This window comes from Xenopus laevis, chromosome 7S (assembly GCF_017654675.1).
Source record: "Xenopus laevis strain J_2021 chromosome 7S, Xenopus_laevis_v10.1, whole genome shotgun sequence".
Classification (NCBI taxonomy): Eukaryota; Metazoa; Chordata; class Amphibia; order Anura; family Pipidae; genus Xenopus; species Xenopus laevis.
In genome coordinates this window covers 111,556,936-111,624,471 of record NC_054384.1, presented here as the reverse complement: position 1 = coordinate 111,624,471, position 67,536 = coordinate 111,556,936, and the positions used below count along the sequence as shown (strand labels likewise).

Genomic DNA, 67,536 nt, shown 5'->3' with positions numbered 1-67,536 from the left:
CCTACACTTACACCTCTTCCCCTGACAATCTTGCCTTACTATACACACTGTCCACACTTACACCTCTTCCCCTGACACATCTTGTCTTACTATACACCACTGTCCTACACTTACACCTCTTCCCCTGACACATCTTGTCTTACTATACACACTGTCCTACACTTACACCTCTTCCCCTGACACATCTTGCCTTACTATACACACTGTCCTACACTTACACCTCTTCCCCTGACACATCTTGTCTTACTATACACACTGTCCTACACTTACACCTCTTCCTCTGACACATCTTACCTTACTATACACACTGTCCTACACTTACACCTCTTCCCCTGACACATCTTACCTTACTATACACACTGTCCTACACTTACACCTCTTCCCCTGACACATCTTGTCTTACTATACACACTGTCCTACACTTACACCTCTTCCCCTGACACATCTTGCCTTACTATACACACTGTCCTACACTTACACCTCTTCCCCTGACACATCTTACCTTACTATACACACTGTCCTACACTTACACCTCTTCCCCTGACACATCTTGTCTTACTATACACACTGTCCTACACTTACACCTCTTCCCCTGACACATCTTGTCTTACTATACACACTGTCCTACACTTACACCTCTTCCTATGACACATCTTGTCTTACTATACACACTGTCCTACACTTACACCCCTTCCCCTGACACATCTTGTCTTACTATACACACTGTCCTACACTTACACCTCTTCCCCTGACACATCTTACCTTACTATACACACTGTCCTACACTTACACCTCTTCCCCTGACACATCTTACCTTACTATACACACTGCCCTACACTTACACCTCTTCCTCTGACACATCTTACCTTACTATACACACTGTCCTACACTTACACCTCTTCCCCTGACACATCTTACCTTACTATACACACTGTCCTACACTTACACCTCTTCCCCTGACACATCTTGTCTTACTATACACACTGTCCTACACTTACACCTCTTCCCCTGACACATCTTGTCTTACTATACACACTGTCCTACACTTACACCTCTTCCTATGACACATCTTGTCTTACTATACACACTGTCCTACACTTACACCCCTTCCCCTGACACATCTTGTCTTACTATACACACTGTCCTACACTTACACCTCTTCCCCTGACACATCTTGTCTTACTATACACACTGTCCTACACTTACACCTCTTCCTATGACACATCTTGTCTTACTATACACACTGTCCTACACTTACACCCCTTCCCCTGACACATCTTGTCTTACTATACACACTGTCCTACACTTACACCAGCGTTTCCCAGGCCAGCAGCACTGCACAATCCCAGCACATAGACAAGGGTGCGGCACTTATTTAATAAATCTCATCAGCTCAATATCAGGTGTCGTTCCTATCAGGACATGTACCTGTACCACCTATTGTCCCACGACCCCACCCTTACCCTGCCATTGGCAAGTGTTACATTGTGTTTCTCGTGCAGGGTGGCACCTCTCCGGGCTGTTATTATGCAAATCCCATAGAGTTGAGAAATCCGACATGCACCAACAGAATTGCACTGCTACCCTCATATATCACCCAACATGGTGGGTGGCACACAGGAGTACAGCAGAGCTGACAATCTAACGTGCACAGTGGCACCCACACTCCAAACATGGATAGAAGTCATTTAAAGGGGAAATCTTAACAAACAAACCTTATGAATAGGGTATTTGTCTCTGCTCATTTTACAGGATGGGGAGAATTTAGTCTCACTCACCCTTCCAGAGGCTGGAGTTGTACCAGACTTATGAGCACAGGCAGCACAGAGGAGGAGGAGGGTGGGGCTTATTATAAGAGCTCCTAGTCCAACTATGCACTGGAAGGCAGAATGGGACTAAATCATCCCCAGCTTCCCACCATTCCCTTCTCTTCCTACAATGACTCCCTTTCTGCACTGACCTTGGCAAATGACTCCCCAATGAAACCCCCCTACAGCTGTTGCTGAGTTGCAACTCCCCGACTCCTCTGTAGAACATCTAGGAATGCTGGGATTTTTCCAGGAAAGGTCACTGACCCCTTTAGAGAGGGAAGAAACTGTTGGGGGTCAGTGATGGAGTTTGGGGTGCAATGCTGGATCAGGTGGTTGTAGATATGAAGTTTGGGGGCCAATGGACAGTCGTTGGTAGGAGAGCTGGGGGCAGGTAAAGGGGGATAGAAATGAATAATGGGGGTTAATTGGGGTTTGTATGGCCATGGTGGGAAAATAACCCACTAATATTGTCTGATATGGATCCACTAAACACAATAGAAGTAATGCTCCCCCCAGAGCCTGGCACTCTGAATTTCCCCCCAAAACTCACAATGGGAAAATGGGTGCATGGTCACCCCACAAAATAGGGAAATGTGGAGTCTCCATAATGCCAAGATCCCATCAGAAAATGAATTCAAGGCATTGTATTAACCCCAGACATGACAGTGAGATCACTGCAAAATATACCTAATGAGCATTATATTAACCCCAGACATGTCGTCAAGTTCATTTCAGAGAGTGGCTATTGAATTCTGCAGTAACCCCAGATGTGCTAGTACGATCACTGCATATAATGGATATTTAGCACTGCTTAACCCCAGCCATGCCAATATAATAATAGAATAGAATTACATGAAACAGTGTAAGATGTCCCAGTGAAATGGATTCAGAGCATTAAAACCGCAGACATGTCAGCAAGATCAATGCAGAGATTGGATTTGGGGTATCGGATAAATTTTAATAATCACTAGGGGGGTGCCTAACATTTCACAGTGATTTCACCTTTCCTTCTCCTTCAATGTATTGTCTCTATAAAGCACTGTGCGTATGTATTGGCACCGTATAGGAATAAAGCATAATAATAATAACTGGAAGTGGCTCCTGTACAGGCATTTATCCCTGGGAATCATGCGCCAGCTGCAAGACTGCTGCCATCATAGCTGCACCTCTGGGGGAGATCAAAGCACAGTGGTTGGGGGTGCGGAGTAGAACAAAGAGGTTCTTATCAGGGCAGATTGGGGGGCAGAGTGTTGCAAGAGATACTGCCTGACTCCTTCAAAGGCTCATCCTGAACAATGACCCAAACAAATCACTGTAAGAGACGACTCATGAGTCCAGCTGCGACGTGCCGGGTCCCAACAACTCACTCTTGTGGTTAAATGATGATCCCACCTGTGCTGCAGCCGCATGAGACTGACAGGGTCACATGGTGTTATCACATGATGAACTGTCGGTTGGGACTCATGACACTTGTTTGGTTTTCAGTTGTTTGCAGTGCCGGGTGTTGGGGGATAATGTCCAGATTTGCTGGTGAGACCCCACTCTTGTATTTTGGTTTAATTCCCTTTAAAGGAGTCATAGTCGTGTAGGCAGGAAGCAAACCTAGGACGTGGGCTGCTGGGAGTTGCAGTTGTGCAATAGCCAGAGGGCAGCAATATCCATGTTCTCCCTGAGAAAGTAATAGAATCAACATGGAAAATGTTATCCAATTCTCACTAGTCTGACAGTTTCTTCCCCTGGTAGGGCCTTGCCACGGGGCTTAGGTTCCCCCCAAAGATCAGAGAAGTGGGTCAGTGGGCACATCGCTCCGGAACGACTCCCACCCCTCTGGCACCGGGTTCTGATGCCGCTGTGTGTTGTGCCTGGCGCTGGTACAAAGAGAAACTCGTGGAATTCAGACGGAATTTATCTCTCACCCTGTCATTGTTTGTGGGTCCAGGGGGCAGGGGATGAGAACAGGGGCCTCTTATTATGCCTGATGGGTCATTTTAGGGCTAATTGCAGTTTATTTAGCGTTTCCCGTTTCCAAAAATAATTTCAATGAATTTCAATCAGAAGTCTTGTTTCCACGAATAAAGAGGTGATTTATTTCTGCCCCTTTTCATGCCCAGGAGAGGGGGATTGTGGGGGACCACAAACTCTTTGGGGGGAATTCACAAAAGTGATGATATTGAGACATAATAAAAGTGGAGATAAAAATGTCAGAATTCCCACCAAATTCATAAACCTCTATCTCCACTTTTGTGAGTTTGTCTTTTAAACGGACAGTTTTCAGATTTTGTCTTTCACACGACATTTTAACAACATTCTTCCTGAATTTGCCTTTAAAGGGAATAAAAATAAGATCCCATTTTTACTTTCTTTAATAAAAAAAAAACCTATCTCCAATATAGTTTAATTAAAAAATCTGTACTGTTTTTATAAGAAACCTGACTGTATGCAGTGAAATTCTCCCTTCATTTACTGCTGTGGATAGGAATTGTCAGACGGTCCCTAACTGCTCTGCAGGGAAACAATCATACTTATGTACAGCAGGGGGAGCCCCCGCCTTACTTCCCAGCCATGCAGAACTCAAGCAGCTTTGTTTGTTTCCCTGTAGAGCAGTCAGCGACTGTGTAGAGATTTGTATTGGATTTGATTTTTGCCTTTACATCCCCTTTACTGTTTCCAACTCCAGCTGCAGGGACAAAGATCATGGAGCCAGATTTAAACAGATAAACTGGGATTCTATTTGGAGGATTATTTTGCTGCAGCCACTGGTTCTGCAGAGTTGGAGAAAGTTTGTATAAAACAATACAAAAACTGTAAGGGTAAGTAAGGGAACACAATTTGATTTGCAGACATTTAGTCTCCCGGCGACAAATCTTCTTCGGGCCACTAATCTTCCCAAAAAACCTTCCCGCCGGCTAGAATCTAAATCGCCTGTGGGATGGCACTCGGATCGCTTCTTTTTCCGATGTCGGCTGAAGTTTCCTTGTGAGGCAACTTCGGGCGACTTTGGAAAATGAAGCGCTTAGAGAATAGCACAACATGCAAGTCATGACGGCTGATTACAGCTACATTGACATGTAGTCAGGACCAGCAGTGCAAGTAAAAAGCAAGGGACAAACACTGCTGACTTTATCTTCCCGGCTCTTCTCCCTCCTCACTATTTCATCCCTGCGCTTGGTCAGCAAAATTTCGCCTTTATTACAGGGCGGCTCTTGGTGAGTCCCAACCTCAGCGCGTTCACTAAAAAGCCGGTTGCTGAATTCCATCTGGAAAGTATTTTGTGCCCTGTAATTGCCGGCGGGGGCTGAAGCCACATGGCTACTCCAGTTTGGAGACAAATTCAGTGTTTTATGAGATTTTTTCCCCCCTTTTCTCAAGACCTCAGCCCTAAATAGGAACATTCCTTCAATGTGTTTTATATAGACCCCCAAGGGGTGCTGGGAATCACAGGTCTGAAGCACAGCATTGTGGGTAACAAGAATTTCCTACAGTTGTAACTAGGGTTGCCACCTTTTCTGGAAAAAAATACCGGCCTTTATATATATTTATCTTTATTCCCTATTAATAACATTGGGATCACTGACCTTCCTATATATTATTTATTCCCCTATTAATAACATTAGGATCACTGACTTCCTATAATATTATCTTTATTCCTATTTAATAACATTAGGATCACTGACCTTCCTATATATTTTATTTTAATTCCCTTTAATAACATTGGGATCACTGACTTCCTATATATTATCTTTATTCCCTATTAATAACATGGGATCACTGGACACTGCCTATATATTTATCTTTATTCCCTATTAATAACATTGGGATCACTGACCTTCCTATATATTTGTTCCTTTTTGTTTTCACTGATCCTCCCTTGTCCCCCCTTCATTGTGCCAGATATAAATTACATTATGGGGCCCCCTGTCCCCCAACATTTCATTTTCAACCCAAGGGGTTTTATATGAGGGTGAAGTTCCCCCTCCATTGCTGCTATAACTGCCCTGGTGGCTTCTGGGAAGGTTTCCCACGTAAGATGTCGGGACACTTGCAGGGAGTTGGTTGCTGGGAAGTTCCATGATATTAGTGAGGATTGGCCACTGATATTGGGGATTCAGGCTCAGAGTTAAGGTTCCAGTTTCATCTACAGCGGTTCAGTTGGGTTGAGGGCTCTGGGTTGAGGTTCTTCCCATCTCAGCAAAACCCATTCTGTAGGGACCTGGCTCTGTGCATGGGGGGAATTATTGTGCTGAAACAGGAAAGGGCCTCCAAAAACTGTTCCACAAAGTAGGAAACACCGAATTGTCAGGAATGTGATTGTAGCCTTTAGATATCGCTGGAACCAGGGGCCCAAATCATGGAAACGGCCCCAGATGGTCCAGTATTAATGTTCCACCCAACACAGGAGCCGACTCTGCTGGAATCTCTCCACTTCTTCAGGCCCTTGGTAACCAAAGAATAACCATCAGAACCCCATAACCAGAGATAACAGTCTGAACGTCCACAGAAACATCGCAATAATAATAATAATAAATAATATAATAATAATAATAATAATGTCTGTTATATGTGAGCTTGATGGGAAACCCTGAGACATTTGGAAAGTTGCTTCATATTCTAAATATTTTTACTTGTTTAACCCCCTCCCCCCCACATCAGAGATTTCAGCTGAACATAATAAGAGACACTTTCCTCCCTCCTTCACAAATGTTTGTGCTGATTTGACCGTCTCGTTACTCTCCTGCAACCCGCCCCCCCCCAACACATTGGCAGAGAGTAGGGGAAGCAACAGAGTTTGGAGCGCGGGTCAAGAAAATATTATGGAACAAATTAGAAACATATACTAACGACACAAAAAAAGAAAAGATTTAGGGGAAATCTGAAGTATCACTCATGTATTTAAAGGGATAAGTATCTCCCCTATGGTAAAAAATGGATAAAGGATATTAGAAGTCACTGAAGGGGTTTGTTCTGTGACCAAATATATAAGCCAAGGCCTGCCAGGCTGAGTTATAGCAGGGAACTCTGGTATCACTCATGTATTATAAGGGATAATGTACCCCCTACTGTAAATGATAAGGATATTAGAAGTCACTGAGGGGTTGTTCTGTGACCATATAAAGGCACAAGGCTGCAGGCTGGTTATACAGGGAACTCTGAGTATCACTATGTATTATAAGGGATAATGTAGCCCCTCTGTAAATGATAAGGATATTAGAAAGTCACTGAGGGTTGGTTCTGTGACCAATGATAAAGGCACAAGGCTGCAGGCTGAGTTATAACAGGGAACTCTGAGTATCACTCATGTAATTATAAGGTGATAATGTACCCCTACTGTAAATGATAAGGATATTAGAATCACTGAGGGGTTGTTCTGTGACCATATAAAGGCACAAGGCTGCAGGCTGAGTTATACAGGGAACTCTGAGTATCACTCATGTATTATAAGGGTGAGGATCACAGGTGCCAGTCTGTTACCTGAGGGGTTCAGGGGTGGCAATGTTGACCCTCGGGTGCTGCCCTTGGGGTCCCAGTTATAATCTGCTAGGGGTCCCAGCACACTCCATTTACACATGGTCCAGTTTCTCATGATGGAGCTGCCATGTTGCTTGTCCAGTTCATTCAATTTGCTCCTCATTCATTCAACACAAATGAGTGCACTTGATTATCTGAATGGGGGGGGGGCTGGATTGAGCCCACAAGAAGTTGCACAGACAGAATTATAACAATGAGAAGCTGTTTCCACTTGCCCATTAGGCTTTGGTCCATTTCAGGGTTAACAGCCGTTTGATGTCACTGCTCTGGGGAAGTTGTTTTGTGACAATGTTGTGTTGCTTCTGTTTCCAACAACTGGTCGTAACAATAACACAAACATCAAAGTGTCGCTGATATAAACAATCCCTGCCCCCCCCAACCTGATTCTTCTGATGAACCTTAATAACAACTTCTTATCATTGGCTTCTATGGAAAATCTCAATATCTGCCCCCCCCACAACCTCCTGTTGGTGATTAAAGCAAGTCGTTCATATGACGAGAGATTCTTCTTATTAACAAATAGTTAAAGATGGACCTTCACCCCTTTAACCCCTTAGGTGCTGTACAGTCAGTATTTCCAGGTCATATTTTCCCCTACTGGGAATCTGAGTTGCCTGAAAGTGATTATAATGAGTGAGAGAGAGAAGCTCTTGTACCTTCTAATTTACATTCCTTGTGTATGTGACAGAAATATGTAATTCTGTGTCTCTGTAAATTATTCTGTCCAGCAACGTTAAACCACCTCCATCACCCACCCATTTCTTATTGAGCTCGGTATTCATTCTTCTCGCACCTGTCTCCCAGCCATTGTGGGTGTGTTCTGTCACCTGTCCTATTAATTACACTACTCTATTTCTACGAGCGATTATGTAAAGTAAAGTATATAGTGAAGAAGCATAGAGGAGACAGACAATGGGGAAGAAGGGGAGAGAAGAGGGAGGATGGGGGAGAGTAAGGCCAAACAGTTGGGGGAGAAAAGAAAGGAGAGGGGATGAGAGACAGAAGGAGAGAAGGGAAAGGGGTTAGGGAGTGAGAGACAAATGGGGGAGAAGGAGAATATAGAAGGGGAGAGAACGGGAGGATGGGAGAGTAAGGCCAACAGTTGGGGAGAAAAGGAAGAGAGGGGGTGAGAAGACAGAAGGAGAGCAGGGAAAGGGGGTTAGGGAGTTAGAGAGACAAATGGGGGAGAGGCAGAAATATAGAAGGGGAGAGAAAGAGGGGGCATGGGGGAGAGTAAGGCCAAACAGTTTGGGGGAGAAAAGGAAAGGAGAGGGATGAAGAGACAGAAGGAGAGAAGGGAAAGGGGTTAGGGAGTAGAGAGACAAATGGGGAGTAGGAAGAAATATAGAAGGGGAAGAGAAGGGGAGGATGGGGGAGAGTAAGGCCAACAGTTGGGGAGGAAAGAAGGTAGAGGGGGTGAGAAGACCAGAAGAGAGAAAGGGAAAGGGGGTTAGGGAGTAGGAGAAAATGGGGGAGAGGAGAAATATAGAAGGGGAGAGAAGAGGGAGGATGGGGGAGAGTAAGGCCAAACAGTTGGGGGAGAAAAGGAAAGGAGAGGGGATGAGAGACAGAAGGAGAGAAGGGAAAGGGTTTAGGGAGTAGAGAGAACAATGGGGGAGAAGGAGAAATATAGAGGGGAGAGAAGAGGGAGGATGGGGGAAGTAAGGCCAACAGTTTGGGACAAAAAGGAAAGGAGTAGGGGAATGAGGGACAGAAGGAGAGAAGGGAAAGGGGGTTAGGGAGTAAGAGACCAAGATGGGGAGAGGAGAAATATAGAGGGAGAGGAAGAAGGAGGATGGGGGGAGTAAGGCCAAACATTGGGGGATAAAAGGATAGGGATGTAGCGAACGTCGGAAAAAAAAGTTCGCGACATAATTCGCGACTTGCGCAAAAATGCGAGCGGTTCAACGGTTCGGAACCCCATAGACTTCGTATGGGAAGGCGAACTTTAAACATCTAGAAAATGACATTTCTGGCCAGAAAAATGATTTTAAAGTTGTTTTAAGGGTGGCAACGACCTGGACAGTTGGCATGCCAGTAGGGGGATCAAGGGAAAAATGTATCTGAAAAATCTGCCTGTGTGTGCTTGGCAGAGATAGTGTAGGGGAGAAGCTGTTAGTCGATTTCAGGGACAGATGATAGTAGCTTGCTGGCTAGTAATCTGCTTGATACTGCTGCTGTAAATTGGAGGGACAGAAGTCTGCAGGGAATTTGAGGGCATTTTAGCTTAGGTAGCTTTGCTGGCTAGTAATCTACTGTTCTCTTTAAACAACTGCCATACGTTGACCTTGTAGGCATTGTTTGCCCAGTTTTTTTTGGACGCAGCCACTGAAGCACAGTTGCCAGAAAAAATATGCCATATAAATGCTGAAAATAGTAATTTTTCGCCATAACGTTGACCTTGTAGACATTGTTTGCCCAGTTTTTTTGGACGCAGCCACTGAAGCACAGTTTGCCAGAAAAATTATGCCATATAAATGCTGAAAATAGTAATTTTTTTGGTTGCAGCCACTGAAGCACAGAGGCCAGAAAAATTATGCCATATAAATGCAGAAAATATGCATTTTTTTGGGTCGCAGCCACTGAAGCACAGTTGCCAGAAAAAATATGCCATATAAATGCTGAAAATAGTCATTTTTGCCATATACGTTGAGTCAACGTATGGCAAAAAATTACTATTTTCAGCATTTATATGGCATATTTTTTCTGGCCTCTGTGCTTCAGTGGCTGCGGCCAAAAAAACTGGGCAAACAATGCCTACAAGGCCAACGTATACACTACTACAGCGGTGGATACGGATTAACGTAAAATATATGAATGCTGCTTGAAAAAAGTGACTCCGGTGTTTTTTCTGGAGACGGTAATATTATGGATATTTAGACAGAATGGGAAAAGGTCACACAGCTCGATGGCGGGTTGAAGAAAACAGTGTGCAAATAATGCCTACAAGGCCAACGTATACACTACTACAGCGGTGGATACGGATTACGTAAAATATATGAATGCTGCTTGAAAAAAGTGACTCCGGTGTTTTTTCTGGAGACGGTAATATTATGGATATTTAGACAGAATGGGAACAAGGTCACACAGCTCGATGGCGGGTTGAAGAAAACAGTGTGCAAATAATGCCTACAAGGCCAACGTATACACTACTACAGCGGTGGATACGGATTACGTAAAATATATGAATGCTGCTTGAAAAAAGTGACTCCGGTGTTTTTTCTGGAGACGGTAATATTATGGATATTTAGACAGAATGGGAACAAGGTCACACAGCTCGATGGCGGGTTGAAGAAAACAGTGTGCAATAATGCCTACAAGGCCAACGTATACACTACTACAGCGGTGGATACGGATTACGTAAAATATATTATGGCTGCTTGAAAAAAGTGACTCCGGTGTTTTTTTCTGGAGACGGTAATATTATGGATATTTAGACAGAATGTGAACAAGGTCACACAGCTCGATGGCGGGTTGAAGAAAACAGTGTGCAAATAATGCCTACAGGGCAAATAATGCCTAAAAGGTCAACTTATACACTACTACAGCGGTAGTAAAATAAAAAAAAGTAAAATAAAAAAAAATGAATATTAAAAAAAAAAAATTAAAGTTGGTGCTGCTGAACTTACTAGGAGCAGCAGATTAGCACACCAGTCCCACTCCCCAACACTGCTAGACTAATAGCACTGGGCTCTTATAGTAGTAGTAGTAGTAGTAGTAGTAAAACAACAAAAAAATAAATAAAAGCAGTCCTTACAAGGACTACTGTTATTGCAGCAGTCAGCAGATGAGATCAGAAGCAGGACAGCTGCCCACAGCAGCTACATACAGAGCACTGCAGTAGAAGGTAGATTACTAGCCAGCAAAGCTACCTAAGCTTAAATGTCCCTCAAACCCCTGCAGACTTCTGTCCTCCAATAACAGAGCAGTATCAAAACGATTACTAGCCAGCAAACTTTCAACTGTCCCTGAAATCACTAACAGGCAGCAGCTCTCTCCTACACTATCTCTTCAGCACACACAGGCAGAGTGAAAAAAACGCTGCAGGGCTTCGGTTTTTATAGGGAAGGGGAGTGGTCCAGGGGAGAGCTTCCTGATTGGCTGCCATGTACTGCTGGTCTGGGGTGAGAGGGCAAAAAAAAGCGCCAACAATGGCGAACCCAAAATGGCGAACGTCGCGCGACGTTCGCGAACTTCCGGCGAGCGCGAACACCCGATGTTCGCGCGAACAAGTTCGCCGGCGAACAGTTCGCGACATCTCTATAAAAGGAAAGGAGAGGGGATGAGAGACAGAAGGAGAGAAGGGAAAGGGGGTTAGGGAGTAGAGAGACAAATGGGGGAGAGGAGAAATATAGAAGGGGAGAGAAGAGGGAGGATGGGGGAGAGTAAGGCCAAACAGTTGGGGGAGAATAAAAGGAGAGGGGATGAGAGACAGAAGGAGAGAAGGGAAAGGGGTTTAGGGAGTAGAGAGACAAATGGGGGAGAGGAGAAATATAGAAGGGGAGAGAAGAGGGAGGATGGGGGAGAGTAAGGCCAAACAGTTGGGGAGAAAAGGAAAGGAGAGGGGATGAGGGACAGAAGGAGAGAAGGGAAAGGGGGTTAGGGAGTAGAGAGACAAATGGGGGAGAGGAGAAATATAGAAGGGGAGAGAAGAGGGAGGATGGGGGGAGAGTAAGGCCAAACAGTTGGGGGAGTAAAGAACTGCACAATTTAATACTGTTTTCCAAGATAAAAGATTTCCCTTTCATTGCTGGGGATGATTTGACCCCAGTGGCCCCTTCTGTAAGATTTATTTTCCTATGAAACGAGGCGTAGACTCTCACTTTGCATTGAGGTCGCCCACCATGTATGTTAAAGCACGGGGCAGAGCCAGGGAACAGTGTCCGGATGATTATGCAGAAATACATAAGGGATTATATAAGATCCCAACGTGTCCCCATCACTCGGAGACTTTATTCTGTAGGGGTGGGGGGAATACAAATGGAAATAAGAAAATTAACCCTTAATTAAGAAATTAACCCTTTCAGCAACTGGCACAGACCCTACATTCTGCCGACTTGTGTCTCCTTACTGGCTTCAGACAAATGAGTCTAGCCTGGAGTATACCGTATACTGTATATATATATGTGTATATGTGTGTGTATATATATATATATATATTGTATGGCTGGTCTGACAGTACTTTCCCACATTACAATATCCTGCTGGAATCATTTAAAGGCCTGGGAACTGACTGAAGGAAGTGGAAATGTCGTTTTGTTACCATGCGACCTCTCATTTCCACTCATCCCATGTAATTAAATCTCTTCTTAACCTCATTAATTACACCAGGGTTAGGGGTTATCTACATGACATTACACTGGTCCTCAAGTCCTTTGGTAGAAAATAAATATAAACTGTTGTATCTGCTCCCCCAGCTGCTCAGAAGTCTGACCTGTCTGTGTGACTGATCAGTAAAACATATAGACCAGGGCCTCATTTATGTCTATTTGCATTTAGTTTCATTAGGATGTGGGTGGGGCTCAGCCCACAAGCAAGAAGCAACTAACTCTATGGCGACCCTGGCATTAAGTACTAAAAATGATATCATGTCAATGGTGCCCCCCAATCCCCAGCTGCCCAATTTAGAGAGACAGAATCTTGGACCCTACAAAGGATGGAGCTTATAGAGAAATGGGCAGGGTTTTGGGGTGAATCTAGGGCTCAGTCCATGATGGTCATGGCTTTGGTGGGTGTTTCCACAATGGGGGAGCTTAGGGTGGGCCCCACTAGTGATATACTGCCTGTGTGGGAGTGGTTAGGGCCCCTTGTGATGTGCAGGATATGTGGCCCCCGGCTCAGTGTATATGGGGGTAGAGGGGCCCCCCTGTGAATCTGGCAGGGGACACATTAGCTCTGCCTTTACCCTGTGACCTCGGGTCCAAACTCCAATTTTGTAAAATATGTTCTAAATATTTTTATGCAAATTCCTTTGAAATCTTCCCAAACGAGTCGTCATTAACCGAGCGCGACCTGCATGGACCTAATTAGATCTAATCACTGTGTCAGCCAATAGAAACAATGGAACTGGCATTCCAGGCTGAATATAAAGTCAGTTTGTCTTTCCAGCTCCTTAATCTTAATTATCCATTGGGCACAGATTTCGCCGGCATTCCGAAACCCGCTGGCATTCTGTGATCTGCAGAGCGAGGCGTCGCTGATTGGCACCGACAATGGCACTTTGTGTCTTCCTTTGATACAGGGAGCGGATTCCAAGGACTTTGTTTGTTTTTTTTTGTTTAGGGAGGGGAAATTGGGTCACGATTTCAAAAGCTTGGGCCGGAAAATCATAGCAGCTGTTTTATGGTTGGGAGCAGGGTCAGGGGCACAGTGCCAGCAGGCTCAGCTAAGTGAATGGATGCCATGCCCTTTGTCATTCACTAATTGAACTGCACTCGGCCGGCATAATGAACTGCTGAGTCTGCTGCGGGGTCTGGACAAGGCAGGGGTTAATCAGAACCAACCTCTATTATTCTCTTGTCCTTGTCAATGAGAACCAGACCCAACTCCTCTTCAACCCACTCTCTACATGGTCACTAATAGAAAAGCCTGAGTCTCTGTGCCAGGGCAATGAGCTGCTAAAATGGCCATTCGCTCTATGCAACGGGCCACAGAAACCCTTTCCCCTTATACAAAAAGTATTGTGGGCAGAGGAGCATATGGCACATTGTATATATATATATATATATATATATATATTCTACCACCAGCCTGATATGTAGCCAATCAGATTAGTCCAGTACAGGGGTCCCCAACCTTTTTTAACCGTGAGCCACATTCAAAAATAAAAAAAGAGTTGGGGAGCAACACAGGCATGCAAAAACTTCCTGGGGTGCCAAATAAGGGCTGCAATTGGCTATCTGTGGCCCCTATGTAGACTGACAGACTATTGACAGGAGGCTCTATTTGACAGTACACCTGGTTTTTATACAATAAAACTTGCCTCCAAGCCTGGAATTCACAAATAAGCACCTGCTTTGAGGCCAATGGGAGCAACATCCAAGGGGTTGGGAATCACTGGTCTAGTAGGATAAAACCCAGGGTCGGACTGGGGGGCCCGGGGCCCACCGGGACTACTGTCCAGGGCCCCTTCCGACCCGCCCCCCAACCCCTACTGCGAAGCGCTGAGCGCGCGCACACAAAGGCGCCGCTTGGCGCACCAGCGTGAAGGCGCCTGGCGCATGCGCAGAAGGCGCTGCGCTGATCGGCGCTGCGGGAGGGAAACTTTTTTAAAGATATCTGGAGAGGTGTCTGGCCGACACTGATAAAACCAACCTGTAGCCAATCTGAGTATTAGAATACTTACAACATTAGCCCAACCTGCAGCCAATCAGAGCATTAAATTACTCACAACATAAGATCAGCATGTAGTCAATTAAAGTAATAGACTAGAGACCAACCTTCAGCCAATCAGAGCATTAGAATACTCACAACATTAGACCAACCTATAATCAATCAGAGCAGTAGAATACTCACAAGGGTAGACCAACCTGTAGCCAATCAGAGTAGTAGAATACCCAGGACTAGACTAACCTGCAGCCAATCAGAGTGTTAGAATACTCACAAGGGTAGACCAACCTGTAGCCAGAGTAGTAGAATACTCAGGATTAGACCAACCTGCAGCCAATCAGAGCATTAGAATACTCACAACTTTAGATCAACCTGTACCCAACCAGAGAAGTAGAATAGTTAGGACTAGATAAAATGGTAGCCAATCAGAGTTTATTAGAATATTTTCTAATAAGAAGAATATTTACAAGGCTAGACCAACTCTTCGCAGATTTGCGGATAGGTAGACAAGGTCTGGCAGCTGTTGACCAATCAGGAGGCCTATGGGAACCTACATGGGACGGTAGAGCCAGTAAGGCTGACCTGAGAATGGCGACTGTTGCCGTGACTGCCATAATTTTGGATCATTTTTTGGATCATTTTGTCTCGCTCACATCCATAACAAACCCCTATGGCTCAGCGTCCTGGGAACAAGAACTCGGAATTCCCAAAGGGGAGAAACATTGTTTATAAATTCTTTTTCTGGAGAATGAAACTTCCTGTTTTGCAAATTTTTAGACCCAAAAGGAACAGCCTGTGGCTCCTCATCCCTAGAGACTCTCTCTGCCGGAGTAACTAATCTTATATTCCAACTAAACAACCAGGAGCTCCAGGGGCACTGGTTCAGCCCAACAGACTGGCAGGATAATTAGGTTCAGCTGGTTCCCTGACTGTCTGGGGATGAAACGGATCAGAACCCACTGAAATGCAGGAAGTCTTGGGCCCCAGTGTAAAAGGGCAAACAATACATTTATTAGTATAATCTGACTCCAGTTGTTGTTTTCCTCCCAATGGGCCGCTGTAATGTTGGGGCTCAAGCCCTCTGTGTATTATAAGCCTAAGGCTAATGTTGGACTTGCCAGTGCCAGTACCTCCTGATACTGTTTGTGTCATTAAATTCAAAGCATCTGCTTGTCACTGTACCAAACCCACCCAAAGTGATTGGCACTGGGCAGAGATGTATTAATATTCCCTTAATACCCTATGGAATGATGGGCAGACCCACTGGCTGCTCTTCCCTCTGTATAGAAGACCCCTCATCCCTGTTTATTTCTAGTGAAACACTTAACCAGTTGTTTCCTAATCAGCTCATCAGTCACTGGCAATGCAAAGGGAACCTTTGGGCAGTGTTAGATCCGGTATGGCAGCTTCCATAGCCATATTTATATCATTAATGTATATATAGAGCCTCTAAATCTAGAACATATTATTCATCACATTATTATATATAATTACCTTTATCAGCTTAGTTGCTCCTCTCTGTACTTTCTCTATTTATATATAGTGATCATATCCCCCTTATATATTTATATATAGTGATCATATCCCCTTATATATTTATATATAGTGATCGTATCCCCCTTATATATTTATATATAGTGATCATATCCCCCTTATATATTTATATATAGTGATCATATCCCCTTATTTATTTATATATAGTGATTATATCCCCCTTATATATTTATATATAGTGATTATATCCCTTATATATTTATATATAGTGATCATATCCCCTTATATATTATATATAGTGATCATATCCCCTTATTATATTTATATATAGTGATCATATCCCTTATATATTTATATATAGTGATCATATCCCCTTATATATTTATATATAGTGATCATATCCCCTTCTATATTTATATATAGTGATCGTATCCCCCCTTATATATTTATAGTGATCATATCCCCGTATATATTTATATATATTGATCATATCCCCTTATATATTTATATATAGTGATCATATCCCCCTTATATATTTATAGTGATCATATCCCCTTATATATTTATATATATTGATCATATCCCCCTTATATATAGTGATCATATCCCCTTATATATTTATATATAGTGATCATATCCCCTTATATATTTATATATAGTGATCATATCACCCTTAACTGTCTCTTCTCCAGTGTAACCAATCGCAACTTGTCTTTTCCCATAACTGATCCCTTCCATTCCCTTTATCAGTTTAGTTGCTCTTCTCTGTACCATCAATTACCCTCAATCCCATCTTTGGGCTGGTTTATGTAGCGACACACGATACCCCCAAATCAAAGAACCCCTCCGCCAGGTGATTTAATAACACACAAGCCACATTTCTCTGAAAAACTAATGTGCGGGTTTATTTTGGAGAAACTGACAGCCGACACTTTATCAATAAATATAAAAAAATAAATAATTATGGCATATAGAAGAATAATAACACTGAGCGAGGCCCCGCTCTACATAGAGAAAGGCACAGAAATAAATTAGAGGGGAAATTGGGGGGTACAATGAGGAAACTCCCGGGCGAGTAACAAGGCACTTGAAAATATAGAGAAGAAATCAAATTATTAAGGACAGATAACTAAACGCTGTTAAAAGCCTCTAAAACCTTGTGTTCAACTTGATGCAAAATATAACGGAAATACAGGAAACCTCCAGTTATGGTGGAACTACATTTCCCAGCAACCCCAGCCAGATTATTTGGCAGAGCAGATTCTGGGAGATCTAATTCTGCAGCCAACAGAGCCTCTTTAGCCAACTGTGTAAACTAAGCAGGGAAGCGCAATGTTTAAACTACATTTCCCAGAATCCTTGATGCAGGGAGCTGCAGTGTAACGGCCGATTGGTTGAATTTCTCTGTTCATGATCTAGGAAGCCCAATTAGATAAGAGTCATCTAAGCAGCTTTGCATTTGGTCTTTATATTTGAATATGTATTTAAAAAAAATAATGACCGTTTTGTTGCTAAGGCCAGTGTCCCTGGCAACTCGAAAGCTACAAAACAAAATGTAAACTATAGTTAAAATGACAGAATGTACATTTAATTTCAAATGCTATAAATTGGGCAGTCAGGAGAGGGGCGGAATTCAGATTCCTATTGGCTGTTGGGGGCTCAGCACCTGCAGCGAGTGCCGCCATTGCCATTCTGGTACCGAGGTTAAAATAAATCTGAAAACAGTAAAAAGTCTATGAATACAATAAAAAAGGACAATGAGCGACTGCACCGCGGCCAAGTTCAGGATTTACTGGAAATGTCCTGAAATTTATCACCCCCCCCCAGCCAGATGTTTCATGTCTCCCACAGCTCCGAGTCCCAGGGTATCTGGGAGTCCTGAATTAGGGGGGGGGGTCGCTTCATTAATCTCCGTATGTATAAACACAAAGTGCTCTGCCAAGTCCAGCAAAGGCGCTGCTTGTGGCCAATGAGAAAGCAGCTCGTGAAATGGTTCATTGCTTTGTATTTCTCAACCATACGCCGGACACTTGTCCCTCCCAATAGTGAGATGTTATTTAGCAGCATCAGTCCGACATGGGGCATCACCAGGACCCACCACTGGCACTTTATTCACACCCCCCCCTGTGTGTTTAGAAAGTGCATTGAACCCCCCAAGCACCACAGGTGGAAGAATCCATGTGCACACATCAGCAGGGGGAGAAGCCTATATTAAAAGCCTCAGTCAAGGACTCCCTGCTGGCCTTTATAGTGCCAAGGCAATATAGACGTGGCCTATGGGTCCTCAGACAGAGGATATTGCTATGGTTACAAGCACAGATGCTTCTCATTGGTCCTCAGATGGGGATGCCCATAGTGCTGGCGTGTTCCTTCAGTCCCAGGATACTAAATGCGATGCGTTTCTGGTGCCCTGTCTGCCGGATGCCCAGGTGCTTGATGTCTCTGGGGGAAGAAAACATGGCGGTTAAGTTACAGGAGTAATGCAGGAGTAGTGCAGATGTAATACAGGAGCTGCACAGGAGTAATACAGGAATTGCTCAGGAGTAATGCAGGAATAATACAGGAGTGGTCTCAGGAGTAATACAGAAGTAACACAGGAGTAATACAGGAGTAGCACAGGTGTAACGCAGGAGTAATCACAGGAGTAATACAGGAGTTGCACAGGAGTAATGCAGGAGTTGCTCAGTAGTAGCACAGGAGTAATGCAGGAGTTGCGCAGGAGTAATACAGAAGTTGCACAGGAGTAATACAGGAGTAGCACAGAAGTAACACAGGAGTAATGCAGGAGTCACGCAGGAGTAATACAGGAGTTGCTCAGGAGTAATGCAGGAATAATACAGGAGTAATACAGAAGTAACACAGGAGTAATACAGGAGTAGCACAGGTGTAACGCAGGAGTAGCACAGGTGTAACGCAGGAGTAGCACAGGTGTAACGCAGGAGTAGCACAGGTGTAACGCAGGAGTAATGCAGGAGTTGAACAGGAGTAATGCAGGAGTAATACAGAAGTTGCACAGGAGTAATACAGGAGTAGCACAGAAGTAACGCAGGAGTCGCGCAGGAGTGGAGTAATACAGGAGTTGCACAGGAGTAACGCAGGAGTAACACAGGACTAATACAGGGTATCTGTATTTTTTTATGATAAGACCATTAATAAGTTTATTTTCTCCCATTCTCCTTCCCAAATCAGACAGAAGCACCCCTAGGCAACATTAAACAAGCCTCTAATATAAAGAGGATGGATTATGGGTTAAGGTGACCACCCCCGGTGCACACGGACACTCACTCCTGGTTCATGAGGATGATCTTATCCATTGAGTTATAGGGGGAGGCAATGAAGCACTCGGTGTACTGCTGCATCTTAATGGAGTCCAACCACTCGCTGATGGTTCTGAATGGCATTCCTTCCGACCCGCTGGTGCTGGGCAGACGAATGGAGATCCTGAGGGGACAACAAGAGAAGCTGGGAGTCACTCTCTCACCCTAAAATTTAAGGCCCAAAGTACATCAAAGACTTTACTAAGTTAGACCTACTGCCATAGGGCCTCCCATGGGTTAATCTCACCCACCCCACCACCAGGGGGCACTGCCAGGTGCTAATTATCACAAACCTTGGGTCAAAATCAGCCAATGTCTTGAGAGAGTCGGGGGCTCGGATCAGCTTGTCCAGAATACTGACGATATCGGGGAACTTGGGCCGGCGGTTGCGCTCCTGCTGCCAGCATTGCATCATTAGTTGGTAAATGGCCGACGGGCAGTCCATGGGGGCCGGGAGTCGGAAACCCTCGTTAATGGCCTTCATGACCTGCAATAGACACCCTGGTGTTAGGTACAGTCGGTTCACCCTACAGACTGTTATACACTGATTAACCGTCTATGTAGGTGTTACAACTTGCACTTTCAGCCTTGTCTCATCATTTACAGTTTCCGCTTTCCTCCTGTAACACGATAAACCCCCGCACTAAGTGCAGTCCAGCAGGAACAGCCAAGCTATTGCCTTGTACTAAGTGCAGTCCAGCAGGAACAGCCTACTGTGTGACTGGATAACATCCTCACCTCTTGATTGGACATTTCCCAGTAAGGCCGCTCCCCGTATGACATCACTTCCCACATGACGATTCCGTAGCTCCACACGTCACTGGCGGAGGTGAACTTCCGGTAAGAGATGGCTTCAGGGGCCGTCCAACGGATTGGGATCTTTCCACCCTGCAAATAGACGGCACATGATCAGAACTCCCTGCTAGTGTTCCTTTTGGTTGGGGGCAAGGTTGCTTTTAAGGGCAGAATTGGGGGTACAGGGGTTTCTCCCAAGTTCCTGCCCCAACCCCCTTAACTGCCCTGTACGGTCACTCAGGGCTGGTGTATAGTATAGGAAAAGACCACAACTCCCAGCATTCTCAGCAAGAAAATCCCACCCACTGCCCACTATGGTGAGAACTTACACTAGTTGTATAAGTAGCCTCGGGGTCATCCTCCAGCACTCGAGAGAGCCCAAAATCAGACACTTTGCACACCAGTTGACTGTTCACCAGAATGTTGCGAGCCGCCAGATCGCGGTGCACGTAGTTCATCTCCGAGAGATACTTCATACCGGCGGCGATACCTCGGAGCATTCCCACCAGCTGGATGGGGCTAAACTCGCCATCATTATCCTGCGGACACGTAGAGAGACAAAGAGGTGTGAGACTTGGGCGCCCAACATTCTGCCATTATAGTTAAAGCTTATGGGATAGAGAAGCAGACTCATGCTGTAGGGCCCAGAGAGACAGCAGAGCCAGTCGGTTATATGGAGGGACTGAACGCTTATACCTTTAAGAACTTGTCTAAGGCTCCGTTCTCCATGTGTTCAGTAACAATCATCATTGTCTTATCTGCGGGGGGAGAGCACATGTGAGGGGGTCGGTCAGAAAAAGAGAGGGGGATATACAGAGAAAGCCATAAAGCAAAAAAGGGAAATGGGAGGAGTTTCTTACTTTTGGACACCACCCCCTCCAGGCGGATAATGTTATGATGGCAGAACTGTCCCATGATGCTCGCCTCGCTCAGGAAGTCAACGCGCTGCTTCTCCGTGTAGCCGGCCTTTAGGGTTTTAACTGCAACTGGGGCTTCTTTCTTCCCCGGCAGCTTCAGGATTCCCTTATACACCTCCCCAAATTCACCTGAAAAATATTCTGTATTTACTGACTGTTCTGTTTACTGCACTGCTGTAAAGCTACTCTGGGTAACGGGGAAAACAAGGCCTCACCTGCTCCGATTACTTTCTGGCGCGTGATGGAGTTGGCTGAAATCTCGGTGGTGAACTTCAGCACGGCCTTGTTGGGATCTTCGTACGTATGGGGGTCCACGTAGGTCTTGAGGGGTTTCAGTTGCTCTGAGGGGGGAAGAAGGTAGTGGCGTTAGAGAATGAAGATATCAGGACAGAAAAAACAGTCAATTTCGGAGATTTATTTACCAGGTTTGGAGAAGTAGATGTCCTCTTCACTCTGGCGGGTATTGGGGTTCCTCCGGCTAGTGAGGGAGAGGCAGATACATTAGAGACTGATGGGGGGTTAGGGAGAATTGGGGGATATGGAGAACAGGGGGATTAGGGGGGTTAGGGAGAATTGGGGGATATGGAGAACAGGGGGATTAGGGAGAATGGAGAAGTAGGGTAAGACAGTGACTGTACCTCCTGTGCATGAAGATAATGACGGCCACAAAGATGACGATTAAAATGGCCCCGGCTATGGCACCACCAATAGCAGCGGCGTTGTTTGAGGTTTCCTCACCTGCAGGAGAAGCCACAAGAGAAACGGCGTCAAGCAAACGACGGGCAAGTTCAAGATACAAACACCATTAGATATAAAGGGTAAGTAATCCTTCCTTGTGTCACTACAATCCCTGCCATAAAGCAAGGAAGCACCAGGGAATTCATTATCCAGTCACTACATGATGCCGGTGGCCCCAGGATCTTGGTCTGATCACAGTTACTCACCAGCCAGAGTATGAAACTCATAGTCCCTGCTGTAAACCCCGACTCCCTCTTGCGTCAGCGTCTGCACCCGGACAACATAGGTGGTCCCTGGGGCGAGTTTCAAGAGCGTGACGGTGTTGCCCTCGCACCGCTGCACCGAGTAACTGTTGGCATCGTGCTGCAACCAAACCAGAACATTCACCAATCAGTGAGTGTGTTGAGTATCAGGAAGAGAACTCATTTTCCCCAGGGCCACTACCTCTGGAAAGCAGATCTGTGCCGTACTACTCATCTTGGTGTATAACAGAAACCTATTCTGAAGGACACAACTTACCTTCTTACTGTAGGTGACTTCGTACTTCCAGATGCGGGTCTGCTGGCGAGGAGGCACCGACCAGGACAGGCTGAGGGAGTTGGTCGCCTGGTTATCCAGGTTTATGAAGGTGACTTTTGGGGGTTCTGCAGAAGACATAAGAGTTAGATCCTACTCATGGGACAACCCAGACCCCACACAGAACACTATGGAGGTATAAGTGGTCCGGTCAGGGGCCCCAATTCATTACCAGTTTGGTTCAAGCTGATCCTCAGAGTTGCGTAACTGCGGCTGGAACCGGAACCAGAAACTCCATTCCGTGCCTCTACAGTGAAGGAGTAGTTGAGATGAGGCTCTAGTTCCATGATGGCGAGGGTGGTGCCTTTCAGTTCCCGAGGGTTTTCGGAATAACGGATACTGTTGCTATCACAGGGGGTGCACTCGCTGGCCTCTGGCACACACTTCTCACACGTTACTGTGTATGTGATGTCACTGCGGCCCCCGGAGTTACTGGGGGGCAACCAGCGCAGCGTCACCTTTGAGCCCAAGTCAACGGCAGTGAGGTCACGGGGGGCAGATGGGAAACCTGAGAAAAAAACAAAACACAGGTCGGACCCTGTTCTACTACAAACCCAATTATACCAACCACTGGTGCATAAAAAGCCAATAAGTACTGGGTACCCCAATTTCCCATGACTTACCGGTGCAAGGGGCAGAGCTGAGGTCAGAGGTGGAGCGGAAGAATCCATCGTTGCAGGGGCAGAAAGTGGCGGCCGGGCTGGTGGGTTCTGTATGATCCGGGCAGGGCAGGCAGGGTCCGTTGGAGGTTTCTGACTTGAAGAACCCCGGCTGGCAAGCTATGGAGGAAGAGAGGCAAATGAGCATCTGCTAACAGCCAATCAGAGACACAAGATAGAAAAGGAACTGCCATATTGATATCTACATTATAGCAGGCGTCAGAGCAGGGTGCTATCAAACCCAATTCCCCTGCCCCCCCTCTTAACCCTTTTCCCCACTCGCCTATAGCTCAACAGAGCCGCACAGTAACCGAGGGGCCCCCCAGCAAATATACCTTTACTCCAATCAGCAGCTCTGTAGCTTTTCCTATGTTACAATGCTCAGAGGATGATGGGACTTGTAGTTTAATCACAGCTAAAGGCTGAGGCCTGAGACTTACTGGTGCACAATATATATATATATATATATATATATATATATATATATATATATATATATATATAAGGGGTACAATGGGACTTTCTTTACTCTTCCTTTGTATCCAACTTCTGCTTAGGAGCCCCGTGAATAGACTGGGGGCCTTGCCCGTCCCCCCCAAAAAAAGAGGTCTGTGTCATTAATCACTGCAAACGAAGGGCAGAAAAAGCCACGTGGGTTTCCGGTTCTACAGATACTTCTCCTCACATGAGGCCTCGCAGGGTGAGGAGCACTTGGTTCCTGCTCAACCGGTTCCTCTACTTGTGTTGGGGAAATCTAACAAACCGTAGCATTGAGGGGGGACCAGTGTCCCCAATAACTTCATCTCAACGCAAATAAGACATGAGCCCCATAGAGAACAACCCTAGAGTCAGACTGTAGTGGGCAGGAATGGGACCACCATATAGAGGAGGTGCAGCAATAACATCAAATGGCCTATAATAAAGCTCCAGTTGTTAAAAACTTGTATTTACATTCCACCATCAAAGGCAAAAACAGACGTGACCCTTCCTTGTGTGTGTGTGTGGGGGGGCAGGTATTTACATTTCTAAAGCTCAGTGGGGTCCCCGCCGGCCTACAAGGAAAGGCAGCAATTGTCAGACTCACTGGACTGTAGTACTGAGCTCCTCCCACATTCACTGCATTCCTTTATGCGCCTCAGGATGGAGGCGGGACACAGGTGATTTGCGCAGAGACAAAAGGGCAAGTATGACCAGATCAGAGGATTTAGGACAAAACTAAAAAAGAAATATCTCCTTGGGTGGGGGGAGCTCCTTTTGCTCATCTCCTGCTTCAGACTGAGGCTTGGGACACAAAGAAGACGAGTTTGCTAAAATACTCCCAAAGTCGCGGGGTAAACAAGAGACCCCCAGAATTACAACTTAATCCCGTTCTTATTGAGCAGCAGCGAGAGGGGCCCTTGAGAAGGCAGTGGGGGGTCAGTAGATAAAGGCAAAGCTAATTATAATAATAATAATAATAATAAAGAATCGTCAGGGATCCGAGGGTTTGCCAAGCTCTATATTCTAGATTTCCCGTGATTGGGATTTATCAATAAGAGGGATTTGCAGCTAATACGACCCCCACGCCTCATAAACCCCTATTTTCCCCTGGGGGCCCGGGGGTCAGGGTTGAACTAACACAATAACACTTATTTGCCCCTGTGATCTGCCCCTGAGCGGCTAAATAACACCCACGTGGGGGGGGGCTGAGGATCTGCTCCTTCCATGTTGGCGCCGTGGGGCCACAGGCTTGCGGGGAGTTGCACAATACCCTGTTTATCTATTTTTTTAACAAATCTCTATAAATACCTTAGAGCCCCAGTGTGAAGAGACCCCCCCCCCCCGAGAGTTTATCAAGTTGCCCCCCCTCTGAATTTTCCCACTTCATCAGAAGTGCCCAGCTATGGGGCATGAAACGAGTTAGACTTGCACACCCTCCACTGTAATTCCTTTTAAATACGCGAATAAAAGCCTATATTTGATGTTAATTGAACTGGATTCCTGAATACTTGGTCAGCGCTTGATAGCGACTTGGTTTTTTCCCCAGATGAAGTGTCAGCCTTTGTGTTGGGATGAATGGGCCGCGGCACATGCTGCCGGGGGGGGGGATGGGGGCTCTGAGCATCTGGGGGCCCCCCCATAGTGGAGAGAGAGGATCAGTATATTTTCATGCACCCAAATGGGCAATGATTTAATTTGGAGGAATTAATTCAGCCCCCGGGCCCCTGCGAGTAATTGTGCTGCTGGGCCTTATGGAACAAACCCTGGTACGTACGGGTGTCGGGGGGGGGGGGCAGAGAGATAATGAATATTAGGGACTTGGAGCGAGAAGCTGATTATTATTGAGAGTGGAGCTGCCATGGCTGTTACAATGGGAACAATGGATCATTCTATTCTCAACCAACAGGGGGGGAGTTCCTGGGCAACCTTTCTGCCAGTCTTGTCTGGCCCATAGGCAGATGGACATTTCGAATTTATTTTTTCATCTCCATGGGGGGGGGGGGGGGGGGGGTTACACAGACTCCTGTAGTTATAGCAACAGCAATTTATCTGAAATTAGGATTCCCAACACAACCTGCTGGGGGAACTCATGGCATGTTTGGCTTCTGATGCCTCTCTGACTGCCATTCCTACACCTGCCCACCAGATACTCCCCCGCACTGCCCCCAAAACTCACACTCAAACCAACTGCCAGCACTGCCCCAACACTCACACCAACTGCCAGCACTGCCCCAACACTCACACCAACTGCCAGCACTGCCCCAACACTCACACTAACTGCCAGCACTACAACAACACTCACACTAACTGCCAGCACTGCCCCAACACTCACACCAACTGCCGGCACTGCCCCAACACTCACACCAACTGCCAGCACTGCCCCAACACTCACACCAACTGCCAGCACTGCCCCAACACTCACACCAACTGCCAGCACTGCTCCAACACTCACACTAACTGCCAGCACTACAACAACTCACACTAACTGCCAGCACTGCCCCAACACTCACACCAACTGCCAGCACTGCCCCAACACTCACACCAACTGCCAGCACTGCTCCAACACTCACACTAACTGCCAGCACTACAACAACACTCACACTAACTGCCAGCACTGCCCCAACACTCACACCAACTGCCAGCACTGCCCCAACACTCACACCAACTGCTAGCACTGCCCCAACACTCACACCAACTGCCAGCACTGCTCCAACACTCATACTAACTGCCAGCACTGTAACAACACTCACACTAACTGCCAGCACTGCTCCAACACTCACACTAACTGCCAGCACTGCTCCAACACTCACACTAACTGCCAGCACTGCCCCAACACTCACACCAACTGTCAGCACTGCCCCAACACTCACACCAACTGCCAGCACTACAACAACACTCACACTAACTGCCAGCACTGCCCCAACACTCACACCAACTGTCAGCACTGCCCCAACACTCACACCAACTGCCAGCACTGCCCCAACACTCACACCAACTGCCAGCACTGTAACAACACTCACACTAACTGCCAGCACTGCCCCAACACTCACACTAACTGCCAGCACTGCTCCAACACTCACACTGATGCAGGTCCCAGGTCAGTTGCCCCCACCTCAAGCCCCCTGCTCTGCCTCCACCCAAATATTAACTAATTTTTTCCTTTTCTAAACCCCCTGCTGCTCAGAAACCAGAGTTTATCCACCCGCAGGAATCCCCTCCTTGCCCACAGGCACAGACAGTAAGGTGGTCTCAGAAGCCGCTTGTGTCCTGAATAAAAACACCCTTTCCCCTGAGGGGCCGACTTACCCCTCTCCTCCTCCTCCTACACTGACCTCTGCCCCCAATTTGTTCTACAGAACAAAAACTTTCCTTTTAATATGATCTAGAAAGGATGAGGAATGGAACCAAATGGGGAATTAATTAGAGAGAAGAGAAATGCCGGCTGCTCATGTTGTCTCTATATTTATTTAACTTCCCCTTTAGGAACCCTGCCCTTACCCATTCCATGTAATAAACCTTCTGCTTGTTTCAGAAAATAGAAACAGAGAGTCAGGTTAAACCCAAACTTAGGCCTCTCCTATATGAAATCAACTTAATACCCAAGAGCACAACAAAAAGAGCAGAACATGGTTGAAAGGTTTATACTGTTTTCTGTCCCCGGTGATACCGGTCCCTCTATCCATGGGGAAACAAGAGCAGAGCCGGCAGTGACCCTTCTCTTTGCGAATATTTAGCTTTAACGTTAACTTTCCTTTAGTAAAAACTCAGAGGGGTGAAGTGGAATTTTGGCTTCTTCTATTTCAGGGAAAACAGTCATCAAGGTGAATGATTCCCAGACCTCGGTGCCCCCCATTCCAGTAGGAGCAGCCCACGCTCACAGCTGAGAGTCACATTTATGTCTGTTCCCATAAGAGAACAAGAAGCCTCTTGATTCCGGGCCAAGGGATCATTTTATGGCCGTTTCTACCTATGAACAGAAGGGAGCAGAGATGAAGGTGTCGTTTTACAGGCTCTGAAATGAACGGTCGGGGGGTAAGAGTAACGCGGATTCCTGGCTGGTCCCTACTTGCCACAATACGAGGCCATAAAGTGGAGCCAGTTCCGGCAATCGTCGCTCCAATCTAATTAAATACCCCCCTCCGTCATTGTTTCAGCTATTGGGAGGGTTTGTTAGTTGTTAATATCAGGGGGAATGAGCCACCTGCTGCCCCCCAGCCGTCTCGCTCTCTCCTAGTTAAATCAGTCACAGGCTTCACCAGGCAGCAGTGCTGTAAACACAGATTTTAGTGTTGCTGTAAAAGGAATTCACCTTTCTTGCAGTTTATCCTCCCCGTGCCACGGCCTTAAATCAACATTTATTCAGTAAAGCCCCATTGCTAAATGCCCCATGTGCTGCTCAGGTGAGCGTCGTAATCAAACAGAGAATTCCTGCTCCGTTCTAGCGCGACGCTGGCGGAACAAACAACTCATATATATATATATATACATACATATACACACACACACATATATATATATATATACACACATATACATATATATAGTATATAGATTTATCATTTGCACACGGTATTGGACATAATAGAGCAGGGGTAGTTTATAGGGCAGAATTAGGGTTTGGCCTCATAGTGACCTTGGGAACACCCCTTATTATTACATTGTACATTTACAGCACTGCTGCCTGGAGATTCCATAGACACAAGCAACTAGGAGAGTGGGAGAGATAAGAAAGGCAGAGGAAACAAAACTACTGATCTCTTTATAAAAAACACATACATGGAGCACAGACAGAGTTATGGGGGGCAAGTTTCTGGGCATGGAGCCTGCTTTTATCCTGACAGCACCAGATGGTCCCCACGGGTAGTCGATTATCCGGTACAAATTCCATCATATCCACATCGGATATCCCACACAATTCAGCTTTTCCTGTTTGCTGCTGGGGCACATTCTTCTTTTAAGCCGCACAGAGAAACCGCAAGCCCACAAAGCGGAGCGGGAGATGCAGGATCCAACGGGAACCTCAGGGTCCATTCAGCCTGCGTGGCTCCGGGTTTGGCATTTAGAGCAATATCAGCCCATAGGTCAAATGCACATTAATTAGGGGAGACCATGGCAAACAGTGACGTCACAATAGTGCTTGCAGCAGGGAGACAGAGAGTAGGCAGTGGCTAATTGCTTGTGGGAAGGCAGAAATGCCAATGGCTACTAACAGGAGGAAGTTACTCATCCCCACTCTGCTTAGTAACAGCCCCTCCCAGTTCCCACGGTTTTACAGGTAAAATGATACGCGGCACCCAGATCACCCGTCGGCCCTGAATCACTTCCTGGCAAACAGAACTGGCAGCCGCTCGGTGATATAAATATCTGCCACCTACAGTGCCCAGCGAGGGACAATACACCAGGCTGTGGGTCTGATTTTAAGGCTTGGCAGTGCCATGAGACGATGCCACAAGCAACACCAACTAATGGAGGTAGCGCACCCTCACCATGGAAAATGAGAAGCAACCAATCACAGCTGTCACTGGGGAAGGGCCATTGTATAATGCAATCTAATGCAAGGCAGTATGTTAATTGTGACATCACTAGGCACAACAGATTCCCAGGCATGTGGAGGCTGCAGTCTCTTCTCCCAACAGCAACCAATGAGTTTTAGAAATATCTAACCTTAAAAGTTACCACGATATGAGCCCCTAGCAACCAGATGCAATTTTTAATTTTCTACTTTACAGGCAGCAGGTTGATTTAACCCATTCTCTCCCAGTGGCCCTCATGAATACAAAGTGGGAAAACAAGGTCCCTCGCTTGCCTTTCTGGGGGTGGGACGGCGCCGGGCAGAATACAGAAGAGAAATAACATCAGCTCCAAAATAACCAGTGTCCCGTTTCCCAGAACCTCGGGGTCAGATCCCTGCGGGGCACTGGCAGCACATACAGAGCACAGGGCAGGGGGTCCTTCTGGGGCCTCAGTTAGACGTTATTTAGACACAGGCCTAATTGTCAGGGAGGGGGGGGTATATATTTACAGTGGGGGGAGATTAGGGATAGGGGCTGCGTGCAACAGAGGAACGCAAGGCCCCTCACCTTCCAAAGTCAATGTCCCCCCGGACGCCACCTGGATGGGGTCAAGTAACCTCATTTCATAAACCCCAGAGATAAAAAGACCTGAGATAAAGCTCCTCCCCCTCTATAAACAGGCGCCTCTCCGGGAAGGGCTCCAAATAGCTGCAGAGACATCCAAAGGGGAAGTTCACCTGACAAATCAATGATGGTATCTTGTGCTAAGCCTTCCTGCATTACCTGGAGAGTTTATGGGGTGGAGAGTTGTAGTCGCACATTCCCAGACTAACTAAACAGCAGGAGATGCACCAGCCAATCACCTTCCCCAATAGTCACCTGCTGATTCAATCTGTCTCCTGCCAACCACACACAATTACAGGCAGTTTAACGCTCTAACGAACCTTTAATTAAGCCCCATTGTGATCCCTAATCCCAGTGCAGCGGAAGTGCGACCGTGTAACGCAGCCCCCGGGGCAAATCATTGGCAGGAATACGCGTGTGGGGCACAGACACCCGAGGGGCACAAATGATCTATTACACGTAATTAACATGAAACAGCTCTGAGAGACGATATGTCCTTTAATTTCATGGAAGAGTTTAGTTCCCCTTTAATTTGAAGCCCCTACTGACTTTATCTTTTCTATTCTAACAGGAGCAGAGAATCAGTTCATAGACCAAAAAACCCTTTTTTATCAGTCACATTCAGGTCGTTTGGGAAGAAACATCTGACCCCCCCACCCAGTGACAAATTCCTGTGTCTTTTTGCACCTCTGCTGGGGGGGGGGTTGTAATTTAAAGTAAAAGCCTCTCATTCTGCACATACCTCCCTCCTGTTCTCACAGGCTCAGGGTTAAGGACACCTGGGGGGCCCCTCCTGTCTCTGTCTGTCCCCACTTTTACCCTGGATGGGGCATTCGATCCCTGTTTCTTTTCTGGGGGGTCAGACGGGGAATCTGGATCTAATCAAACATAAGATTTGGGAAGAAGAGGGGCATTAATCTCAGGGGCCCATGTGACGGAGGCCAGACACTTGTGGGTTCAGTTTTATTCCTGTGGGTCCTGGGATGTCACTGACATAGGGAGGGGTTTGGCCGAAGCCTCCCGGGAGTTGTAACTACCCCCCTCCCCTTATTAAATATCTTGGGAGACCAGACACAACCACCTCTGGGGGGCACTTCTGGAAGGAACCATTGGGGAGAGAGTTGATAACTGGGCTGGGTCAGGAATTGCTCCATAAATTGCACCGACAGCCATTAAAGGGGAAGTAAAGCCTCCTATGCACACGGTATGGAAATAGCTAAGTAGGGAAAGAGAAACCAGAAGTAGATTTCAGGGTAAGGAGTGTAACACAAGAGATGAAAGTAATCCCATAATCCTGTGTGATCAGTGACAGGGGACACGGGGCCATTACCCCTCACTGCACCTTGCCCCCCCCCTTAACTACAAGCAGATTGGTATCAGCCGCCTGCCCCTGCACAACCCCAGGGAAACCAGACACCTCAGAGATTAACCCTTACAGCCACACATCTACCTATCTGCACCGCCCTGAAGCCTGGCACATATAAAATAATAAATATGTATATAATAAGCAGTTCATTCAGATGCCTCGTGCATGGCTACACAGAAAGCAGTGCAGTCTGCAGCACTCCTACACATTACTCTGTAGCTCTGCAGGATCTAAATATCAGTTTAGTGGCTTTGAAGCTGCAGTAAAATGCAACTGGGCGCCCGAAAGTTCAACTCCACGTAGGGACTCCACGTAGGGTCCGGGGCAGCTTTAGCTACAAGTGCAGTTGGTTTCAGTGCACACCCTCCTGCATTCCATAGACCGGCTGTCAGCTGGGAGTTGGCCCCATGGTTGGCCCGGAGGCAGGTCCAGGGAACAGTGGCAGCCATTGTTCTGAACTGGCCACGGAGAATTTGAATCGGTGGCTGACAATGCTCTGGATAATGAATACGAGGAACTACAGACACCTCAATAAACTCCCTATATAAAGTATAATGTGCTCAGGTGTCAGCATTGGGGTCCCCAGAAACAGCAACATCCTATTTGGAAACCATGTCCCCCTCCCCAAATGAGAGAGAAAATGTGCCCTCCGTGCAGTTACAGAGCTGACAGTCAGTGCCCCCCCTGCTGACTGTCACATTCCACCCCAAGTGCCACCCGTCTGGCCAATGTGCTGACTCGTTCCACTAATCGCCAGCTCTGAATGGGCCTGAATGACTTTTTGCACATGAATGAAGTACAAGGCCCGGATCTGTGTGGGATGTGGGAAAATGAAAAGAGATCACATAGAGCGGGTCCCCCGACCTGCCCCACCTAAATAAACATGGGAGGCACCCACTGGCCAGCCAAGGCTATTCATTCTATACAATGGCTCCTGAACGTATTCCTCCCAATGACTGGCTACATATAGCAATGATTTTCCCTTTATATAAAAGAGACACAAATTGTTCTATTGCAATTGGTCACCTTGATGGTTCTACTGCTCTGATTGGCTACAGGCTGCATCTTTCCCCAAAACAGTTCCAACAATGGGTGATGTGAAATATACTGGATCTTGGCCCCTGACTTACCTTGGCAAGTGTCTCCCACTTTCTCATAGCCAGGTTGGCACAAGCAGTGGCCAATGGGAACCAGCCACTCTCCGTCCGTGTTGCAGTGCATTGTGGGATCTTCTCCGTTGACTGACACAGCGTTATTCATGCACTTCCCCGAAACCTTCGCCAAGGACTGAGAGTCGGCGCCAGCAACTGTCTCTGGAAACTGCGCCATCCCCTGCACCACAGACGGGCATTTCTTGTAGTAAATACGCACGGAAAGCAGCGCCACGCAAGCCCCGATGTCTTGAAACGCCAGGTAAAAGCCTTTGCGACTGAGGGGCCCCACGGAGCGCACTTCCACGTTCACTTTCACGTTGCGCGAGGTAAAGTCGGACGGCACTGTGATGTCATCTGGGGCGACGGTGTCGATCTTGCGGAACTGGCGCTTCTGGAAGTTGGTGCCGTAATCGATGTCGGACTCCATGTAGTACAGGTTGAAGGTTTCCTTACAGGTGCCCGAGCCCCCGGGGAAGCTGTTGCAGTCTCTCACCGTGAACTTCAGCTCCACAAAGATGCGCTGCGCCTCGCTACGGTAGATCCAATTGGTGCGCAGCCAGTTGTCCTGCTCCCCCTCCTGCACACTGCACACCGAGTAGATGTAGATCAGACTGCCGTTCATCACGTTCTGCAGCAGGTCCCACTGCCAGACAAAAACACACCATTAATAAAAATATATATATATTTATGATCAAACGTCTGCACTCTGAGCCAGTCTTCTGTTGATGAGGGTGCAGAGTCAAAACATTATGTACTAATCCAAGATTAGTGAATCATCAATATTTATGTTTCAAACTTATTAATACAATCAGGAGTAAGTGGCGCCAGGGCAGGAAAAATATGGAACCAGAGATCACCCTATAGGCCCATTAGTAAAAAAAGGAACTGCATTGATGTCACAATTACACCTATATCTACATTAATACAGAAAAACTGCATTGAAGTCAAAAGTACACCTATAGATACTTTAGCACAGATGAACTGCACTGATGTGACAATTACACCTATTTTTACATTACTAAAGAAAAACTGCATTGATTTCACAATTACACCTATAGATACATTACTACAGAAAAACTACTTTGAGGTCACAATTACACCTATAGATACATTTCTACAGAAAAACTGTTTTGATGTCACAATTACACCTATAGGTAAATTACTAAAGAAAAACTGCATTGATGTCACAATTACACCTATAGATACATTTCTACAGAAAAACTGTTTTGATGTCACAATTACACCTATAGGTAAATTACTAAAGAAAAACTGCATTGATGTCACAATTACACCTATAGATACATTTCTACAGAAAAACTGTTTTGATGTCACAATTACACCTATGGGAACATTACTAAAGAAAAACTGCATTGATGTCACAATTACACCTATGTGTACATTACTAAAGAAAAACTACATTGTTGCTACAATTACACCTATAGGTACATTACTAAAGAAAAACTGCATTGATGTCACAATTAAACTTATAGATCCATCAGCACAGAGGAACTGCATTGATGTCACAATTACACCTATAGGTACATTACTAAAGAAAAACTGCATTGATGTCACAATTACACCTATAGGTACATTACTAAAGAAAAACTGCATTGATGTCACAATTACACCTATAGGTACATTACTAAAGAAAAACTGCATTGATGTCACAATTACACCTATAGATACATTACTACAGAAAAACTGCTTTGAGGTCACAATTACACCTATAGATACATTACTACAGAAAAACTGCTTTGAGGTCACAATTACACCTATAGATACATCAGCACAGAGGGTGACTTGGTTGTACAAATACACTTTCTCTGCTCTTACCCCTTTGCCATATGGATGGGTGAGCCAGCCAAGTTCTCCTTGAGTCTTCTCAAAGTCCAGCAACACAACTGAAAGAGAGGAGAGGTGGGTACGTTAGCATGGCATTCACTAATTAACACAAAATATAGCTACAAGGAAGGGTCGGGTGCCTTTTTTAGGGTAAGTGAGAATAAATGTGGAACTGTGAAAAAATTCTCGCTTTCAGCAGTTTTATACCGTCATTTCTTGCAATGCACATAATGTACGGGGCTGGTATTTCACACCATTAAGGAAATGTCTCCCTCTCGAGTGCCTCTTACCTGGAAGGAGACTTGTGAAACCCTGACTCATTTACTCGTGTCTCGCTGAGAACTCCCATAATCTGGGTTTTCAGAGGAGAAATGAAGTGACATCTTGGGAAAGGAACGTGTTCGTGTTACATCGTGTCACAGAGATTCCTGCACAAGCCCGGGCAACTCCCAGCAGCAACTCCCCGCAACCTCAGCCAACATGTTTCCCCTGGTTGCAGGAAGGTCAGGGAGCGCAGGAATGTTGCGGTGGGGCCACAGGGTTTCGGGGATTTCAGGGTAATGATCTCATACAGGTGTGGGAGGCTTTACTGATCCTAATCCTATTATTTATCATTTATGTGTCACTCTGCACCCACAGCAAGTGGGAATCTCAGCTCCAGTCAAACAGCGCCCCCAGTGGTCACATTAATATGGGAATTAATGTCGTTTTTACTTTCATTTTCCCCCCAAGATACAGATTAACCCACTCCTCCCCTTGCCACTCTAAGCATCGCACATGTGTATAATGTAGGTGTGTAACCAACCCCGGTACAGTCTCTCCTCCTCCCTGGGCAAACAGTCTGTAAGTAAATAATGATACAGCGCAGGGCACAGAGGGCACACAAACACCAAGGAATGTCCTTCTTCAGCCAACAAATGGGGGTGAAGGACACCCAGTCTCTTTGAAAGCTTCTCTGCATTTAAAGAGACCCAAAATAAAACACTTTATATTTCTGCCTGATCCCCAGCAATCCTGTCCTGCTTTATGGCAGCTGAGATTCTAGCTATCTGTATAACAGAACATTCTGTCCCAGTGGCTGCACAGATCCTATCTGATCCCTATTGTAAGCAGCAGTCCTGTCCTGCTTTATGGCAGCTGAGATTCTAGCTATCTGTATAACAGAACATTCTGTCCCAGTGGCTGCACAGATCCTATCTGATCCCCATTGTAAGCAGCAGTCCTGTCCTGCTTTATGGCAGCTGAGATTCTAGCTATCTGTATAACAGAACATTCTGTCCCAGTGGCTGCACAAATTCCCAATGACAAGCCCAGTGGATTTTGAACCATGACCAGTATCTGTTAACACTATGACATAAGGAAGCTCAGCAAGGTAAAGGAATTTACTCAGCAGTGTGGAATTTCGATACGTTCTGTACCGCCCAGGCCTGGGAAAGCAAAGGGTTAATGTTGCACAATGAATTGTGAGGTTTTTGAGGCCGTATTAATGGAAATGCAATTTGGGAAGATCAGGGCAGGATTGCGCAGAACAAGCCACAGACTCCAAGTTGCCTAAAGGGGCAAAGTAAAATCACAGCAGGTATGAACAATAATCGTGGAATTGTCGCCGCTCACTTCAAGTAATAGGATTCTCCTCTAGGGAACAGCGGAGACACTTACTGTGGAAAACACACACATATGAAGGGTTATCCAGTTAATTCTGGTTGCCGGGGTCAGTGTCTCCAGTAACCAGATTTATATAATTTCTACTTTCTAGTATATTGTGTCCTTAAGCTTTTGATTCAGACTTTCACTGTCTCTCTTCTTGTCTGCCAATCAGGACTGAAAGCACAGTCGTTAGGTTTAATGGGACCCTAGCAACCAGGTAAACAGTTAAAATTCCCAAACTGGAGGACCGCAGCTTAATTAAGACACCAACATAATAAAAATGGGAGACCTGTTGCTCCAACTTGCTGCAAAATACTTTGTGTCACAGAGCTTACACTCTATTTCAGTAAGTGATAACAACATTGCCCCCCTCCCCAACTCTGTGTAATGTGCTGCGTACACTGGAGCGTGTCAGAAACCTGCACCAATTCCATAGTTCTGACCCAGTCACAAGGGGAAGGAAGACGAGACCTCAAGGCTGGTCCAGGGGAAGAAAGATTGAGTCCAAACAGGATACTGAGCTTTCCTGTGCTGGAATTTCCCCTTTACTGGAATCAGCCTGAAACCGCCCCCATCCCAATCCATAGACTACACTAGATCCCCATTCACTTTCAACGGGGCAACTCTGAGCATTCTGTCCCCATTCCCTGGATCTTCAGGAACCTCATGTGACAAAAGACTCAAAAACACCCCACCTGGCTTCACCCTACTGAGTAAAATAGAGTGCGGCATCTTGTGTTGACCAACCAGAGGGGCATTATCCTGTACTGTACAACTATAACCTTCAGTGTCAACTACATCTGTGGCTCTTAGAAGGTCCAGTCCCACCCTGCAAGCCCCTATTAGAACCATATAGGTGTGACTGGAGGTTCTTAGAAGCTTCAGTCCAACCTTACAAGTCCCTATTAGAACCATCTGCCTGGGCACCAGCTACAGGTGTGACTGGAGGTTCTTAGAAGGTCCAGTCCCACCTTACAAGTCCCTATTAGAACCATCTCCCTGGGCACCAGCTACAGGTGTGACTGGAGGTTCTTAGAAGGTCCAGTCCCACCCTGCAAGCCCCTATTAGAACCATATAGGTGTGACTGGAGGTTCTTACAAGGTTCAGTCCCACCTTACAAGCCCCTATTAGAACCATCTGCCTGGACACCAGCTACAAGACCATGACACCGACCAAGAAAGACAAAAAGTCTCATCTCCCTTCCATGTAACAACTTCTCTAACTGCAAGTCCATTCCTGCCGCATATTCTTCTCTACCGCCCATCACATTCCTCTATTCACTCATTCACAGGCCCCAAATTCTCCCATTGCCTCCTAAATGCTTGCCAATAAGGGTTGTGCCCCGCCATGCATGCTGGGTATGTTACTAGTCATCAGCGGATTAGAGAATGCGGTCAGAGGAATCTCGCTAGGCCGCACTACAATGGCCTGATTCACCAGAAGCGACAGTAATTACAGGTACGGCGGATAAATGTCGGAACATGTACAAAGGATGGGGCCCAGGGCCAACTCAAACTACCTGTTCTAAAAGTGTTTGGGCTTTTACATCATGAAATTGAGAGGATATTACAAGGTATCCCTATCTACTCAATTAAGCAGCAGCATCCTGCCAACATTTTAGTCCCACACCACTAATTTAAAGGGGAAGTAAAACCCCAAATTAGTGTTTTAGTCTAAATTCTTGGCACACGGCATAAGGTAATTTAATCTCTTCCCAAAGGGGCGACAGAGGAGTTATTACTACAAAGAAGACATGACCAATGCCACGATTATTTAGTTGGCATTACAACTCCCAGCAACTTCTAAAAGCCCACTCCACAGTACTGGGAGTTGTGCTTCAAATTATTTAGTATCAGTGAGAATCATCACAAAGGGACTTTAATGGCAACCATCAGCCCTTTCATTATAATGATAAAAGGCAACAATCACCCGGTTATGTCTCGGTACAAGTCAGGCCTTGTCCAGGAAAGTGGAGCAGAGGTGGGATTCATATGAAAGGTCCCATCAAAGGCCACAGGAACCTGAGAAAATACCATAAACAACACTTCCCCGAGAGGTGACAAGAGAGGCGACAAGACCATATGCAGGGACTCTAACACCCCTTTATTATGCAGAAGGAGCATCAGGGGCTGCAAATCTGCCTCATTAGCGAGTCAATGGGGTGAGAAGATGCCCAGGATCAGGTGATACTCAGCACATCCTGCTGGTTGAACACCCCACATCATCCTTTTCTTTCATATTAAAGGGGAAGTTACACTCAATTTTAATGTAGGGAGTGATCATCGAAGATCAGCTGTGCTGAGGTTGTAGTTCAACAACAACGGATCACAGACTGCCATTCCTGGATGCATATCAGTATGTCTAAAAAGCTGAGGGACTTCAGCAGCCCATAAAAGTGTTTTGCTATATTGGGCAATAAAATCGCATGGATAAGTGGCTCCTGGTTAAGGTGTTAGAGCAGTGGGACACAGATCATGATATAAACAGGTATATGCCAAGAACAAAGACTTTTACAGCCCTGTACGTCACTGAATGAATATCCGAATTCCTGATCTTGAATCAGTGGCAGCTCAACCCCTCCCCCGGCTTCATTCAGACTGTTCCCCAAAGTCACTGGGCCCCTCTCTGTATCACCAGGTATCATGGGGGGGCCTAGATCTAATTTCCCTTTTCCAACTCACCCACAAGAACGAGATCCAGCGGAGGTGTAATAAATAATAAATGACCATCCGGCAGGTGAGATTTATTGTGCAAACACCTCGGTAACAGAATCAGAGGCTCCGTAATGACCAGTAACTCAAGATATTGTGTCTTAGAAATCCGTGTGACATTATCCCAAAGCTTCATCATTATTTATATAATCCATGAGTAACATCGATAGGGTTAGAAACACTGTAAATATTTGTGCTACAATCCTGAGGATACTGCAACTGATTTTACCAATATAATGTAACAATTGTGGCATCGCTTACAATACATCTCCCTTATAATACGAGTGATACTCAGAGTTCCCTGTATAACTCAGCCAGCAGCCTTGTGCCTTTATATGGTCACAGAACAACCTCTCAGTGACTTCTAATATCCTTATCATTTACAGTAGGGGGTACATTATCCCTTATAATACATGAGTGATACCCAGAGTTCCCTGTATAACTCAGCCTGCAGCCTTGTGCCTTTATATGGTCACAGAACAACCCCTCAGTGACTTCTAATATCCTTATCATTTACAGTAGGGGGTACATTATCCCTTATAATACATGAGTGATACTCAGAGTTCCCTGTATAACTCAGCCTGCAGCCTTGTGCCTTTATATGGTCACAGAACAACCCCTCAGTGACTTCTAATATCCTTATCATTTACAGTAGGGGGTACATTATCCCTTATAATACATGAGTGATACTCAGAGTTCCCTGTATAACTCAGCCTGCAGCCTTGTGCCTTTATATGGTCACAGAACAACCCCTCAGTGACTTCTAATATCCTTATCATTTACAGTAGGGGGTACATTATCCCTTATACTACATGAGTGATACTCAGAGTTCCCTGTATAAATGATATATCCAAGATTGACAAAGGGGTGAAATAATATTCCCATACACAAGTGATGCAGAAAACAAGTAGAATCCTCCCTTTCTATAGGAGACAATCGGATTGGAATGGAGCATCACAGAGACATGGGAGGCACTTGTTCTACTGATTGAGAAAACACACAGATTATTTTGTATTGTACCAGAAACCTGAACCGGACAGAATAAAGTCACATTGTCCCTGTACTTATCCCCCTCTCATTATGGGATGTCGTCTGTGTATGAATTTGTCTGTGTGACCACAGGGTTCACTGATAAACAATTTGCTTTTGTAAACGATAACCGGCCCCAAGAGAGCGAAAAACAATAAATCTCAGCAGAGAATGAAAAGGTAAAGACTCCGCACACACAATAGCCGAAATATTCCACCCACGGTTACAGTGGGACCTTCCGTGCACTTTGATCTGCCAGAGTAATCCCGGGGTTAATATATTATGTACAATACTGTTGTCACCCTTCATTGCAGAAAAGCCTTGAGAGTTACAGTTCAACAAGAAAGAAAAGTTAACAAAGGAGAAGTATTTCAGCAAGTTCTAGATTCTACAAGAAGCAGAGACCTCCTGATGACAGGACTGGAATCCCCCAATACTAGATTGTAACTCCCCAGTACAAGCCCAGGGAAACGCTATGGCAGCTTTACAGTTATTAAAGGGGTTGTTCACCTTTAAATTAACTTCTAGTACGATGTAGAGAGTGAGATTCTGAGACATTTTGCAATTGGCTTTCATTTTTTATTATTTGTGGTTTTCGAGTTATTTAGCTTTTTATTCAGCAGCTCTCCAGTTTGTAATTTCAGTCATCTGGTTGCTAGGTGCCAAATTCCCCTAGCAACCATGCACTGATTTGAATAAGAGGCTGGAATATGAATAGGAGAGGCCTGAATAGAAAGATGAGGAATAAAAAGTAGCAATAACAATACATTTGTAGCCTTACAGAGCATTTGTTTTTTAGATGGGGTCAGTGACCCCCATTTGAAAGAGTCAGAAGAAGAAGGCAAATAATTCTAAAACTATAAAAAAAAATAATGAAGGCCAATTGAAAAGTTGCTTAGAATTATTCATACTTATTATTAACTTATATTAAAGCTAAGATAAATAAAGTTGCACTTTGCAAAGTAACTGGGAGTTTGGATTCCTGGGGCACACGGAACACTCCCCCAGGAGTCAATGGACTATTTTACATATTTTAACACTCAGATTTAAAATATACCTGACACTTTCTTTCCCCCATTAATCACAGGCAAGTGTGTGATCTTGTGCTGATTCCTAATGAAAGAATTAATGATGTGTTGTAATCAGCTGGATGGCTAATGACTCCAAGGCGGATACATTCACAGGAGTGTAGGAAGGAATTCGCCTGATAGAGGTGACAGTTGGGGCTGCTGGGAGCTGTAGTTTAACAACAGGCCCACAGCTGGGATACATCAACTCTATGTTACAATGATTTGGGTAAATGCTGAGGGTGCAAAGTGCTGTGAGACCAATAATCCCCTGGGCTTTATACAAACCCACAATTCAGCTGGGACGTAATACACTTTAAGGGGTTAAAAGTGAGGCAATAAACCCTTTAATTGTCAGACTGAGTCAATGCGAGGAATTTGGAAGGAATTCACCAGACCAAACCAACCGGTTTACAATGAAGTCAAATCCTCATAGAGATCCATGTCCATATTCTTTGTGCTGCCACATACCAGGGGTGTACCCCCAAATGATAAGCACCCCCGACATCTAAGCAGGTGTAACCAAGGCCAAATCTGCCCCAACTCAATGCAGACAACACACAACTGACACCAGAGAACTCAAAACAAAACACCATCAAAGTGCAAAAAAAATCCTCAAACTGTCAGTTTCCAGGGCAGGTGCGCGGGGGACACTTTATTATATGGATCAATAAACTGCTCTGTACATTCGATCAACCTCCCACTGACCGATATTAAGTGTCTCTCTGTGCCAGCACCCACCCCTGGTGCCACTAACTGTCAGTTGTCTAATACTCTCCTGTCCCCCAATCCCCCAGCTCCTGCACCACATTACTTCTTAATCCTTTTATGTCCCTGACACCCCCTCTTCTTACCCCAGCACCACTTTCCTGACACACATAGTGTTTGTACCCCCAGCACCCCATTATTTATACTCTGTACCCCCAGCACCCCATTATTTATACTCTGTACCCCCAGCACCCCATTATTTATACTCTGTACTCCCAGCACCCCATTATTTATACTCTGTACCCCCAGCACCCCATTATTTATACTCTGTACTCCCAGCACCCCTTTATCTAAATTCTGTACCCCCAGCACCACTTCATTTCTACTCTCTGTACCACCAGCACCCCATTATTTATACTCTGTACTCCCAGCACCCCTTCATTTATACTCTGTACCCCCAACACCCCATTATTTATACTCTGTACTCCCAGCACCCCATTATTTATACTCTGTACCCCCTGCACCCCATCATTTCTACTCTCTATAACCCCAGCACCCAATAATTTATACTCGGTACCCCTCATTCCCACTCTTGTGTCCCTGGCACTAGGCAGCCCCTTGTTGGCCCCGCACAGTCTGCAACGTGTCACCTACATCCTCCCCGACCCCCCGACCCCAGCACGCCGGTACTTACCCTCTTTGGTGTGTAGGGCAGTAAAGAGATTGCTCAGGAGGAGGCTCAATAAGGGCACAATCCGCTCCGCTCTCATGATCATTCCCATTGGTTTCCTCTGCGGTCGGAGCGTCGGTCTCTAGTCCCGGGGGATTTGCGCTGGGTCGGTGCCAGTCCCAGTTCCTCCTCTCAGTCCCAGGAAAGTCCCAGTTTCAGCGACAGATCAGCGCTGTCTCGTGTATCTCCCCAACTGCCAACTCCCAACTGGCAGCTCCCGTTCTGCACTTTACTCCCAGATTGAGCGGCCAAACTCCACCTCCCACACCCCATTCAAGCTCAACTGCCAGCCCCGCCCATTCCAGCCCCGCCCATTAAAGGCCCAGTGTAGCTGATCCGGGAGGGAGGAGGGGCGTGTGGGGTTCTCCTTGTTCCTTTGATGCCCCAGAGTTATTTTAGGAGCCCTTTGATGGTTTCTTTGCCTTCCTGACTCGCTTTCCTCTCACCCCGAGTGCCCTCAGCTCAAAGCAGCCCCCCCATTGTGAGTTTGGGGAGGGGGCACATTAATACCACCTGGGGGCACAAGGACTTTCTCTTTTCACCAGGTGGTGCCCGTGTGTCTGTGTCAGATCTAGTGGGGGAATGTGGTTGTTTGTGCCACCCTAGTCCCAAAGGCTAGCACTCTGATATCTGCAAGTTCAGAGACTGAAGCCATTGGAAAATCTCATGTTTTCTTGATAATAAAACTCATCCTAGGTTGTAAGCTCTTTGTGCCAGGACCCCCATTTATTCTGGAATAACATTGTGTTTTTTTATGTTGCGTTTGTGCTTTGTTTCAGTGTACAGCGCTGTGTATACAAGTAGCACTTTATAAATATATATACAGTGAAACCTCAATTTTACATACAACCGTTTTACGTTTTTCCTCATTTTACATCATTTTGTTATGGGTTCCCTATATATATATATATATATAATGCATTTCCCTGATTTTATATTTTCCAGGATTTTACACCATATTTTATTGTCCCCTGTAAAATGTACAGGTGGGATACTGTATACACATATATACAATCCATTACAACCCTAAATCTCCCAATCAATGATGAGCTCTTACATCATCAATGTCCTATTGTACCCCAATAATGATACCTTTTAATTCAAGGTACCACTGTACCCCAATAATGATACCTTTCAACTCAAGGTCCCACTGTACCCCAATAATGAAGGGGAGGTTCACCTTAAAGTTAACTTTTAGTATGTTATAGAATGGCTAATTGTAAGCAACTTTTCAACTAATTATTGATACTTCAACTAATTATTAATACTTTTCAACTTTTCAACTAATTATTAATAATATTAATTTGTATAGGGGATTTATGATTAAAAAGGAATGGTTGGACTCTTTGAATGATAGGAGAGTGTAGATTATCTCTATAGCAGGACTGTTGGACTCTTCCGATGGTAGGGGAGTCTCCCAGTGGTTAAAATGTTGGACTTATTCAATGTCAGGAATAGTTGGACTCTTCCAATTATGAGAATTGTTGGAATCTCCCTATGATACAAAAGGATGGACTCTACTAGTGGTAGAAAAATTGGTCACTCCATATAGTTGGACTCTTCCGATAATATGAAAGGGTCATTTATAGGAGACACTCAAGTCCTCTAATTATGGAGGTTGGAGAGGGAACCTAGATTTAGTGCATTTGTCCAAACAGCAGAATAACTCAGGTTTGAATAATAACACAAGTCCTATGATTATAAAAATCCTACCTCCCAATTACTTTTTTGGTTGCCAGGGGCACTGATGCTAGCAACCATGAGCAGCTATAAAATACAGGGCTTAAGTCTACCTTGTTCCTATAGATGATCCTACTTGCACGTAATGAAGGATGTGAGTAAGGGCTGCGCAGTTCAACTTGCCATGTGCTCCATAAGTGACAATTAGTAGAGAAACAAAACTTGGGTTAACCCCTTGATAGGTAGGGAGACCCCGTTTTTACCCTTCTGCACTCTATTTCTGGTTCCTCTCAAATAGGTATAGTTATGGGAGGAGCAACATAATCCTAAAGTGTTAGGTATTAATATTGATTCCATTTACCTGACTGCATCATAGAAGGCCAATGTTTATTTGGGGGCAGATATATCAAGGGTCGAATTTCGAAGTGGAAAATACTTTCGAAATTCAACCATCAAATAGACTCCTCCGACATTCGAATTCGGAGTCGGAGGATTTTATTCATCGTACGATCGTACTCCGATCGTACTTCGAATCGTACGATTCAAACGATTTTATCGTACGATTGTACGATTTTCCTTCGAATACCAAAAAAATTGCTCTGGAAGGTCCCCATAGGCTAACATAGCACTCCGCCAGGTTTAAGTTGGTGAAGTATTGAAGTCGAAGTTTTTTAAAGAGACAGTACTTTGATTATCGAATGGTCGAATAGTTGAACGATTTTTACTTCGAATCGAAGTCGAAGTAAATTCGTAATTTGTAAAGTCGTAGTATCCTATTCGATGGTCGAAGTATTCAAAAAATTACTTACATTTCGATTTTTCCCTCAAATTCACTTCAACCCTTGATAAATCTGCCCCTTAAACCCAGTGTTATATCTTACCCCAGTAATATAACCCTTTAACTGCCCTAGTGCTAAATAACTAAAGAGCCGCAGGATCTGCTTCCTCTCTAGTTATGCCCCTGGCTACTATGTTACTATAGGTGCTGCTGGGCTGTTACCCGACTGGTGCTGTTGGACCCCCAAACACATTGCTGTGCATAATAACCCCTTCAGGCTCGTGGCTCAGAACCTTTCTAGTCTGTTTCCTGACTCTCTTATTTCAGTTACAAGAGTTGAGCTCCCAGTTTCTCTCACTAATGGAGCAGAACAGTCTGGGATCCTCTGAGCAATTAACTCACACACGTCCCTGTGATTGTCTGATGCCAAACACCTCTCTGGGCTCTGGGAGTTATTTGAAGGATAAATAAACACCTTTGAATATATTCGCCCCCGGAGGCTGCGCTTGTGATACCAACGAAAGAAATGGAGACATTTCCAGCCTTCTGGATGAGGAGCTTTGGCTGCCGGCAGCATCGCAACAAACAGGAGCCACATGTGTTCCTTGTTAGCCGCTCACTGCTGAATTTATGAACATTTTATTCCAGTTTGGCAACGCAACTTTTTTTTTTAAAGCCATTAAAAATTATAGATAAATGCAGCATTTTTTTTGCCCCGGAGCGAAACCTGAAAAAATATTTCATTCTTTCTCCCAGGTCTAAATTAATAGTCCAGACACATAGGCCACAGCCTGTACGAGGTACCATGTGCTCCATCTGTAGCCCCCCTAGGAATTACTGCTAAAGGGTCTGAGCTCTGCTCAGATGAACTTATAGGCTGAATAAGAGGCTTTACTAAGTAATAACAATAACTCAAAAGGGCAAGGATCCTTCCAATTTGTACAAATGAGCCCAGCTATGCTGATTTATATAAATCTTCTGTATGAAAATAATTCCCAACTAGTCTAGGAAAGACTGGACTCTTCCAACTGGTCTAGGAAAGACTGTCGTCTCCTAGCTCATTTAGTAAAGACTAAACTCTCCCAATAGTTCTAAGATAGACTGGACTCTTGCAACTGGTCTATGAAAAATGTGAGTCTCTCAAGTGGTTTAGTAAAGACTGGACTCTTCCAACTAGTCTAGGGAAGATGGGAGTCTCCTAACTAGTCTAGTAAAGACTGAACTCTTCCAATTGTCAAGGGAAGACTCAACTCTTCCAACTGGTCTATGGAAGATAAGAGTCTCCCAATCTTTCATAGACCAGGGAAGACTTAACTCTTCTAAGTGGTCTAGTAAAGACTTGACTCTTCCAGCTGATCTAGTGGAGATTTGACTCTTCCAGCTGATCTAGTAAAGACTGGACTCTTCCAAATGGTCTATGAAAGACTAGACTCTTCCAAATGGTCTATGAAAGAGTAGAGTCTGTCAACTGGTCTAGTAAAGACTGGACTCTTCCAATTGGTCTAGGGAAGACTGGACTCTTTCAACTGGTCTAGAAAAATTTGGAGTCTCTCCACTGGTCTAGGTAAGACTGAAGTCTCCCAGTAGAAGGTTCCCAGTGCAGGAAAGATTTGACTCTCAAAATGGTAGGGAAGTTGAACTCTGCCCATGGTGGGGTAGGTTGGACTTTTCCAATGGTTTGAAAGATGGTAGGAATTGTTGGACTCTTCTGGTGGTAGGAGAGGTTAGAGTCTCCCAGTGGTTAAAATGCTGGACTTATTCAATGATAGGAATATTTGTACTGTCTCAGTTATGGTATTTGCTGGAATCTCCATATGATATGAAAGGATGGATTCTCCCAAAAATGGTGACCCCATATAGTAGGAATGGTTGGGCCCTTCCAATAATAGGAAATGGGGGATTCTTCTTCCAGTTCTAGGAAAGGCTTGAGTATTCCAATGATAGACAGGGTTGGACAGAGAACCTAGAACCCAACTATTTGTACAATGAAAATAAAAATCCAGCCTCCCAATCACCTTTTTTGGTTACCAGGGGCACTGATCTTAGTAACCACTATGTGCTCCATAAGTGACAATGCAGAGAGGGAAAACATGGAATTACATCAGTTATTTGCATTTTGCACACTGCCTGCACTTCAAATGTTCCAAGATTCTTATGTCAGCCTGAAAACACATTCGAATTGTTTGCTTTCCTAATATTTTGCCTCAATGACTCCCATGAGGCGAATCAGCCCCCCCCTTCTCTGGACCCTGCACAGGCCTGTAGGAAATATGTCTCCCGAGGCTCCTTTAATTAGTGCCCCTACCCCATTCCCACTGAGCACGTTCCCCTCATTCTCTAATTCTCTGTGATACAATGGGGCACAATGTCTGACCCACACAATACTGAGAGGGGACCAGCGGGGCACGTGACGGGGATTGGGGGGACTTGTGTCCCTGGTTATCTTGGGAAATCTTTCGGCCATCTCTGCATTTATTCCCCTTTATTGTCCAGAAAACTCCTTTTATTCAATTTTTATTAAATCTTCCAGTTTGTAAGTGTTACCACTTACTGGGGGAGAAAATCCCAAATCCTTGCAAAAGCTTTCCAGTGCCCCAAGAATCCTATTGATGCCCAGCGGTAGCAGTTTAAAGGGGAAATTTGCTTTTATATTTATTTCCGTGTGCCACATGGATGTAAAATAAACAAGTCTGTAGATTTACTTCATAATGGGGTGTCAGGACAAGGGTCTGTATCTGAGGGTTGGAGAGTGAGAAGGGGGTGTAACTGCGGGCGAGTAGCTAGAGTAAGTGCCCCACCTCCTGACACCCCTAAAATACAGGGTGTAAAAAGAGCCAGAACAGCAGAAAAGGCAGATAAAAGCAGGAAAGCTCAGACTGAGCCAATGGGAATGGGGGATGGGGAGGTTTACTATAGGAAGAAAGAGAAATCCCATACTCTTTTCATTTGTGAAATGGTTCTTGGATTTTGCTTAACGCTTTACATTTCATGGGTGAGCAGTAAGAGTAAATTGATCCCATATGTATAGTTATGTCCCTGCCCTGAAAATCCCTCTAATGATGATGCACAAACCACTCTCCCTCAAGCCCAAGGCCACAAGACCCCAAATCTACCAGTGGTTCAAGTCTTCATCAGGATCTCTGGTCTACTGGTCAGTTGGGCTGAATTCCCAAGCAACACCATGGTTCTCTCCTGGAGCTTCACTGCTGGACCAATCACAGCACTCAATTCATAGTGCAGTGTGCTCTTGTCCAATCCTGGTGCAGTAATGTCCCAATCATTTGTGGGCTACTCCTGACCCCATTAGAAACCCATTTAGCATTTAACCTCTATGGGGCAACAGGAGTCTCCATGATTAGTCAGTTCTATATAATGGAGCCCAATAATAATATCACTTATACAATCATTTTGCCATTTTAATTTATTGGTGCCATCCATCATTTACTCATGCCCCATCCCCACACACAGAAAATTAACGTAATTGTGAATGGGCAGACATTTTGCTAAACCCCCACAATATCTAGGATAGTTTATTAGTCCTCTCCCCAAATCTCATCCAAGCAGGTCTAGAGGATTGGGCCCCTGTGGGGGTCCCTGAAATGTGTGTCACAAAAGGAGGTGTGGCTTACATGGGGATTGGAGATACTTTAAGTGGATTGTGGGAGGAGTTAAGGTATAATGGAAAAGAGGCTGGAGTGGATTCGGGGTGTGGTTGTGCATATAAGGGGTAATACTTTTATTCATTGGGGATACATTGTGCTCGTTGGAATGGCTCAGTCACCAGGGGCAAGTGGGCTAATAGCTCGGGCCCCATGATTAGTGATTGCAGCTGCTCTTGGGGAGAGTAGAAAGGGAAGGAGATGAGAGACATAAGGCAAAGAATAGAGACCGGTCTCTCATGAATTTCACAATCCAATGACTTCATACCTGGGATCCTCGTGTCCGTCTGTCCTGTTCTGTCACAACTGGAAGAATATTTCACATATTTCTGTTGCCCTGACTCATTAGAAATTGCCTTTGTAATACTGGTGAGATTGGGAGACGTCTAATTGGATCCAATTGGCTGATTTCCTGGTTATTATTCCAGGAATGGTCTTTACTGACGAGTACCTACTGTGCCCCCAATATAATATTCAGCGCCGATCATTATGGCACAGGGCTGGCAACCTGAGAATTCTGGCAAATGCCAGAGGGGCTGCTGTAAGATGCCACAGATAGACGGTCTCTATTTATTGGGCTTGTTCGGGGCTGTTTGGGCCTCTGTGTACTTATTTTGAATCTCACACAGGGGACCCCAGATATTCCCCACAGGAACAAAAACAGGTTTTGGGGGTTTCTAGTCTCGGCAACATTACGTAAGAGCTGAGAAAAGACAACATTAAAGTGCCTTTGGCGAGAAGAGACTCGCTCAGGAATTCCTCCAGCGCAGAATGTTCAGCCGCCTGTAAGTCTCCAGGTATTGTCAGAGTCGCATGGGAGAGTGAGAATGAGAAATACTGGGGGGGTCTAGACATGGGGTGATGGATGGAACAGAGTCATGAAAGGAACAGGCAGGGAGACTTGTGCTAGACTGACGGATAGACGGATGTAAGGACGGATGACCTGACTCTTATAAAGACATCAAGTGGAATGGAGGTGGGGGGTCCTAGAGAAAGGCTGAATAAGGGGACACTGTATTGATAAGGGGGGACCCTGGAGTTACCAGCACCTCTGATCCAGAACCAGGGCACCCACAGTGATAAATGTGCCAAAAGAACAGGGCGCACACTTTGCTCTCACACCAACCCCATCAATGATGTCTATGGAACATTTGGCTAAAAACATGGAGATTGGACTTTGCTCACTGCCCACCGCGAGTGCGGAGACAAATGCCCACCTGTTAATTGTTGTACTGCGCTACAGTAGGTGTTGGTGCTTTATAAATACATGATAATAGCAATATAAGAAGATAATATAAATCCCATCTGTAATTGATCTATCACCCGTTTTTATTCTAATTTTCCCGTAGACCCTGCGTGTGACATGACGCAGATACAAGGCGAAAGCAAAACTTGGTTTCCTGCTTTTCAGACAATTAAGATTGGGGGTAATGAAACAGAAATGTTACACTTTCATATAAAAGTTCGGATATTTCCAGGCATTATGCAAGGTCCCATGTGTCAGTGATATTAAAGGGGAAGTTATAGGTGGAATCTGTGTAACTAAGCATTATAAGCAAATCAAGCAAATTTAAACTCCTCTTCTGATTGGGGTTTATTAAAGGGTTTGGCAGGAATTTCTCTCCCCACTCAGCTTGTTTGGGAATAGGAAGAGTGACAGATGGAGAAAGCCTGGCAAGTACCTTTCATGTTTGTCCCTCAACAGTGTAAGGGTCTGTAAGGGACTGAATGACAGATCTCCCTCCATCACTCAGTAAAGTGAGCCCCCCATGGTGAGACTTGTCCTGTCCAGGAATCCTGAGTCCTGCTGATGTATAAGTCCAGGCTGGGCCAGGGTGAGCCACAGGGCATGTCCATATGGCTTTCCTTCATATATTGTTTTTCTCTTATTGCTTTTTAATTTCACTTCAAAACAATCACAATGTTTCCCTGCACAAAGTCTAATTGTATAAACTGTGGTGTTGATATCACATTGGACAACTCTGGTGAGAAGCAGGTGTAGAGGGAAAAAAATTAAAAACAGAATAAAATGAAAAAAAATTGCTTTAAGAGTTCTTTAGTGGAACAAGACAATAGGACAAGATGGAGACAGTAGGGCAAGATGGAGACAGTAGGGCAAGATGGAGACAGTGGAACAAGATGGAGACAGTAGGACAAGATGGAGACAGTAGGACAAGATGGAGACAGTGGAACAAGATGGAGACAGTAGGACAAGATGGAGACAGTAGGGCAAGATGGAGACAGTAGGACAAGATGGAGACAGTAGGACAAGATGGAGACAGTAGAACAAGATGGAGACAGTAGGACAAGATGGAGACAGTAGGACAAGATGGAGACCGTGGAACAAGATGGAGACAGTAGGACAAGATGGAGACAGTAGAACAAGATGGAGACAGTGGAACAAGATGGAGACAGTAGGACAAGATGGAGACAGTAGGGCAATATGGAGACAATTGAACAAGATGGATACAGTAGGACAAGATGGAGACAGTAGGGCAAGATGATGACAGTGGGGCAAGATAGAGACAGTAGGTCAAGACGGAGACAGTAGAACAAAATGGAGACGGTAGGACAAGATGGAGACAGTAGAACAAGATGGAGACAGTAGGACAAGATGGAGACAGTAGGACAAGATGGAGACAGTAGGACAAGATGGAGACAGTAGGACAAGATGGAGACACTAGGACAAGATGGAGACAGTAGGACAAGATGGAGACAGTAGGACAAGATGGAGACAGTAGGGCAAGATGATGACAGTGGGGCAAGATAGAGACAGTAGGTCAAGACGGAGACAGTAGAACAAAATGGAGACAGTAGGACAAGATGATGACAGTGGGGCAAGATAGAGACAGTAGGTCAAGACGGAGACAGTAGAACAAAATGGAGACGGTAGGACAAGATGGAGACAGTAGAACAAGATGGAGACAGTAGGACAAGATGGAGACAGTAGGACAAGATGGAGACAGTAGGACAAGATGGAGACAGTAGGACAAGATGGAGACACTAGGACAAGATGGAGACAGTAGGACAAGATGGAGACAGTAGGACAAGATGGAGACAGTAGGGCAAGATGGAGACAGTGTTACAAGATGGAGACAGTAGGGCAAGATGGAGACAGTGGGACAAGATGGAGACAGTAGGGCAAGATGGAGACGGTAGGACAAGATGGAGACAGTAGGACAAGATGGAGACAGTAGGGGAGAGGATGACAGTAGGGCAAGACAGAGACAGTAGGGCAAGACGGAGACAGTAGAACAAAATGGAGACAGTAAGACAAGATGGAGACAGTAGGGCCAGGGGTGCTTCACCAATGAGGCAAGTTGAGGCTGTCGCCTCAGGCGACAGCAACCCACTAGGTACCAGGGGCAGCAGAAATGCTGCTCCTGTTACTTTAAGAGCAAATTTCCGGGGGGAGGGGGGCAGCAGCAACTGCTGCTGCCTCAGGCAGCGGAGGGGCCAGGATCACCCCTGAGTAGGGCAAGATGAGAATGTAGGGCAAAATGGAGAATGTAGGGCAAGATGGAGACAGTAGGTCAAGATGGAGACAACATAAGATGACAATAGTGGAACCAGATTTTTTTTTTTTAAAATCAGCGATAAACTTCCTGCAGCCCTTCAGTAGTTGGTGAGTGCTGGGAGCTTTAGTAAAACAACAGCTGAAGGAAACCAGGTTGTACCTTTACTTGCACCTGTGCCCTGGAAACTGGAGGAAGGTCAGACTCCCAACAGCTGATGGCACGTGTGTAGCTCATGTATTGGGTGTCTCTATATGGTGTAAAGGAGGCTTTGTATTAGGTCCCACAATATTTGTTGGATATGGTTGGAATTTGCCTGAATTTGGTGTCTCTCTCACTCCCTCCTCTGCCAGATTCTTTACAAACAATTTAGCTGAAATCTCCAGTATTATTGGGATATTTCTAACTCATCATTTACCAGATTCCATTCTCAGCCGCACCTCGTCCTGACGGACTCAATAGGAATTGCCACAGGCACAAGCACAACAATTGTTAACAATTTGTACTGGGAGTCAATTTGTACTGGGAGTCAATTTGTACTGGGAGTCAATTTGTACTGGGAGTCAATGGCGTTAGATTTTTCAATTGTTCAGACTTGTTTCAAGGAATACAAGTCAATGGTAGACATCTAAAGACAATGACATTTGCAGATGATCAACTCTTGATAGTTCAGGATCCTCATAATTCAATTGAGAACATTTTTACTTTTTTCCAATCCTATAGTTCCTTTTCTGGGCACGTAATTAATTTAAACAAAACTGGATTACTTAATATTAAAAGTAATATCCCAAAACAAACCCTTTTTGATTTAAGATGAAAGCCTCTGGGGTGTTTAATTAAATATTTAGGAATAAATATTCCTTCTGACCTTTCTAAGATCTACTCTTTAAATTTGTCCCGCCTGATCAAACTTACTGAATCCTTATGCAATAAATGGCTAAATTCCCCTCTTAACCTTATGGGTAGAGCTGGTTACTTTAAAATGTTAATTTTCCTGAAATGATCATATCCGTTACTTGATCTCCCCCTTGTTTTGAAGAATTCAGATGTTAAGAAATTGGATCATATGCTTTCCAAATTTTTATGGCAGGGGAAGAAACCCAAAAATTCCTTGCATAAGTTACGTCAATCAAAAAATACTGGAGGCCTAAATATTCCTAATTTTAGGTTTTTCAATTTAGCTTCTTTATGTAGATACGTCTTTGAGTGGATTTCAGACGGGGAGGTTTATACTTATCCTTCTTGTTTGGAAGGGGGAGATCATATCTCTGCTTTTCTTCATGGGAAATGGAGTGGCCTTCCTTTATTAAGAATTTTAATAAAAAAAAAAAAAAAAAAAAAAAAAAGAATTTTAATAAACACATTAAAGGGGAAGTAAAGTGTAAAATAGAATAAGGCTAGAAATGCTGTATTTTGTATACTAAACATAAACATGAACTTACTGCACCACAAGTCTAATCAAACAAATGATTTATGCTTTCAAAGTTGGCCACAGGGGGTCACCATCTTGTAACTTTGTTATACATCTTTGCAAGACTAAGACTGTGCACATGCTCAGTGTGGTCTGGGCTGCTTAGGGATCGTCATAAATGATCAAAACAGCACAAGTCAAATAATATCTGCCAGAAGCCGATACAACAAGACTGATTAATAATCAGAATATACAGACTGCACTGGGTCCTGTGTTGTCATGTAATCTAATGTGAATTTTATAGTTTTTGTATTGTTTAATATAAACTTTCTCCAACTCTGCAGAACCAGTGGCTGCAGAAAAATAATCCTCCAAATAGAATCCCAGTTTATCTGTTTAAATCTGGCTCCATGATCTTTGTCCCTGCAGCTGGAGTTGGAAACAGTAAAGGGGATGTAAAGGCAAAAATAAAATCCAATACAAATCTCTACACAGTCGCCGACTGCTCTACAGGGAAACAAACAAAGCTGCTTGAGTTCTGCATGGCTGGGAAGTAAGGTGGGGGCTCCCCCTGCTGTACATAAGTATGATTGTTTCCCTGCAGAGCAGTTAGGGACCGTCTGACAATTCCTATCCACAGCAGTAAATGAAGGGAGAATTTCACTGCATACAATCAGGTTTCTTATAAAAATCGTACACATTTCTTAACTAAAGTATATTGGAGATAGGTTTTTTTTTCATTAAAGAAAGTAAAAATGGGATATGATTTTTTTCTGTTTACATGCCCTTTAAAGGGCATTTTTATCAATGGTGGAATTTCGAGTTTATGGAAGTTTCTAAAAACTCTCATTAGCTCCCATAAACTTGAAATTCGAAAAAAAAGACCAATCGAAATGTATTAAAAAAACTGATTTTTTTATATTCAGGTCAATAGGATCGACCTTCAAACTCGAATCGAATTTGAATTTATTGGATTTTTCCAACAAAAAAAAAAGTGATTTTCAAAAGTCCACCAAATGACTCAGAATTAGTTGTAGGAGGTCCCCCATAGGCTAAAACACCAATTCAGCAGTTTTTAGATAGCGAATAGTCAAAATTCTTAAAGAGACAGTACTTTGAATTTCGAATTTTTTTTTTAAACTTGAATCAAATTTGGACTATTCCCTAGTCAAATTACACTAAAATAAACTCGAAATTTGTATTTACAATTCGACCCTTGATAAATCTGCCGGGTTGCCACTTGATCCACCTAAGTTATAAGTCATTTTACTTGAAAAACTCAGAAGGTATTATTACATTCCCTTATTGTCCAAAATGCAAATCAAAAAAAAAAAAGTTTTTTTTTATTCCACTGTGTGGAATAAAATTATGGAGTAAAATTGGAAGTTTCCTAAATGAGAAACTGAGCATTGTCTTTAAATTATCTTGTGAATTTGCATTGCTTGATTATCAAATGATTCCTTCTGCTGATCTTATTCCTAGGATCAAATATTGGAATAAATAGAAATATTTCATACATCTGGTCATTGCAGCTAAAAGTAAATCTATCTTTTTGTATTGCATTCATTAAACTTTCCGAAATTTATAAATTATAAGAGACTTAGGTCTCTGGATGAAGCAATAGGTTTTAAATATGGAAACATTGGTTTTAGAGATATTTTTTTTAAAACTTTGGTCTCTCTAATTTTAGAGTCTGATGAGTTTTTATTGAGAAGTTTATTTATAATTCTGACGAAGACTTTTTTACGTACCCATTGCGGTTCTGAGATTAATTGATGGTGTGATAATTCTGTCCATCAACGTAGTAAAGGTTTTGTTTGTTTGGTTGGTAGAGAGGAAGAATTTATTTTATATTCATTTATATGAATTTGTGTTTAAAGTCGACATTTGATGTTTTATTTTCATTGCATTGTTATGTAATAATCCTTTTATTTTATTATGTAAACTTTATTGTCATGGTTTTGTTGCTCTTACTGTCTACTTGTAAATACCAATAAACATAAATGGAAAAGAAAAAGGGAGTTAATGGAGAATGAGAGGCGGCCGGGAGTTGAGTCACTTTGTATTCCTGGTCTCCAAGGTGCCGGGGAGAAATATCTGGGAGACACGTGTTTTACTCATGAATCAGCTGAGATAAGTTCCTTATGTACCTTCCAAAATCATAAACTCAAGGGCACAGCCAGACAAAAGCAATGATATCCGGTGTGTGTTTATTGGCCAATTCCCTTTACAATCAGATTCTCCTGATATGGAAACAGAAGTTGCTATAAAAGATCATCAGCCTGCCAAGCCCATTCCTTTACTGTATTAGTCCTACCACCCCTGCTGGGAGTCTGTTCCCTGTATCTATCCCCCTTTCTGTAAAGTATCACTTCCTTATGTTCCCTTTCACTCTCCCTCCTATTCCTTTACTGTATTAGTCCCACCACCCCTGCTGGGAGTCTGTTCCCTGTATCTATCCCCCTTTCACTCTCCCTCCTATTCCTTTACTGTATTAGTCCTACCACCGCTGCTGGGAGTCTGTTCCCTCTATCTACCCCCTTTCACTCTCCCTCCTATTCCTTTACTGTATCAGTCCTACCACCCCTGCTGGGAGTCTGTTCCCTGTATCTATCCCCCTTTCACTCTCCCTCCTATTCCTTTACTGTATCAGTCCTACCACCCCTGCTGGGAGTCTGTTCCCTGTATCTATCCCCCTTTCACTCTCCCTCCTATTCCTTTACTGTATTAGTCCCACCACCCCTGCTGGGAGTCTGTTCCCTGTATCTATCCCCCTTTCTGTAAAGTATCACTTCCTTATGTTCCCTTTCACTCTCCCTCCTATTCCTTTACTGTATTAGTCCCACCACCCCTGCTGGGAGTCTGTTCCCTGTATCTATCCCCCTTTCACTCTCCCTCCTATTCCTTTACTGTATCAGTCCTACCACCCCTGCTGGGAGTCTGTTCCCTGTATCTATCCCCCTTTCACTCTCCCTCCTATTCCTTTACTGTATTAGTCCTACCACCCCTGCTGGGAGTCTGTTCCCTGTCTCTACCCCCCTTTCTGTAAAGTATCACTTCCTTATGTTCCCTTTCACTCTCCCTCCTATTCCTTTACTGTATTAGTCCCACCACAACTGCTGGGAGTCTGTTCCTTGTATCTACTCCCTTTTTGTTTCTCCCACTCATTAGGGTGACACATAAGATTGTGTATTAGAGTACATATGGACACAAAGAGACTTTATGGAGCTGCACTTGCTCTATATGAAGACAAAGGGGGTTTGAGTTGTTGGATTATTCCAATTTATGAGACAATCACAACAACATGAGTTGCCGTGGTAACCCCTGCTAATCTTGATAAAAGTATCACCCCCTAACACCCCTTATCATGTACCCCTGATTATTATAAGGGATGGGAAATAAAGGCAGTTCTGTCACATCAATAAATACAATGTATTTGTATATTCCAATACATTAGGCTCAGCTGATGTGGGACATGCAACATGGCAGCTCCCGGTGTAAAAGAGAAGCCAATTAGAAAACAAGACAATGATGGGGTGATTACAGGGTGATCATTTGGGAGGTGATAATATCGTCCCCATAACAAGAGTCTTCTTGTACCTGTCAGTGATCAGCCCAGGCTGTGAGAATAAAGGGCAATATAACCTTCCAACCCACCCAGTTTGGGCCAATTTCCTCCCTGCCTGGAGACAACGTGCCCTCCAGCCTTTTATGGCTCCACAATAAACAAATCACAAAGGTTCAAATTCCACATTGGGCAATTTAACGACATTACCCTTTGATGCCTCATAAAGAGCCCAGATCCTGCCTGTCAGCGTGAGGGTGCGGAACAGGTCGGGGCTGATGGTGTCGGGGTGATAGGGGGGAGACAATTGCCCCATGACATTTATTTATACTGAGGGGCAATAATCACTTGCAGGAACGAATGGGGCACCGAGAACTTACCACTTACCTCCTCAATAAAACAATAAACTGCCCATTAACACTGCAGAACAGGGAAAGTCACCTTTGAATTAACCCTTACAGGGCAAGAGCAACTGAACTATAACTCCCACATTCTCTTCAGATGAACCTGCAGGTTCTGATCACAACTTGGCTCTTTTGAACCCAACCCATTAGCATCAATTGTTTGAACATTGTCCAACTCCACCTGTGCCCACATTGACTGTAACCCTGCCGTGTGTTATTAATTTGATTTATGGGACAACAATGGTGCTGGATAAGTTTGGGGCACAAAGGATAGTGTAATGCCCCAGCCTGGCCAACAATAACCGCACTTACTCTTCCCTCGTAGCCGCTGAGCTGCTCATCCCTTACTGGGAAGCTTTTAACAAAAAGAAAGATATTTAATTGGGGGTGACTCAGTTTTAGTTTCCCTTTAACAAACTTCCCATGAAATATGAGTGTAGTTAATGTTATTAGTCATATGTGTAGGGCTGGTTATTAGCACCTGTGACTGTGGGGATCAGTATTTTTTCTGGGTGGGGGACATTGTATCATGTTCATTCATATGACTGGGCAGGTATAGTGCAAATAGTTTGGATATTAGCTCAGCTCATGTCCTACTGTCTCCATCTTGTCCTACTGCCTCAATATTGCCCTACTGTCTCCATCTTGTCCTACTGTCTCCATCTTGCCCTACTGTCTCCATCTTGTCCTACTGTCTCCATCTTGCCCAACTGTCTCCATCTTGTCCTACTGTCTCCATCTTGCCCAACTGTCTCCATCTTGTCCTACTGTCTTCATATTGTTGTCCTACTGTCTGCATTTTGCCCTACAGTCTCCATCTTGCCCTGTCTCCATATTGTCCTACTGTCTACATCTTGTCCTACTGTCTCCATCTTGCCCCACTGTCTCCATCTTACCCTACTGTCTCCATCTTGTCCTACTGTCTTCATCTTGTCCTACTGTCTCCATCTTGCCCTCCTCTCTCCATCTTGCCCTACTGTCTCCATCTTGTCCTACTATATTCTTCTCGCCCTACTGTCTCCATCTTTTCCTACTGTCTCCATCTTGTCCTACTGTCTCCATCTTGTCCTTCTGTCTCCATCTTGTCCTACTGTCTTCATCTAATCCTACTGTCTCCATCTTGCCCTACTGTCTCCATCTTGTCCTACTATATCCTTCTTGTCCTACTGTCTCCATCTTGTCCTACTGTCTCCATCTTGTCCTTCTGTCTCCATCTTGTCCTACTGTCTCCATCTTGTCCTACTGTCTGCACCTTGTTCTTCTGGATGGAGAGAGTACAGTAGATGAAGACAGTAGGGCAAGATGGAGACAGTAGGACAAGATGGAGACAGTAGGACAAGGTAGTGACAGTAGGTTTTGTCCAACCTTTCAGCTGTGATGTGTATCTTCCAGAATGGGGCCCACCATAACAAAACACAGCCCTGGTCTGTTTGTCTCTATCTGTCCCCCCCATCTATAGATAAAAGCAATTTCCCAGCCCCCCCCCCCCTTCACACAGTTGTTGTGTCCGGTGTAACAAGAGCCTCCTAAGAAAGAGCAGAGGAAGAGGACATTGTTCTGGGGAAGGGGGAGAAGGTGTTGGGGTAAAAGAATAAGAGTCAGTCAGGGGACCCAGGTGACACGGTTGCACGGGGGCTGGGGGGGGAGGCAATTGCTAATAATTAGGGGAGATCCCAGGAAAGGCATATGGTTCTCTCTTCCTAATCTCTCATCCGAGGATTCCCCAGCCAATCACATCTGCTTGTTTGTTGGACAATCTGCAGCCATAAGGCAGGAGATGAAGCAACGAGCAGTTAATTCAGTGTCTGTTCATTTTAGTGACACCTCTCAGATCCCCATTCAGTAACAAAATTCTCCCCAAAATAATCATCGGTACCAACCAATTGGGCTGATGGGCCCCAGGCTTGGCAACCCTTATAAAGAACCTTTTAAATAGGAATTTGGCTTTTACATGGACTTTACACATGATGCACAAGTTGTCAGATTTGCAGTTGGTCTTTATGATGATTGTTCTGCAGCTTTGTAGCCTGGATAATAAACTATCTAGTTACTAGGGTTGTACTTAACTTAGCAACCGGGAAGAGCTGTAAATGGCCAACTGGATGATGACTGAGAATGGGCAGAAAGACTGTAACACAAAATAATAACAATAAACATTTTGCTACAAGACCAATTTCATAATACATTTAACATTATATTAATTATCCTTGAATTCTCAGGATTCTCACACAGCATTAGTTCCCTAAATCACACAACAATAAGCTCCACTCAATGAGGGTCATTTATCAACACTGGGCAAATTTGCCCATGGGCAGTAACCCATGGCAACTAATCAGATTGCTGCTTTCATTGTTCTACTTGCAGCTGGTTTTAAAAAGCTGATCACTGATTGGTTGCTATAAGTAACTGCCCATGGGCAAATTTGCCCAGTGTTGATAAATGAGCTCCATTGTCACCCAATCAGTTCCCTTCATTCACAGCCAATCAGCTTCCCTCATTCTCAGTCCATTAGATCCCCTCGTCGCACTCCATTAGATCCCCTTGTTTGCAAGCAATTAGAGCCACACAATTAGTCAGCTTCCCTCATTCTCACCCAATCAGCTTCTCTCATTCTCACTTCATTATATCCCATAATTCTCACCCAATCAGTTCCCCCTCTTTACAACAAATTAGCTCAATGCATTCTCACTTAGTCAGCTCCCCTCATTCTCACCCAATCAGCTCCACTTATTCTCTTTTCATTAGATCCCCTCAGTCTCGCCCAATCAGCTCCTCTTATTTTTACTCAATCAACTCCAGTTATTCTCAGTTAATCATCTTAACTCATTCTCAGCCCATCAGACTCTTATTTCTCACCAATCAGGCACTATCTTCTCACTGGACCAAGTTATTCCCAAATGCTCCCTATTCTCACCTCATTAACTGTGATTGGATCAGTTGTATGACCAGGAATCTCATAGGGTGAAGGTCCCAGAGGGGCCCTGGTGTAAATTTTGCACAGGGGCCCATAAACCTCTAATTGCACCAGTGATATCATAGATTCCAATAGGGGGAACAGACGCTGTGATCATAGGAAAGAGGGGGGCCCGGTCTGTTCGGCACACATGCATAGGGTAGGGATGGGGGGATTGTAGCTTGTGTAATGGCATTAGGGATGTCAAGGACTGTTCTGCGGAGAAATTGTTCGCGCGAACATCGGCTGTTCGCGTCCGCCGCAAGTTCGCGAACGTCGCGCAACGTTCGCCAATAGGCGTTCGCGTCAAAATCGTTCGACCATTCGACCATTCGGTCGCTAAAATGGAACGATTTTCGTTTGATTCGAACGAAAATCGTTCGATCGAACGATTAAAATCCTTTGATCGTTCGAATGGAATGATTTTCGGATGTTCGAAGTTCGCGAACTGTTCGCGAACTGTTCGCATTTTTTGCCGGTGTTCGCGAACGGCGTTCGCGAACACATTATCGGCGGTTCGCTACATCCCTAAATGGCATCAAATATAATTTCTTACAGGGGGCCCCTATAGTGGATCTGTCACAGGACATTGTATGTTTATGAATAGGAGAGTCAAAATATCAAATATACCACATTTGATTGCTGGTCCTTGTAAAATGTCAGTGGGATTGTGGGAGTTGTAGTTTAAGAGTAGCGGAAGGCCTGCAGGTTGGATATATAAAAAGAACTATTTTATTTATGAGATTTTAGTCTCTGAGATGAGCCAGGCAGCCGGATTATATCGCCCCATGTACAGCAGCCCCCCCACCTCTGTGTTATTTGCAGAGCAATCGACAAGTCTTACCCCCCCCCCCACAGGCATGAGATAAAGAAGCTTCTGGGCCAACAAACACTTCTCATTGTATTTGCTGTTCCGCCCCGGCTTCCTCTGCACATTCAAGGTGTCAGGAAACAGAGTATTATAAGTATTATAAGTATTATAAGTATTATGTATATTACAGGGATCAATGCTAAGCCCGGGCGCTGCTTATAGTCTGGGCACCTGCCCACGCCACCCCCACACCTGCATTTTGGGGGATGATGTTGCTGAGCGAGAATCAAATGAATGTTTCCATAAACACTCACCTTCCTTTGTCTCCATTTCTCTGTCTGTCTCCTTGTGTCCCTGTCTGTCTGTCTATTCTTTGTGCCCCAGTCTCAGTCTTACTGAACTTTAAGTTGGGTATATAGGGGAAACAGTCTTCCTAAATCTCTCCTGACTGACCTTAGACTGGTAACCCCACTGCAAACAAAGCTTTGGGGAGTCTGGAAATAACAGCTCCATGGGGTTTAATCTCTGGGATCCCAATGGCAGCCGACAGCTGGGAGTTGTAGTCAGACAAGTGGCAGAGAGCTGCAGGTCACTCCCATATAGAAAGTAATGATTTTGCCCGACCTTTCTCTGCGCCATGTGTTTCGGCTCATAATCACCACGTGCCAGTCCCACCTTGGGACTTTGCTGGATTTATAAAGTGTCAGCGAGTGGCATTTTGGCTTCCCCACTCGGGGGCCCTGAGTTTGGCACTGGCACGACAAGGGGTTTGGAATGCGAGGCCTGACATGGTGACGGGATGTTGGCATGTGCCTGACTTGATTGGTGACACCTCAAGCAATAAGGGGTGTCAGGGAAATCTAGTGTAAGAACTGGCATTAGGAATGGGGGTTCATACTCAAGACACTGGAATTTGAATTAACACAGACCGGACCCCTCTCCCCATCTCTTCCATCATAAAGTGCTTATCTTTCCACTGAACCTTCATTTCTAAACCTTGAGCCCCCAGATGTTACTGGACTACAACTCCCAGCATGCATCAGTCTTTAAACCTATTTTGAGGAATGCTGTGAACCAGGTCCAGACTGAAAATTAAAATAGGCCCTGGCATTTCAGGTACACAGAGGCCCAAACAGCCCCCCACCAGCCCACTAAATACTGACTTTCTATGGGACCTTATAGCAGCCCCTCTGGCATTTGCCAGAACCCACAGATTGCCAGTCCGGGCCTGCTGTAAAAGTAGCCCAACAACATCAAGGTGAACAAACAGGGCCCAAAATCCTCACCCAGTCTGGGCCAGAGAATGTGTGTTACTGCAGAATATAAACATTCTAATGCTCTGATTGGCTATGGGTTCACCCACTATATAAACATTCTAATGCTCTGATTGGCTACGGGTTCACCCACTATATAAACATTCTAATGCTCTGATTGGCTTTGGGTTCACCTGCCATATAAACATTCTAATACTCTGATTGGCTACGGGTTCACCTGTCATATAAACATTCTAATGCTCTGATTGGCTGCGGGATAACTGGTATTGATTGGCTACAGGTTCACCTTCCATTTAAAAAAATCGAGTGCTCTGATTGGCTACAGGTTCACTTGCCATATAAACATTCTAATGCTCCGATTGGCTACGGGTTCACCTACCATATAAACATTCTAATGTTCTGACTGGCTATGGGTTCACTTGCCACATAAATATTCTAGTGCTCTGATTGGCTGCGGGATAACTGGTATTGATTGGTTACGGGTTCACCTTCCATATAAAAAATGTAATGCTCTGATTTGCTACAGGTTCACTTGCCATATACACATTCTAATGCTCTGATTGGTTATGGGTTCACCTACCATATAAACATTCTAATGCTGTGATTGGCTACGGGTTTACTTGCCATATAAACTTTCTAATGCTCTGATTGGCTATGGGTTCACCTGCCATTTAAACATACCAATGCCTTTGATTGGCTACGGGTTCACTTGCCATATAAACATTCTAATGCCATGTAAAAATTCTAATGCTCTGACTGGCTATGGGTTCACCTACCAAATAAATATTCTAATGCTCTGATTGGCTGCGGAATCACTGGTATTGAGAAGCATTAAGAGTTGTAGTTATACAACAGTGGCGGGACCACAGGTTAGACGTCCCTGACTTATGTATCCCACCCCCCACCCTGGGGAGACCAGTAGCCCTGTACACTAACTCCAGTCCTGGGATGTTGGGAATTGTAGTTTAGCAACAGCTAAAGAGCAGATCCCATGCTATGGAGCCAACAATACTCAGGGGCACTTGAACAAGTTGACACTTCTGTTAGTTATCAGCGCGTGGCCCCCCGGGGGGGATGAGTGTCAGCGCCCGACCTGTACAACAAGCTTCATCTGTGACCAACGTTACACTTTACTGAAAGGAGAGAAAGCGAGGAAAAGCCACTTACACTGTTTCCTTTAACCTTAAACAAAGGTGCCGCTGGGTGCCGGAGGGAGGGCTATTTATTTTGGCTCTGTGAGTGCCGGGTAAGTGGAACCTGCAGGTAAATGAAACCTAAACAAACACAGTAGGACAAGGGACACAGGAAAGCTTAGTGCCCCCCCTGCTGTGATTGGGATCAGATAATGGGGCGCATGAGTGCTGAGATTCCCCTACATTCCCCAGCTGCTCACTGAAAGGGACGTATTTATAAAACAGCGTTAAAAGAGCAAATTTCTGAGCCCCTTTTTACACAGAATATCACTGGGGGGGGAACCATTGAAGTTCTAAGGCTGGTGACACACGGGGTGCACTATTATATATATAAATATACTGTATATATCTAATTCCATGCATTGTTACTGTCACATAATACTGAGGCAGCAGGTGTGGCCCTCAACTGAGGTTGCTGCTTCTTCCTATACAAACATGGGGCCCTAGGGACACTCAGCTCCACTGATTTGCCAACATTCCTGTTGTGTTTGTACCTGCTGTCGGGGCAGAGGGATGTTAATGGCACGGTGTTTAGTTGCCAAGCATAGGGGTGACTAGCCCCCATCTGGAACAGAGCTGCTGGTGTGGTGGCCCCCGGTAGGGCCGGCCTTAGGCCTATTGGACCAATTGGGCCCAATAGGGCCCCGCTCCTCTGGGGGCCCCGCACCACAGGGCAGCACAGATAATATTTCCCTCAGCACATGATGCTGCCTGGCCTGCCCCCAACTTTGAGAGTCCAGCCCACCCCCAAATCCATAGGTCCAGCCCACCCCCAACTCTGATAAGCCAGACTATCCCCCAACTCCATAGGTCTAGCCTGCCCCCAACTCTCATAGGCCCAGCTTTCCTCCAACCTTGATAGGCCCTGCCTGCCCCCAATCCAACCAAGCCTGCTCCCAAGCTGAATCGGCCCAGCCCCAAACTAATTGGCCCAGTCCACTCTCCTATTTCCTCCCTCTCTCTCTTACCCTGTGTGCCCCTATTATGTGCCCCTATTTCATCCCTCTCACTCTCTTACCTTGTCTGCCCCTTTCCTTTCTATTTTGTGCCTGTATGCCCTTATTTTCCTAAATACTTGGTGTGTCAGTAGCCAGTAACACTTTGTCTAGGGGCCCCGCCACATGGTCCCAATTGGGCCCCACATTTGATAGGACCAGCCCTGGCCCCCGGGTTAGGAGACCTTGCTGTGCACTTGACTCATTTCCCTGGATGTGCCGTTGGCTGGTGCCATGATCACTGGACTTGGGAGGGAAGGAATGAGCTGCCACATTCATTTTAGGGTGATCAGTGCCATCAATGAGGGGTAGTAAATGCAGCTTATATGGGTGAAAGGCAGGTAGGAGTCCATTTGAACTGCCCAATAAGAAGCCTGAGTCTGCGCTTGGTGGTTGCAGTAAAACAAGTCTTAATTAGAAGTAATTAGGCCCAAACACTGGTCACTAGGGAGATCACACAGCATTATCCTACAGACTCACCACCTGTTCAATTATAACCTTTCCATCAACAGAGCCGTAATCCTCCTTTCTGGAAGTTGAACTGTGCCCAAAATCCATAGGAAGCCATGTTTGCACCCACAATGCCATGGGCTGAGCACTAATTGGTGTCCCTGGGACCTCTGATAGAGGCACTGGAAGATCTCTTTGTCTGAAGATGTTTCCAATTGAGTTGGGCTGATCTGATCCTCTAGACCCCAGGCCAGCAAACTGAGTTATTTGGGGAACCTGTACAAGGTTCAGTGCTGCCCCAATGATATCACTTGGGTGGGACCATGAATTTGAGCTCATGCATAGGCCAAGAAACCACCAACTTGGTCAAGAGTGGCAGTTGAAATCCACCTTTAGAGTCACACACCCTCTCTTGGTGTTCAGAGCACATCCAATCAGTCACTGGAGGGAATAAATATGGTGTCAAGTATTTCATATACTTGATTGGTTTCTAGAAGCTCATTGCCAGGAAATCCCTGATGGGCCCCATCATCAGCAGAACCTCTAGTCTAACCCACAATTTGGCCAAAATCCCCTGCCAGTGTTTTGGCTTCTCCCCTTACTTAGGCCACTGAAGCAGTTCCATGGCTGGGCCTCCCATCCAATCACAATGTTCTGTGCTCCTCAGTGTGGTCTTCATTGGAGGGCCCTGGGGCCCCTGTGGAATTGGATCACTGACACTGTCCAAGACTTAGTCAATAGGTCCTGTACTGAAGCTTCCTCTGAAACCCATGGGTCAATGATGATATCCGCTAATTTAGCACAACCAATGGACTGATTAATTGAGCAGATCAGCTAATTTGGGTCCTGCTCCTGGTGGCGCCCCTTTACTCTAGTCCCACACTATGCAGGGGGCAATTAGAGTGAATTATCAGATGAGTAACAGGTAACAACCCCTGCCCCTAATCCCTACCACCTGTATTTACTGCCGGGCTGTGGGTAATATTTAGGGGCAGATTCACTAAGGGTCGAATTTCGAAGTTAAAAATACTTCGAAATTCGACCCTCGAATTGAAATCCTTCGACTTCGAATATCGAAGTCGAAGGATTTAGCGCTAATCCTGCGATCGATCGATCGAAGGATTTTTCGTTCGATTGAACGATTAAATCGTTCGAATCGAACGATTCGAACGATTTTAATTCAACGATCGAAGGAAAATCCTTCGATCAAAAAAAGATTAGCAAACCTATGGGGACCTTCCCCATAGGCTAACATTGACTTCGGTAGGTTTTACCTGCCGAAGTAGGGGGTCGAAGTTTTTTTTAAAGGGCAAGTACTTCGACTATCGAATGGTCGAATAGTCGAACGATTTTTCGTTCGATTCGTTCGATTTCGTTCGAATTCGATCGAATTTAACCAATTCGATGGTCGAAGTACCCAAAAAATACTTCGAAATTCGAAGTTTTTTTAATTCGAATCCTTCACTCGAGCTTCATGAATCGGCCCCTTAATGTCACGCCGGGCAGAGTTAAAGGGCACACAAAGGCAGATAAAGAGAACGTCAGAGATAAAGGGGGTGGATATAAGGAGAGATTATTTCCTTGCAGACATCAAAGCGCCAGGAACATGAGAGAAGGGGAAGGATAAAAGCTTAATCTAAAGCAAATACATCCTCCAACCACAAGAGAAGGAAGCAGAGGAGCGGGGCGGGCGCAGGGGAAATCTCACCAACAGACACTTCAAGGTCCTCTCAAATAAAATAGACTCATATGGTGTCAAGTATCACCTTTATCCCAGTGATGGGGTACAGCTCCACTGCTGTCAGAAAAGGGCTCCCCACGATTCTGTCCAATTGTGGAAGGGAACGATTCTGTTTCCAACCTTATTACTTGGCCTGCAGGCAGTGGCGCTGTTCCATGTAACAGATTTGCTCTGGTCAGTGGTGAAAAGTGGTACTGCAAGTGGCAAAGTGATCACCAATTTCATCTACAGAGCAGACAATTCATACAAATGACACTTATCCTTTAATGGCAAAGATGAACATTTGTATTGTTTTCAGATAATGATTTAGAGGGAGGGATTGGCTTGTGGGGCAGGAGGGAGAGCCGAGTTGTTGGTCAAGTTCTACTTGTGAGTCGCTGTATTGTTTGTAACAAGTTTGTCCAAAGTCTGGCAGCTCAGTGTTGATGGACGTCCCTGTGTCCAGTAATCGGACTGTCCCCTCGGGCCCCTGAGTGTAGGGTCACCCCTGTCCTTCACACCTGCCAACAGTTGGTCATGGGAGAGAATCTGCCCCAGGAATGTGGGTCCCGGGACAAGTGAAACCAGTTTGTCTTATAAACAACACAATGACCTTGTCCTGAGCAGCGACCGACGTGTGAGTCTCCCAAGGAAATGAGCAAATAAAGTGGCGTTTTTTGTTTGTTTTCCTTTTCTTTACAATGTTTTCATTAAGTCTACAATGTTTCTATTCCTGCACATAGAGATATAGTACAAACACGGGCTGATAAAGGGAATGGAAGGGATCAGTTATGGGGAAAGGCAAGTTGGGATTGTTACACTGGAGAAGAGACAGTTAAGGGGGATACGATCACTATATATAAATATATAAGGAGATATGATCACTATATATAAATATATAAGGAGATATGATCACTATATATAAATATATAAGGGGATATGATCACTATATATAAATATATAAGGGGATATGATCACTATATATAAATATATAAGGGGATATGATCACTATATATAAATATATAAGGGGATATGATCACTATATATAAATATATAAGGGGATATGATCACTATATATAAATATATAAGGGGAT

General features: G+C 44.9%; 1 protein-coding gene across 3 annotated transcripts; it reads right to left on the bottom strand.

Moving 5' to 3' along the window:
• Nucleotides 1–17,038: 17,038 nt before the first annotated feature.
• Nucleotides 17,039–42,286, bottom strand: LOC100191024 (ephrin receptor EphA2 (tyrosine kinase family)-like). 3 transcript variants are annotated; one of them, NM_001136173.1, is given in 17 exon segments: nt 17,039–18,602; nt 19,446–19,601; nt 19,771–19,964; nt 20,216–20,365; nt 20,602–20,811; nt 20,969–21,030; nt 21,133–21,318; nt 21,405–21,530; nt 21,612–21,667; nt 21,828–21,927; nt 22,134–22,290; nt 22,447–22,571; nt 22,676–23,011; nt 23,127–23,282; nt 32,276–32,942; nt 34,133–34,200; nt 41,999–42,223. In NM_001136173.1, coding segments are annotated over 17 exon segments (2,937 nt in total). In that variant the 5' UTR covers nt 42,081–42,223; the 3' UTR covers nt 17,039–18,496.
• Nucleotides 42,287–67,536: the final 25,250 nt, after the last annotated feature.

What these genes read in the sequence shown, in the direction of transcription:
- LOC100191024 (XM_018226768.2), bottom strand. Translation starts at nt 42,086, where the DNA reads ATGGGAATGATCATGAGAGCGGAGCGGATTGTGCCCTTATTGAGCCTC. An exon ending in CAGCTCTGCCCCTTGCACCG is followed by an intron (nt 23,012 to 23,126) that starts GTAAGTCATGGG and finishes TTTTTTTCTCAG; the next exon opens with GTTTCCCATCTGCCCCCCGT. An exon ending in CCAGAAAGTAATCGGAGCAG is followed by an intron (nt 21,319 to 21,404) that starts GTGAGGCCTTGT and finishes AATATTTTTCAG; the next exon opens with GTGAATTTGGGGAGGTGTAT.